The sequence below is a fragment of the Camelus dromedarius genome, chromosome 4 (assembly GCF_036321535.1).
Source record: "Camelus dromedarius isolate mCamDro1 chromosome 4, mCamDro1.pat, whole genome shotgun sequence".
Taxonomy (NCBI): Eukaryota; Metazoa; Chordata; class Mammalia; order Artiodactyla; family Camelidae; genus Camelus; species Camelus dromedarius.
This window is the reverse complement of record NC_087439.1, coordinates 46313101-46371368: the sequence shown is the minus strand read 5'-3', so window position 1 is coordinate 46371368 and position 58268 is coordinate 46313101. Positions and strand designations below refer to the sequence as shown.

General features: G+C 34.5%; 1 protein-coding gene across 4 annotated transcripts; it reads right to left on the bottom strand.

Annotated features, from left to right (window-relative positions):
• Positions 1-8605: 8605 nt before the first annotated feature.
• HAT1 (histone acetyltransferase 1) lies at positions 8606-57063 on the bottom strand. 4 transcript variants are annotated; one of them, XM_064484910.1, is made up of 12 exons: positions 56974-57062; positions 54687-54791; positions 43887-43962; positions 40467-40587; positions 29310-29489; positions 28919-29040; positions 28315-28419; positions 27903-28009; positions 27157-27252; positions 17603-17754; positions 15073-15189; positions 8606-9043 (listed from the first exon to the last, which is right to left on the bottom strand). In XM_064484910.1, the coding sequence occupies exons 1-12, from the start codon at positions 56978-56980 to the stop codon at positions 8876-8878; spliced, it is 1356 nt and encodes a 451-aa protein (XP_064340980.1). In that variant the 5' UTR covers positions 56981-57062; the 3' UTR covers positions 8606-8875. The 4 variants fall into 4 exon arrangements, with proteins under 4 accessions (XP_064340980.1, XP_010980818.1, XP_031307511.1 ...); XM_010982516.3 differs by lacking the exon at positions 27157-27252 and having other exon boundaries at positions 56974-57063; XM_031451651.2 differs by lacking the exons at positions 43887-43962; positions 56974-57062.
• Positions 57064-58268: the final 1205 nt, after the last annotated feature.

Sequence of the window (58268 nt, the reverse complement as noted above, 5' to 3'; positions counted from 1 at the left end):
CCCTGGCTGCCAAGAACTGAGAAAAATGCTGAATTCTAATTATGTAAATTCCCAGGAAATTGCACCTGTTTAAAATCCTTCCTGCAAAGAAGAAGGTGAAAGGGAAATAATGCTTCCTTTAGCATCTCAAATCCACATTTGTAAAAGAAGAGAAAGGAAAAGAAAATGCTCTCGATCTCATTGTTAGAAATTTTTAAAAGTCTGTTTTGATTTTTCCTTTTTGTTTACACATGTATGTAATATGTGCTCTTTAAAAACATATTAAAATACTGAAATATGAAATACAGAAAGTAGAAGTCTCCCAGAAAAGCTCTCTCTGTGTAATCACTGTTAACGAGTTGATGTGTATTCATCTAGGGCTCTTTTCTATGCATATACCATTTGCTGAGCTTTCTAAGGGAAGGGACCTATTTTTACCATGACCAGTCACACATGTATATAGAATAAAAGACAGCAGATTAGGCAAACCACATGCAAGAGGACAGGAATGCACAGTATTACCAATGTTTTTGTTGCTGCCTACTGTGCACTCTCTTTTCCTTCTGCCTTCACTCTGCCCTTGTTTCTCTTCCGGTATTTCCACTCTTTTATAAGATTATTCTTTTTATTGTTCTGTTTCCCTTTCCCTCCTGAAATGATGCTACATTCCTGGTTACTTTCTCATATTTTTCCATCTTTGCTTATTCTTTGGCTGGATTTATGGTTCTGTGTTTGCTGTAGTGTGTCTGAGTAAAAACATGCGGTCCTGGAGGATTGTGTGAGACCAGTCCATATAGAAAGCAGTTGGACTGTTAAGATCAGAGGTTGAGAATATTTGTGATTTTGATATTTCTTACCTATAAGCATGAAACAGTGTTCCGTGGTCAGTGAACAGTTATACAGAATATACTGCAGTAAGAATCTCTAAAGTGGAGATTATGAAATAACAAGGGATTTAATAATAGAAAAAGAAAACTAGGTTTGTGTGTCCCTTTCTCCTCTCCCATGCTTCGCCTCCACTCCCCAAACTGGCTGACAAACTAAGCAGAAACGCACCACTGCTTAAATGCATTTCTTAACTTCTTCTCCTCGCCTCTCACTCAACAAATTCTATATTCAAGACGGAAGCTGTTGAAACAAACATTGGGCAGATGCTGCCTCGACCTCTCTTCCCATTGAGCTGAGCTCCTCTGTGCTTGCCCCATCCACTTTAACCCAGAGAATAACCTGTCTGGAGAGCATTCTCCTCATCTGAAGCACACACAAGCATCCCCGCGTTTTCCTTTACTGGAGAAAGGATAAAGGAAGAAAGGCGGCAGCTGCTTTAGCAGCAGACAGCACACAAGCCTCACTGTGGTGGCCCCACAGCCTTCACAAAGAGGGATTCAGAGAGCTAGGCAAACAAACTGCACAGCCCAGTACTTGCGCACAGATTCACCTGTCAATATTACTAATTAAAAATCTAAAGAACTGTCCAGGTGAACTGAGAGTCTAACCAAAGCATGTTTTTCAAATGGTCTTTTATAAAGTTGGAAGAGAGAGAGTACAGTTGAAGAACTGGAGAGGGCTTCAAAGATCATCTAGCCGACTCGAACTCTACCCCTGCCCATTTTAAGGTAAAGCTAGCGAGGCCCAGAAAGGTCGTAGGAGAGAAGATTCATCCCTTTTCTGTGGACATTGTAACCCTGGAGGTCTTAAAAGAATATTTTTATAAGACATTTACAAGGCATTTCTTGTGGCATTTTACACACAACATCTCTTTAGATATTCATGAAAACACGTTACACTCTCATTGCATTATGTTTCTCCACGGGGTTAATGAAAAGCCACCCAAATTGTGACAAGAAAAATATCAAAGCTTCAGTTTTACATTCAGGGTCTGTTGATTCATAGAACCAGGGTATTGTAGACGGGGACAATTTGCTTTTGGTAGCCAAATAAAGTGCACAGTAAACTATGTTTCCTTTGAGAATCATTTCCAAAGAAAATAATTATTTTTTTAAAAAAATTATTTTAAAGAAAGCTCTTCACTGTCTTTTCTTTTGGCAAATTCTGATTTGTGGAAGTCACACTGAGCAGTCTCACTGTTTAAAGGTGCCACCTGCCTGCTTCAGGTAAGCATACTTAAAATTTCCTTGGTTTACAGTTGTATTTTATTTGACAATTATATGGTGCTTCAGTTGCTGAACAATATAGTAATATTATTTAAACAAAATTTTATATCAAGGTAACAAATACATAGTTTTAAAAAACATGCAATTATAACAAAGTTTACAGGGTGAAGGTATAGCTCAGTGGTAGAGCACTTGCTTAGCATGCATGAGTTCTTGGGTTCAATCCCCAGTACCTCCATTAAAAAAATAAACAATCCTAATTACCTCCCCCCAAAATAAAAAAAAAATTAAAAAGCAAACAAAAACAAAACAAAATAACGAAGTTTACAGTCTGCCTCCCATTGTAGACAGTCTGGTCCCCAGTCTGACCAGACTCAACCAATTTGAACTGTTTTTGTTTCTAGTTAACTGCTCAAAGCCATGCCAACTACAGTTGACTTTCTTGTACACTTCATTTTTCTGGAGTTCATAATTTCTTATTCTGTTGGACCTGTTACTTTTGTAGACATGTTATTCTGTTGCCATCCTCAGATTTCTTTTTATTGGAATCAGATTAGTTTTACTGTTTCTTGTACTCTACATCTTACGTGCTCTTTGATTTCACCTTCGTGCCGCTGAAATAGATCTAGAAAGTGTGTGAATTAAGTTTTCTGCATTCTTAGGTTTCCAAAACTACCTTTCTTTTGCTCTCACTCTTCAGTATAGGATTGGGTATAGGATTCTACATTCAAAATACTTTTCCTTCAGAACTTTGAAGACATTCTTCCATTATCTTTTAGCGTGAAGTCTAATGCTGCTTAAATTTCCCCTCCTCTCCCATTACCAGTTTGCCCCCTGAAAGCATTTAGCATCTTTATTTTATGCTCAGTGTTTTGAAATTTAATAATTTAGCCTATATATGGATCTTTTTAGGTAAGTGGTATAGTGGTAAAGAATGCAAGTCAATTGTGGTAACTCACAGCAAAAAACAATGAGACAATGAAAATATGTATGTTCATGTGTAACTGAAAAATTGTGCTCTACACTGGAAATTGACACAACATTGTAAACTGACTATAACTCAGTAAAAATAAATAAATTAAAAAAAAAAAAGAATGCAAGTCACTTATACTGCTTAGGCTGAAGTCCTGTCTCTGTCACCTACTAGCTGCGGGACCTTGGGTGAAATCCTCTTTCCACATCATTGGAGGAGGATGCCAAGTGTGCCTCTGAAGGTTGTTGTGAGAACTGAAATGACCATTCCAGGTACTTAGCAGATAGTAAGTGCTCCTTAAATGATGATTTAATCTTGCTCAACCTTTGGTGCACTCTTCTAATTTGAAGATTAATTTCTTGAACTCTGAGGGATTATCCTCCCTTTCTTTGATAATATCTGTTTGCTTTTCCTCTCTGAAACAAAAATAAGCTGGCTATCAGATTTCCCACACTGATTTCTCTTTTCACTCATACTTTCTCTTTTTGATGTTCCGGGGAATTTCCTCAACTTTATACCCCATGTTTCTCCTGCTCGAATTATAACAATCATTTTAAATTTCTAAGAACTCTTTCTTATTCATTGTTCCTTTTTCATAGTATTGCTTTTGTTTCATATATGCAGTATCTTTTCTTTCCCAATTTTTATTTTGAAAACTTAAAAAACATAAAAGGTTGAATCAGTGAACATCTGTATATCCCTTCCACCTAGATTCAGTAGTTAAAAAATTTTGTCACATTTGCTTTATTCCTATTTACGTACATATGTCTGTGTATGTGTGTATATACATATGATATGCCACCTAAACAAACATACTTTTTTTCTGGACCATTTGAATATAAGTTGCAGATGTCACCACTCTGCTCCTAAATACTTCATCATGTAACTTCTAGGAATAAAGACATTCTTCTACACAATCACAGTACCATTGTCACAGCTATGAAAATTAACAAATTCCATATCATCTCATATAGAGTCCATATTCAAATTTCTCTATTGTCTCAAATGTGTGCAAAACCTACCAAAATGTAAAATGTTCATACCTTTTCACTCAGCAGTTCCATCACTGTCTTGCATACATACTCCTATGTGCACAAATGGGGTAGAGATAAGCACATTCCCTGCAGCACTGCTTCTAAGAGCAGACGATAGGAAACAGCCTGAATGTCCGTTCATTTAGTATTGGGTTAAACACATTGAAACCAAACTATGGACTATCAAACAGCTGTTTAGAATCAAGGTGTTTAGAATTGAAGTGTTCAGGTATGTACCAATAAAGATGAGTTACATTAAACTGGAAAAGATTCCAAGTACTGCATGTTTGTGTTCAAACAAAAAATTACGGATGTTTGCAAACTGGTAATTAACTCTGAGGGACAAAAGAGAAACTGGTAAAAGTAATTGCCTCTGGAGAAGTGAATTGGGTGACTGGGTAGGGAGGGCAGTTTACTTCTCATCAAATACTCTTACTCGTTTTGAGTTTTGTACTACGTCCATGTTACATAATGAAAAATAGCGCTTAAAGTAGATGAATATTTAATCCCATATAGTACTAGTTCTTAACCTAGGGTGATTTTTGTCCCCCAGAGGACATGTGGCAATGTCTGGAAATATGTTTGGTTGTTACAGCTGGAGGTGGAGGTAGTGCTACTGGCATCTAATGGGTAGAAGCCAGGGATGCTGTTAACCAGCCAATACACAGGTCAGCCTGGCACAACAAAGAGCAATCAGGCCCAAAATGTTAATAATGCTAAGTTTGAGAAACCCCACTGTAGAGCAATTCTGGATGATGAGGTTTGAGAAGAGCTAAGCAAGGCAAAAGGAGTGAGCAAGAAGAAAGTCACGTCTATATGCCCAAGCATTCAAGTAACTGTGCCATTAAGATAATTCCTATTTCTAGCTGTGAAGGGTGGTTGGAGAAGTCCAATGTGCTCTTGTTTGCATAGTTTATTCCAAACTGGTACAGTGTCAAGCTACTCTAATCTTAGTTCCTGTTAATAATTTTAACTGTTGTAAACAGTAAAATAGCCACTTTAAGAATGAGGTCAGACTAAACACGATTTCTAAGGCTTTCATCTGATACTTGCACATGTACACACAGCACATGTACAAGAATATGCATGCGCTGCAGCTCTGTTGGCAGTGAGAAATACTGGAAACAACATAAATAATAGTATTGTTGTTGGTAGAGTAACTTATGGTATATCCATATAATGGATACCTTGCAGCCATAGGTCTAATGACCTCCAAGCTATGAAGTTTAAAAAGCAAGTTTGAGAACAGTGTATGTGGGAGGTCACCATCTGTACATATGATATATAAAAGATACACATGCATGTATCTGTGAGAGATATGCAAGGTATCAGAAAGTGATTGTTTCTGTAGGATTGGGGCAAGGAGATTTTCACTGTATGCCCTTTTGCACTTTTGTACTCTGTGCATACTACTTATATACATCAGGAATGCTCTAAATCAATGAGTAAATGCACTGTGTAACTCCACTGCAACACATAATACAAGGAGAATGAAATATGTATTATAATAAAGGTGTAAAGAGACATGTGGAAACACAGAAAAGTTTAGATGTTGGGAAGTTGAAAATGTTAAGAGGAAATGAGGAATTTCAAGCCATACTTCAGGTGAGGCACCAGTAATTTTAGTCATTACAAATAAACATCCTTTTTCCTAATACCTGCTCCACTAAGGTAATAAAGACAAGAGGACAGCTGGGGTATCTATCTAGTGACTAGGGCAAACATGGAAGTGGAGGTATTTCCCATGGGAGATGAAGAAAAGCCCCTCTTAGGAAGAGCCTACTGGGCTGGGATGCTTAAGACTTGGTTGGCCTATTTGATGGAAGATGAGATGGGGGAGTGGAAGTCAGGAGCCCAGGGTATAGTCCTGGCTTTGCCACTAATTCATAGTGTGACTTTAAGCAAGTGAACCTCTGGATCTGTTGTCCATCTATAAAAAGAGAGTGTATATCCCAAAAGACAAATTTTAAAAAATCAAATAGGTGATTCCTGTCAGGGAAAAAATTTCACGAAAACAGAAAAATATCCAGCCTTCCCATTAAGCAAGAGGAATATAAATTTGAGACTTTATACCTGTTGAGACAAAAACAAAATCAACATCCCATACCATTGAAATTCTGTTAAAACCAGTATACATGTTTGTATCTGTTAGTAATTCACAAAGCATTCTAGAAAATATGGCATGTTTATGTAACTGAGCCTTACAGATATTCCCACCCTTTGACTCAGTAACTGCATTTCCCAGGAATTCATCTTAAGGAAATAGTTAACAGATACAAAAATATATATACATAAAGACATTAATTCATTTGAATGTTGTCTGTAATAAATAACAAACCTAGGTAAATGTTAAATATGGGCACATCAACATGAAATATTACACATCTATGAGAAGCATTTTGAACACTAGATATGTTAAAAAAAAAGGCTACTATGTTCAATGTATATAGAGATAATATACAAATGTAATTTCACTAGAATGAAGAACTATGGGTACTTTATATTTAATCAGTATTTAATATTCTTAAACTGGCTTTTAAATTCTAATAAAAAGAACTTAAGAATAAATTTGAGGAATTAAATCATTTGACCTGTGAGGTCTATGATTCTAGTAATTCTCTGATATAGCACTGAGGGCTTTGCTATGAGCTTTCCTCTAGTAGGCAAGGATGACAGTGGATCAGATAAATCTTCAGAATAGACAAGACTGCAGTGCAGCAGAGGCCCCTGCAATTTGGAAATAATCAGGGACATATAGTGGGTTTTTTTTTTCCTTTTACACATAAACTAACTCATATATATACTTTGAATTTTGTGTGATTTATAAAAATAGTTTTAGACATAGCATAGACTACATCTACACCCACATCTGAGTATAAAAGCGTAAGAGGGATGAGAAAAGATGTGAGAAGGATAAGCACAGATCTCAGGACAGCGAAGGAGTCTTGAGATAATTCTAGTACAACCTCATTTTACAGATGAAAAACACTGATGCTTAGCAAGGAAACATGATACTACATGTAGAGAAAATGCAATTTGGAGAAAATAGGGAAAAAATTAAAAGTGGGGGAGAAGTGAGGGGAAAAGGTAAAAGCAGCAAGTACATAGTCACGTGTATGTGGATGATAAAAGGGATGACGGCTACCACCAGAGGGTGAAAAAGTGACCACTAAGCCCATGGTCCTATACATCTATCTTGGTATCTAATTACCCTGCACAAGGTGCAGAGCTATCAGACTTCTACTCTTTTAACTCAAAGTGAAGGCATAGACTTTCAAGCCTCAAAGATCAATGCTAAACGAGATCTTTAACCATGAACTGAACATAGAACATTGTTTAAGAAAAAAAGTACAGCAATTTGATATCACATTGGCTTTTTCTGATTTTTATAAAAAAAAATGTTTAAAGATGCTTTATACCGATTTTCCTCCCTCAGAACTCATTTTTAAGTATCAGTTGTGAATTTCAATAAAAATTTTTTAAATCTGCTAATTTACATGGAAAACAAAATCTTTAGCTTCAGAAAGACTTTGAACTGGTTCATTCTATCTGTACAAGTTATGTACATAAATGTACTCTCAGAAATTAGCAAGTCTTATCTCTGTATATAAGCTTCTGAGATGAGAGTATTTGAAGCTTTTGCAACACCCCCACTTTAAGGGGATGGCTTTAGTGCCTTTGGGATGCTGCTAGCCACAGTTATTTTGTGTCCAGGATTACTTTGCCTTTCCTATATTTGGCAGATTTTACTGATGGAAAGCTGATCTAAGGACGAGATAGTGCTTGTCTAAGCTGGGATTTTGTCTTGAGCACTGAACAAATCAGATTTTAAAAGTAAAGTTCAACTTACATACCATTTTTGATGTTATACAATACCTGGCTTACTGGCACACATTAAAAAATCAAGTTTTTACTTTTAATGATTCTGTAACCAGCAACTTATTTAACTCTACTTCAATAAAGTAAGACTATGTTAAGCAATTTTTTTTTTTTTTCCTTTTTGGACTTTGACATCTTAGTAACCTTGTAGCAAATCTTAACAGATACATACCTCGTTTTACACAAGATATTATTTCAACAGTGGTATGTAAGTTGGATTTATGTAAACTGATTTCTATCTTATCTTACATTATCATTATTTATAAAATATTTACAGTAACTTTTAAATTATCTTGAGTTAATATTTGATGCCAAACATTTAGGTGTTAGGCTATATCTAGTTTCCCTTCCCTCTCTTATCCACCCCACCCCCAACAAGCAGTTAACAGGAGCTTATTTAAAACAAAACAAATCTATATTAGGAATAATTCCTATTTAGAAAAATCACATAGGAAAAACAAAATTATCAGGAAGACCTTAAAGAAATGTGTTTTAAAGGTGCCAGATGTAAAAGCTTAGAAGCAAAGCATGGGAGGAAAAATAGTAAAAGTTTAAAACCTGAAGTTTTTCAGCAAGACTGAAAAAGTTTATCATAAGTATTTAAGAATCATATCAGCACACACTAACATATCACAACTAAGCATTTATTATACTGTTTAAGAAGGGAAGCAATTGCAGTGGTATTTCAGAAGCTGTATCTTTTTTAAATGTAATATGCTCATAGACTCTAAACAGTATTTTAAAATATACAATCTCTCCAAAAGAAAATATTCGACTAAAGATAGATAACTTTTAATGTAAGTAAAATGTTACAAGATTTTAAAATTAAAATCATCTGATTTTTCACAACACATGTACAGAAATTCAGAAACTTCCTGTACAGAGAAGTGTAATCTTTACTCTTGAGCGAGGCGTTCAATAACACGTCGATAATCTTCCACAAGTTCCTGAAAGCTTTCTTCCAGCTGTTCATGTTGCATGCTTATCTCTATTTGGTTCATCTGGTTTGTCAGCTCTTCTGGTCTAAGACATTTCCTCATTTTAGCAAGATCTCTCTGTTTTTTCTAAGCAACAAACACAATTACGGGTTAGACTAAGAAAGCTGAAACATTTCTTTATATTAGAATTTTAAGTCTCCAATGTTAAAAGTAATAGTAGAAGGAATATACCCAAATTTGTCCTATACAGTTTTTTCTTAAGGATGCCTAAACATAATGTTAATCATGAATTACAAACCCTCTAAAAGGAGGGTTCCAGAAGACATGGAATTTCTGTCAACTGATGGTAAATATAGATCTATGACTAATAGCCCCCTCTCCAAAGCATAATAAAGAACTGGCTAGTGTAGAAACTCAAATACTTCTTTAACAAATAAAATATATTAACTGAAGAGAAACAATTGAGATTAAGTGCTATTATTTCATCTCACTATTTAATCATTAACTAATTACATTACTTTTAATTTCAAGCTGGCTGCTTCTGCCACTATGCTCATTTCTGAGTTTCCTTACCCAGTGATGTATTTATGGACCACATATTGATTTTAAAATAAACTGTTGGAAGTTTCAGAAAGATAAGCCAAAAATTGTCCCACTTTAAAAAACAACATTAAGTAGAGTTTACTGAGTCACTACTATCCAGACATACATTTATCTTATTAAACCTTTTTTTTTTTTTAAACCATTCGCCATTTTACTGAGAAGGAAATCACCAGGCTCAGGAGTCTGCACCATGCTGAGGAGCTGCTAACAACTTTTAGGCAGGACACTGTGTCAGGACAGTACTGTGTTAGTAATGCTGAGGATGAGACTGAAGGGCCAAGTTAGCAGCTACTGCAAGAATTCAAGCAAGAGATGATGGAAGCCTGGACCAAACCAGTAGCAGCAGAAATGAGGGGACAGGACAGATTAAGAAAAGAACACACTGGGTGATGTGGGGAAAGAAGAATGAAGAATGACTCCAAGATTCCTGGATGGGTGACAACACTGCATTATATAAAACACTTTAATATATGACACTTTCATACATTTTGGATAAACTGCTTTAGATCGTATCAATCCTCTTTTATTAAAGTATGTAATAAGGAGCTACCTTTACATAGAGATCAGAAATCCTATGCATTAACTCATGTGATCCTAGTGACTCCATGAGATAGGTACTATAATTTTCTTCAATTGATAAAGAAAGAAAAAAAAAGATACAGGAGTTAAATAACTTGTCACAGAGGTAATAAGCTGAGAAGCCAGGATTCAACCCCTAACAATCTGGTTCGAAGTCTGTATTCTAACTATCTAACTGCTTTTCAAAAGACAATTAAAAAAAACAAACCCTAAAAACAGTATCTTCAATCCATCCTAAAAACTAATAAATGTCCCTTAAAGAAAACCCTAATGATTTTGGAATATAGACCAATCTGTCATGATTACTACTTAAAAAGGTCAAAATTAAGCTAAACTTATAATCACACAAACATTTTAAAAACAAGGTAACAATAATAAAGTTTGGAAATAAGCCTTTACTGAAATAAGCTACTTGATAGTACAAAAAAATTAGGCTGATACTGGGTCTAATTTGGTAGAGCTAAGTAAACGACATTGCTACAACTACAATCAGAAAGAAAAAAACTTGATTAATATTAGACGCCCCACTAAAGCAGTGCCAGTCAAACTTAAATGTGCATACAGATCACCTTGTTAAAACACAGATTCTGATTCAGCACGTCTGAGGTGGGGTGAGATTCAGCAGTTTTAACAAGCTCCCAAGGTGATATTAATGTTGCTGATATACTGACCACACTTTGAATATTAGTTCTAGAGAACTGATGAAAATTCAGATTTATTGCTCCTAAGGCCTGGAAGGGCAGTACATTCTGTACTCTTCAATCACGTAGATAAATGTTTTGTGTCTGCTGTAAAAGTTATTTTTTATGCCAAGAGGCACGACTGCACTATATAAGAGCATCTAACTTAAGGAAATGGCTCAGGAACTAAAGGGTAATGCATCCAAAAAATTATCGTGGTATTTGACAGGAATATAATCTACTTTTCTAAATTGCTAACTAGTTACAACATTTATTAAATAATCTAACCCCATTGTTTGAATATGCCTCTAATCATAATAAATTCTTACATACAATAGAACCGTCATATTAATTCATAACTATTTATCAATTTTGTTCCAAAATAACCTGTAGAATGACTCGTGTGTGTTTTAAATTATGCTGTTTTTAAATATCTAAGAGCACTAACGTCCCCAATTTATCTCCCCCTTCCTTACCACCTTCAGTTTCTTCACTGCCAGTTTTTTTCACATGGATTTCAGAATTCATCTCTATTATAATTTTTATTGGCATGGCAATACATCTATGAATTAAATTTAAGAGCTCTAAGTACCTAGGAATAAAAAATACATATACTAGCTTTATGGGAAAAATATGAAACTATATATAAAAGTTCCTCATAAGCATGTAAACTATGGCTCAATTAAAAAAATTACTTATTTGAGTTATTTGTTATATTAACGTTAATATTCCCCAAACTGGATATGTATACCACTCTGTATATGTATGACATGTTACAAATTAATCTTTTAAAGAATGTGTTTAAAAAACTAAAAAAAAAAAACAAAAGACTGATTTGGGGAACACCCCCATCTAGCAAAATGACATACATTGATTGGGAGTACAAATGAAACACTGAAAGACAGGACTCCTTAAGACTGGAACAGAACTTTTATAGGCTTCAGAATAATTTTCTCCCTCCAAAAACAAAAACTTAATTCCTTCATATATTAGGGCTGTTGATAACTTTTAATTAATGCAGACAAATTAATTAAAGATGGTATTAGTATCAATTTAACATTTGGCTTTAACGTGTAAAATGTGTTAAAGTTCCAGAAAACAATCCTTTCTTCTTGTCCGGTTTTCACAGGTTCCAAGAGGGCTTACAAAAATAATTTTAAAAATGCCACCACCTGTAAGGGCTCTTTAATTTTCATCTGCTGAACTAGTCTCTTCTGTGAAGTGCAGAGATAAGGTTCTTTTGTAACAATTCAAAAATAATAATGGTGTGGGGGCATATGAAGAGTCCTAGAACTTCTCAAAAGATATCTTTAAAAACATGTACACTGTATTGCATTGCTTTCTCTTCAGTTCCTCTATATGGAAATATTTCCATTTTACAGATGAGAAGCCCAATACCCAGATGTTAGTAAGTGTTGACAGTCACACAATTTGTAAAAGGCAGAACCAGACCTTAAAACTGAGTTTTCTGATTCCAAATCCAATGATATTATATAGCAATGATTCTAAATTTTGTATTTGTAAACCAATTATGAATTAAAATATGCTCATGAAACAATATAAAAACTTTAATGCTAAAAAAAACAGCTACACCAACTTTTCTTTTTTTAGCCAAATTGTTCACATTTCTTTTTTTTGAACACCTGAAAATTACTTCTGTACTAGAGACAGAGTTTCTTGTTGTGCTTTAAAAAATGATTCTACTTGATACAGGTTATTTTTATTCCTTCTTGGCACTGATACAAATGAATTATCAGTGTTCAAAGAACTTTTAAAGTAAGGTACAAGTACTTTTAATAACCACCCAGAAAATTTCTTGGGGTGGTGGGTATAGCTCAGTGGCAAGAGTGCATGCCTAGCATACACAGGGTCCTGGGTTCAATCCCCAGTACCTCTACTAAATAAATAAGCAAATAAATCTAATTATCGCCCCCCCAAAACAAAAAAACTGCTTAGTGGGACAGTATGATTAAGCTGATATGGAAATTCGATCCCTCAAAAAAGGCAGCACAGAATTAGTGGATTCTGCTATCAATAAATAATTTCATACCTCAGTAGTAACTTAATGATAATCAAAATTATACTTTCTTTTCATAAAATGTATTCAATTAAAAATGTAAATTCTAAATTCCAAACTTTTCCCATTAGGCATACATTATAAAGACCTTAAAAAAAATTCTAAGCCACATTCAATATTAAGCAATTTTACTTCATTCTTAAATATAATTTTGCATTTGAGAATGCTGATAGCACAACAAAGTATGAGTATCAGCTTGGAATGAGAAACTAGAGAAAAGCATCTGCATATATTCAATAAAGAAATCTTATCACTTCTCTCATGCCTATAGGGCATTCAGCTATTTCAAGGCTTTTACAAAGTTTGTGGTATATTTTCTACCACATTGTGGCTATCAACCCAAAGTTGGCGAGAGGGACTCTCAAGCTTTATTGGTTTTCTCAATGGGATAGAATACCAAAAACTAAACTCATTAAAATGTGCATACTATAAATAGGGTTTGAGCAAGTATCTGAAGAATTTGTAATTTGTATACGAGCTTTGGTGCAAGGATGGTGATACCCATCTTGGCTGTTAAGAATCTAAAGAGTTTAATAACCAGTTTTTGGTTGTCTTTTAGATAAGGTGAACTTGCTGGACAGGTATGGTACTTAACAGTAATATAAAAAATCATTATCATTCTTTAAGAGTAGACAATACTTGCTTTTATGAACTTATCCATTATTTGCATAACTTTATGACTACTATTTACACTTAGAATTCATCATCTATCATTTGCTGTAGCTGCCTATATAAAATCTCACAAGTATCTAAGATGCACAATTCAATAATTTTTTTACTTTCCTAAAACAGTTTTAATACTCTTAAATGTTGTCATGATAATGTCTACTTATACTGTTCTATCTGCCCAAATTTCACCATAAAGAAATTTTCTAGCTAACTAGTATTACTTAAAGATCAAAATCTTTGGAAAGCACCATCTACCAATTTTCTGATGTTTCTGAATTGATAAGCATAAGAATTGATAAACAGAATAAAATGTTACTTCAGACAGTTTTGGGGAAGAGTCCATTATAATTTATTACAACCTATTATATGCAGATGATAGTTCACAAGATAGAAAATAAACCCATTAAATTGCTTAATGAAATGACACTATGAAGAAAAAAATACATATATGAATCCAAGATACAAAGATTTATAGTCACAGGCAAATTATTATTATTTTTACATCCTGAATGTGATACGTTTAAACAGAATTACAGTGACAAGTTAGGAAATACAGTTGCACTGCAAACAAGATGTGATAAAGGAAAAGAGCTGGACTCAACGAGGAGTGGTGCAACCCAATACCATCAACATTCAAGACTGGCTCTATAAAGCAGAATCTTTGACAAATAAAACTTGGATTAATTCAGGAAAATCAGAACTATGTATACCTGATACACTAATTACTCATGAATTATTAACTGACTTTCTCCTTAAATATTAAGACGGATTTAAATTTGTCATTTATGTTCCCAGCTATTGTGCTGTATAAGCCTATAGGTATAGTGTATATAAATGCAGCAACCACATGTCAAGTGCTCAATAATTATTTGTTGAATAAATTAATTAATATTCTCCCCAATTAGATTACTGCCCAGCTACAAGTATCACAGGAAATCCTCCTCCACACAAGTTGTTGTGGACCATATCTACCTTAATAATGGTCAAATGATGATGAGGCCAGATTTGATCTAGGAGGGGAGACTTCTGAGTTAGAGGAAAATAAAGGAGATGAAAAAATGGAGGGAAAGGAGCAAGAAGAAAGAACATTTGAAAAAAAGAAAAGTAAACAACATTAAGTTGCAATTTTAGCTATAGTCAAGTATAGAGGTTACAAAAGGCAACCAAGACCATGTTTAGGAAGAAAGAAGCAAAGGTAAACAGAATATACATAACAAGTTGGAAGACAATTAGAAAAAACTAATATGATAATCTGTTAATGAAGTCTGCGCATTCAGTTTTAAAAGATGCATACAAACGAAAGGAAAAAACATGAGGAGACTAAATCCTTGGGATTAGTTTTTAAGTGAATGGAAACAGATTTATAGTTTATATTGGAAAATTATGACGGAGAATTCTTGTAACTAACTGGAAGAATATTTTCACTTTTGTAGAAATTAATTTAGCAAGACAATTTGGACTCTCCCATACAATGGCATTTGCTAGATTTTCTTCTTCATTTTAAACACTGACAAGAATATAATGTTTAAGACTCTTCAAAGTCCTACCTTATATGGGCTAATTAGTCTTCTTTTAATATCCAGTCTATAGCTTCTGTATTGTTCAGCATCGCTCATATCAGTTACCAGTAGTCGAAGAATTTCATAAACCCGTCTAGCATGTTGCTAATAAACCAAATAAAAGAAAAACATGAACATTTCAAATTACAAAACAGTAACATTTCCCCAAAAGAACACAGCTTACATTGAGTATCTGCTGTGGGCCAGAAACTGTGCTAGGTGCCAGACAAAAAGCAGTGAAAGATAGTCTCTGCCCTCAAGGAGCTAGCAGTCTACTGGTAACACAGATGACTGAGGTATGGTTACTTTAATGACAGAAATATACACAGGGTATAATGGTAACATAGTCTGGGAATGGTGGAAGTGTTAGAAGAGGATTCCTGGGGGAATAAAACCTGAGCTGAACCTTAAAGGAAAGGGAACATGCCATGCTTAAAAGAGGGGAGGGCACTATGTGAGTGTGCATGTCACATGCACATGTGCAGAAGCAGTCTGACATTGCTGGAGCACAAAATAAAAAAAGTATAAGGAGTAGAAGCAAAGTGAGGATGAACCTTATACACCGGGTTGAAGAGCTGGGCTTTTATCTAGTAGGTAACAGATTTTTAAATGCAGGAATGAACAAAGCACATAATTTGAGTTTTAAATATAGCATTCTCTCAGCTACATAGAATGGTAGCAAAAAGAAGGGCAGGGAGACCAATTAGGAAGCTCAGCTATTAAATCAGGCAAAAAAATGATGAGGGCATGAACTGAGATAGCACAAATAAGAATACTAAGGGAACAAGGATTCCAGAAATACAGAAGAGGAAAGACTGGCCATGGAGGAGGGTATGGAATGACAGTGAGTTTTCACAGCCTAGGGAGAGATTTAGGAGGCAGCAGAACACATAAATCTGAATAGAATACTAGTCTAAGGGTGAGGATTTAAGTGATATCAGTACACAGGCAAGAGTTTAAACCATGAGACTGGTTAATGGTTAAGATCATCCAAGGAAAGCCTACTCAGTGAAAAGAGGGAAGCGGTCAGAACTCTGCAGTATAGTGAAAGTCAAAGGGCAGACAGAGGAGACAAAAATAGTCAAAGACATATTAGAAGAATTAGGAAGTTTTGGTAACACCGAAGCCAAAGGAGTAGCCCATAGTTTTTCTGTTTCTGCCATTTCACTTATGTATTTATTGGGTATGGGGAAGCGGTCAGGTATTGTAGGCTGGGAAGATGATACTGATCTTTCTGGAAAAAACACCCAAGCTGAGCCTGAAAAAAAAAAGTATTATCTAGCTAGGCAAAGATGAAGGAACAGGAGAAGGGGGTGTAAAGGCAAATGGAATAGCCTATATAAAGGGACATAAGAGGAGGAAAGATGTAGAATAGTTGAGAAATGGCAAGAGGTTTAGTAAAGCCAGATCATGTGGGAAAGTGGTAGGCAAGGTAGGCAAGGGCAGATTATGTTGGGATCTGTGTGCCATACTAAATTCTCATTAATAAATAAAGGTTTAATAAAGTCGGGAGATATCAATTATTTCTAAAACATTATTTCATCTTAAAGCCAGGAAACCATTAAAGTGTTTTTATGCATCAGAAGATGGAAAGTTTTGATTCAAACTGAGTTGTTTGCTGAAGATCAGTCAGTGATCAGTTAACTTTCGGTAAACAGTTTTGGAGCTCAAGTGGAAAATCTGGATTGAAGATTTAGATGAGACCTCCCAGGTGGAGTAAGTAGAACGAGAAGAAATGAGGATTGGATAAAGAACTTTGGGGGAAGAATTATCTTTAGAGAACATACAGAAGAGTAGAAGCCAGTGACATTATCTCAAAGAAAAGAATCACAGTGGTAGGTGGAAAACCAGGAACTGCAGTGCCTTAGAAGCTGAGGGAGGGGAAGTCAGGGGTACCAAGTGCTAGTCCTTATTACTGAAACACCATTCATCCCACACACTTTAATAATCCAAAACTTACTCATTCTTCAAGGCCTAGATCAAAATGCATCCCTCCCATGAAACACTACGACTCCCTTGCTTACGTAAATCTAATAAACTCCTCTGAACTCCCATATTATTTTTTTCTGTACCTATCTTAAGATACTTACTACTTTAAAATTCAAACAAATATATATAGAAGTATAAAAAGTGAAAGTGTTTTATTCCAACCCTTCTCCCTACCAATGCAATCTCCAGGGGGCATTAACTACTTTACTAGTTTAGATACACATTTTCCCAAAAAGCAAACTTAAGATCTTACTATCCATCTTTGTTCTGTTACGCTTCATATAGCCTTGAAATCAATTATCCTTCCATTCCATTAATGAGAAAATAGAGGCAAAAGGAGGTAAACTAAACTGCCCTAAGAGCAAGTGGTGAAGCCATATCTGAACCCAGGCAATCTGGCTTCAGGGCCTGTACTCTTAACCACTGCAACTTCCCACACATGTACTCTTAGTTTATTTGCAATGTTTAAATAATGTACTTAAAAAAAATCTTCAAACTTTAAATATTCTCCTCCTACAGAATAAAATACCTTATTTATTTTGAACTTCTGTTGAGCCTCTATTGCCATATCTTCACTGAATCCTTGCATTAACTTTTCCCGGGAAAAACAGGGCAAATCTTGACAAAGCTTCACAAGCACAAAGTCTCTTAATTTCACGTAGCTTTTGGATGGATCTTCCGCTAAAGAAATAAAGCAGAATAACATTTCCCTAACCGAACATAATTTCTTCATTATCTGTAATCTCAGTATACATGCTAAGCTTAGAAAGGCAAATATTCTTAAAATAATTATATATATATATATACACAAAAGTTACAATGTAACAAATTATTCCTTATAAATCAAACAGCACCATTATTTTGTCAAATAAAATTATAAGTGTAATCCTTTTGCAAAGACATACGTATTATTTGTGAAATTAGAGCTACTCCTTTTCAAAGGTAAACTTTTTGACTGGTTTGCTGTCATATGCATCTTAGTTTTATTTTTAATTAAACTAGCTGTATAAATAAGAGATTCAAGTTTGGATAATCAATTCCAAAAGCAAGTATTTTTCTGATAGCTAAGGGTTCCAAAACTCAATTTATAACTCCCTTACTTTAATAAACTTTAGTCTGCTATGCTTCTTTTATCCAAATAAAAAAAATTCTTCCTTTTACAAAAATAAATCTTTTTAATTTAGAGAATAAAGTGAGAATGACTGATCCTTTCTTCACTGCATCTGAATAGCATAGATCTTTCTTTACGTTTGTCTATGTTATCTACACTAGACAGAGAACATGAGTTTGAGTCCAAGTTCTGTCATTCATAGATGTAGGACCTTAGGCAAATTTCCTCACTTCTCTTAAGCCTTCCTTTTCTGATTAGTAGAGGACTTGAAACAAAGAATGTTAAAGTGTGAACTAGTTCATGGATCATAAGACAATACTATTACAATATCAATAGTCTACAAACTATTCAATGCAATCCCTATCAAAATCCCAGCTAACTTTTTTTGTTGCAGAAATTGATAAGCTCATCCTAAAATTGATATGGATATGCAAGGAACCCAGAATAGCCAAAACAATCTTGAAAAAGTTAGAGGACTCACATTTCTTGATTTCAAAACTTACTACAAAGCTATAGTAATCAAGACAGTGTGGTACTGGCATAAAGATAGACATGTAGATCAATGGAATTGAATTGAGAGTTAAAAATAAACCCATTTATGGCCCATTAAAGACAATTCAATGAGGGAAAAAATAGTCTTTTTAACAAATGGTACTTGGACAACTGGATCTCCACAAACAGAGTGAAGTTGGACCGCCTTTTCTCACACCATACACAAAAAATTAATTCAAAAAGTATCACAGAACTAAATGTAAAAGGTAAAACTACAAAAATTTTAGAAGAAAACAAAGGAGTAAATCCTCATGACTTTTGATTAGGCAATGGTTTCTGAGATAATGGAACCAAAGCACAAGCAACTAAAAAATAGTAGATAAATAGGGCTATATCAAAATGTAAAACTTTTGTGCTTCAAATGATACCATTAAGAAAAAATGAAAAGACAACCCACAAAGTGGGATAAAATATTTGCAAGTCATATATATGATAAGGAACTTGTATCCAGACTTTTTATATAAAACACTTTTCAATAAGTAAGAAAAAGACAAATAACCCAATTAAAAAATAGGTGTAAAAGATCTAAATAGACTTTTCTCAAGAAGATATACAAATGCACAGTAAGTACATGGAAAGATGCTCAACATCATCAGCCACAGGGAAATGCAAATCAAAACCACAATGAAATACCATTTCATGTCCACTAGGATGACTAGAATCAAAAAGGCAGTAACAAGTACTGATGAGGATGTGGAGAAACTGAAACCCTCATATACTGCTGGTCAAAATATAAAATGGTACAGCCACTTTGGAAAATTGTCTGATGGTTCTTTAAAAGGTGAAACATAATTACCAGATTTTCCACCATTTCCATTTCCTAGGTGTGTACCCAAGAGATATGAAAACATAGGTCCACACAAACACTTGTACCTGAATATTCATAGTAGATTATTATTACTCAGAAGAGCCAAAAAGTGAAAACAACCCAAATGTCCATTAACTGATGAACAGATAAATAAAATGTATGGTATACCCATACAATGGAACATTATTTGGCAATAAAAAGAAATGAAGCACTAATACATGCTACAGCAAGGATGAATCTTGAAAACATGCCAAGTAAATGCAGCACTCATATATTGCATGATTCCAATGTTCAGAACAGGCAAATCTACAGAGACAAAAAGTAGATTAGTGGTTGCCTAGAGCTGGGGGGAGGGTGGGTAGCAAGGGTAGGGGAATGAGAGGACAGAAGTAACTGTTAATGGGTACTGGGTTTCTTTTTAGAAGAGTGAAATATAAAACTAGATTATGGCGATGGCTGCACTGTAAGTATGGTAAAAATTAATTGTTTATTTTAAGTAAGTGAATTGTATGACATGCTAATTATATCTCAATAAAGCTGTTTATAAAAAAAGTCTGAGCTATGGGTAATGATTTATGATTAAGTCATTCATTCAATCATTCACTCCATATGTATGAATACCTTCTTTATGGTTCTGTGTAGCACTTCATATCCATATAATTATTAAGTAATTATATGACTATAGCTTTAACGTGAAAAGAAGTGAAATTCTGTCATTGTATCAGTTTGGTATGCAATTATGATTTATAAAGTATGGACAGATAATGAAATCAAAAGTGAACAAGCTAACTGAAATGCAGACCTAAATAGAAAATCAAGTAAACATAAGACTGTAATGTAATTAGTTATTCTATCCCATTCTTCTGTCTTTTCTATATTAATCTGGTTGCACCATGCAGTTATACAAGCCACTCAGAAACCTGAAGGACATTCTGATTCATTCTCCTATGTGCTGCCACCAGTAATTTTTTTCAACTATTACAATAACCTCCTTGTTTTCCTTACATGTACTCTCCAGCTTTATAAAATGTAAACTGGACTGATACAATTAAAAACATTCAAGTGTATCAACATAACTGTAATGGGAGTCTCAGAGAAAGAGAAAGACAGTATCTGAAGAAATAACAGCCAAAAACTTGCTAAATTTGGTGAAAAACATTAATCTACATATACAGGAAGCTCAATAAATTTCAAGTAGGAAAAACACAAAGAGATCCACATCTAAACACATCATAATCAAACTGTCAAAAGCTAGAGATAAACAGAAAATCCTGAAAGCAGCAAGAAGAAACAACTCATCAGAAGCCATGGAGGCCAGAGGTCAGTAGGGTGATATATTCAAAGTACTCAAAGAAAAATACTGTTAATCAAGAATTCTATATCCAGTAAAATTATCCTTCAAAATTAAGGGGAAATAAAGACATTACCAGAAAAGCAAAGACAAGAAATACACTGCTAGCAGACCTGCCTAACAAGAAATACTGAAGTTGTTTAGGCTAAAGGAACATGGTACCTCAAATCCACATGAAGAAATTAAGAACACCAATAGTTACAATGATAAATATAAAAGGCATAAATCTTTCTCTTTTTTCCTCTCAATTGGTTTAAAAGACAGTTACATGAAAAAATAATTATAAAACCAATGTTTGGCTTACAATATATATAAATGTAATATATGCAACAATAATAGTACAAAGAGAGGGAAGAATAACTATAATGGAGCAATTTATTTTACCAAAATTAATCTGAAATAGACTGTTATAAATTAAAAAATATACATCTTAAGCCCCAGAGCAACCACTAAGCAAAAAAAAAAAAAAAAAGAGAGTAAAAAAAACCAACAAAGGAATTTAAAAACTTCACTAAAAACTATTGACCACAAAAGGCAGTAGAGTGAAACAAAAAAAAGCAACATAGAGAAACTACTTCAATAAAAATGAATGAATAAATAAATAAAAAGGGGAAAAAAGAAAACAGCAAAGTGACAGGCATAATTCCAACCACAGCAATAATTACATTAAATGTAAACATATTCAACACTCCAATCAAAAGGTAGAGATTTTAAGACTGAATAAAAAAGGATCGAACTATAGGCTATCTATAAGAGACACGTTATAGATTCAAAGTCAGGCTGAAAGTCAAAGAATGAATATACCATGCAAACAATATGAGGTCTGGAGTGGCTATATTAATATCAAGCAAAATAGAGTTTAAGACTTTATCCCCTCAACCTCCCCAACACATACACAAACTGGGAAAAAAGAAGACAAAATTACAAGAGAAAAAAAGGCACATTTTAAAACAAGTTAATTCAAGAAGAAGACATTACAATTATAAACAAATATACAACAACAGAACCCCAAAATACATGAAATAAACGCTAACAGAATTTAAGGGAGAAATAGACAATTCAACAAAAATAGTTGGAAGTTTCAATACTATCCCTTCAGTAATGGATAGAAAAACTAGACAAAATTATCAAATCTGTTTGGAAGAACCAAACAACTCTATCAACCAGCCTGAACTAACTGATATTTATACAACAGTCCACCCAACAACAGCAGAATACACATTCTTTTCAAGTGCACATGGAACATTCACCAGGATAGACTATATGTTGGGCAAAGGGTCTATAAACTACGGCCTATTGGTCAAATCTCATCTACAGCCTATTTTTATATGGCATGTAAATTAAGACTGCTTTCTAATTGGTTCTAAAAAACAAAAACCAGAAAACCAGTAAGAATATGCCACAGAGAATTTGTGTGGCTTGCAAAGCATAAAATATCTATGACCTAGCCCTTTAATGAAAAAGTTTGTGGACTCCTTAGTAGGCCATAAAACAAAACTCAATGAATGAAAAAGAATTGAAGTCATACAAAGTATGTTCTCTGACAACAATGGAATTAAATTACACATCAACAACAGAAGGAAATTTGGGAATCCACAATGTTTGGAATTTAAACATGTTTCCAAACAACCCATGAATCAAAATGAAATCATAAAGGAAATTAGAAGATATTTTGAACTTAATGAGATGAAAGCATAATTTATGAAAATTTATCTGATCAGTTAAAGCAGTATTTGTAATTATATATACATATTACATTTAAGTATTAGTTATTTCAACATCTATATAGAAAAGGAAAATTAAACTAGAAAGGGCAAATTAAACTCAAAGCAGTAAGAAGCCAGAAAATAAGAAAAATTAAAGAGGAAATCAATGAAGTAGAAAACAGAAATAGAAATTTTTATGAAAACACAAGGGATCCTGTATAACCAAAACAACTCTGAAAAAGAACATGGTTAGAGCACTTTCACTTCCTGATTTCAAAACTGGATATAAAGGTTGAGGCTCTGCTGTCACTGGAGCCATGTGCCCAAAGAGGCACAAAGTTTGCGCCTAGGCAGTATATGAGTACCGAAGAGATGAACGCAACTCCAGGCTGAAAAGTGGAAGGCCAAGGAAGAAGAGGAGCAAGAATAGAGGGTGGAGATGGAGTTGCAGGTGACTCCAGAGAGAAGAAACTTCTAGCCTCAGAAGAGAGTAAAGATGAAGCTGACTACCAACAAAGGTGTAAAGGGCTCGTTAACATTGAGAACCCCAACCAGGGGGCACCGCTAGGTCACACAACTAGATCTGGACAGGCCAAAGAAGCTTTCAAGGAGAGAACAAGACACCGAGAAGAAAAGACAGAAGAGCACTACATGAAAACACATTTAGCTGGGAAGACAGAGCAGGCCAAGGCCAATCTTGCCTGGTTGGTGATCAGTCATTCAGAAAGAGCAGAAAGCAGGAAGGGCAGGAGGTTGCTAGGAAGAAAAAGAAAAAGAAAACAAATGATACAACTTTATCAGGAAACTGAATGCACCATGAATAAGCACGGCCTGCAGGAAGAAACACCAGGCAACTGGGCCAGACAGCCAGGACCTCTGCCTGGTCTTGCCCACCCTACACCCTGGCACCACTGCAGCAGCCTCTCAAAGCCCCTCAAAGCTAGGAGTCCCTCATGGCCTGGGGCCTCCTGTTTATTATCTTGCACATAAACTCATTTAGGGGAAAAGGAGAGCAACGGTGGGTAGAGGGAACAGCTGCTATCTGTTAAGGCAAAAAGATGAAGACGACATATCTATGTAACCATTTGAATGATTTTGCTGTTTTTAGAATCTAGAACCCTTGTTGGGAGTGGGGGTTGTCTGAGAGGTGGGGTAAGAAGAGTCTCCACCAGTCACGTAGATTGCACTTTAGAGGATGGTTGGCCAGGGAGAGCCATTGCTGAGTTTGCGACAACCAGCCCTAGTCTGTATTGCCTGGGTGCTCACTCAGAGAGGGACTGTCTTCTGGGAGCCTGTGCCTCTGGGTCCCTGAAGGTCATGGCTCTACCCAGGCCAGTCCCCTCTGACTGATGAGGCCTCTCCTCTCTGCCCTTCCCTGCCCCATTCCCACCCATCTGGCCAGGGCCAGTATTCCTTTCTAATCCTACTCACCAATCATATCAAGAAAACTTTACTCTGCAGCACCCAGGCAAAACATGCTCCACAAATTCAACTGATATATTTAGCAGATTAAACTTGACATTATCATTAAGACAAAACACGCACAAAAAAGATAACTCGATATAAAGCTAAGTAAACAAATCAAGACAGTATGGTACTGGCAGAAGGACAGACACAGATCATTAGAGTCCAGAAATACATCTTGACATTTATGGTCAACTAATTTTCAACAAAGGGGCCAAGGCAACTCAACAGGGAAAGGCTAGTCTTTGAAACAGTCCTGGGAAAATTGAATAGCCAAATGTAAAAAAGATTGATTTAGAAATTTCCTCACATCATGCACAAAAATTACCTTAAAATGGATTACAGACCTCAAAACAAGAGACTGGGGATGGGATGGGGACTGACTGCAAATGGACATGAGGCAATCTTTTTATGGTGACAGAAATATTCTAGAACAGGTCTGTGGTGATGGCTGCAAAATTAGCCAAATGTACTAAAAATATGGAACTATACAATGGATGAATTTTGTGGTATGGAAATTATACCTCAATAAAGTTGCTTTTATTAAGCTTCTACTAAGTGACAAACTATTAAGCAAGTATCTATTTAAATTTTTTTTTAAATACTAATAGTAAGGCACAACTCATCAAATGTTAGTTTTTCCAAGTCTGCCTCTTCCTGAACTGCTTTAGAAAAAAGAACCATGTTGCTAATATCAATTTAAAATAAAATTTAGTGAGTGAACGCTTAAATAACTTGTATGCCCCAGAATTTTAGGGAAAAACACATCAAAGGTAAAAAGAATTACAGTTGAGAAAAATCTGAAAAAAATCATACCACATTCCTATCTGAAATTTTCACAGAAATTGAAAAATCATGCCAAAAAAACTGTTTCGCTTTAACTAAGCTGTTATAGACTAACAGTATTTTGTTGGCAGGTTAATATAATGGGCCAAGTCATCACTCAATCTTTAAGTACTTTAATAAAAGTGTCAGCATGAAAATGAACTTAATATGGTAACACCCAATAATTTGTGACATCCTTCAATTCCTTTGTTTCTATGCTACAAAGATAAGCAATACATTTAAAAGATGAAATTTGCTTGGATATAAATCTATAGTGATATGTAGGCTCAAAATTTGAATTTTTTCCAAGTTAAATACATCATCTATCAACATAAAAACTCTTCTATCATTTAAAAAAAACTCTTCATATTATAAAAAATTTAGATAATACTCTAAAAAGCCATGTAACATGTCAGTACTACAAGGGACATTTAAGGGACAGACATAATTACTTAATATACTACTGATAGACTAATAATACTGACATCTATTCTAGCCCAAGATCAATTTCTATTGCCAAATGCAACTCTCTTCATAATTCTGGAAGAAACATACCATTTTCTATATACAAGGTCATACAACTGAGATGTATTCAAATGCTACATATTTTATCCAACCAACATACTCAAAAGGAAGATGGCACATGATATAAAGAATTGTCTTCAGTATTTTACTTTGAGTGTTAAAGAAAATGTGTGGCAATTACACCACACTTATCTATCCTGTAACACAGGCCACGGATGGTTAAGTTTTACTGACTATGTGTCAAGTAAGCAAAAGTCCATCTCAATATAAAGAATACCCCAGAATGCAATGGGAAATCCAGAGCCTACTAAAGACCCAAAAAGTTTTAAAAATATACAAAATAATGGAGCTACAGGCAAATAAAACGACCAAAGAGTGGGAAATTCTATACTTTTCTTTTTAAAAGGACTAGGTAAGGAAATCTAGGAGAAATATCTTAATGAGAACAGCTGATAAGGCATTTTTAGTAAATTATAATGCTAAGAAATGTTAACACTGGAAATAAAGGCCAATACCCAGTTTTCAAATTCAGAAGTCCTTTAGCATGTTTAGTGTTTCCTTTAGAAACTTCAGAATAAAGGCTACAGTTATCAATGACTCTTCACTGAGATTTAAGAAATAAAATTCTTTATCTGCTATTTGGTGCTAAGTATCAAGGACTTTATTGGCTGGAGTAGACAGAAAAAAGTGGTTAAGAGACTTCACAGAAACAACCCCCGCTGGCACATTACCCACTAGAGAAGACAAAGACTACTTATGTGAACTCTGAGTCTCCAGATTAAAATCTCCAAAAAAGTCCCTTCATGTAGCACCAAGCCCAAGCTCTATAAGTAAACAGATGCTAAACAAGTTTCAGCTTAGCTAAAAAGAATTGTTACCATTTGTATTATATTTCTATAATTTTACAATCACTAAGCTAGTGAAGGGGTCACTTAAACAGTGTATAACTTTTGATATAAACTAACTTTAGTAATTACTTCTTTATCTCCCAAGATTCCAAATTATTTATCAGTAGCAGTTGAAAGTCAGTTGAAAAGATAAATCAACTTTCTAAACAACTTTAAAAACAACGTGCCTTCCCTCCAGTTTATTAGTCTACAGGATCAATTCAAAATCTGTTTTGGAGTAACTTTAATTTTATTTACATTGGACAAGCAAAACCACTACATTACATGAAAAAGGAAGAAACTAACAATTTGCCTACTAGCCTATATTCTTGTTAGTCCCACATCCGTATATATACGCACATACACATATATACACAACTCTTTCAGTGTCTAAACAAATCGGTAAAATTCCAAAATAGCATTTAAAGACAAGTTAACATTTTAGTGTGTGTTAAGTACTGCAGTGTTAAAAAACAAAAATGTATGCAAACTCTTACAGAATTAGCAAAATATTGAATTTGGATGTGAATATCTGGTATAGTATTTTTCATGGAGGAAAAAAAAAGGTGACTTTCAGTTTAATCAGCAAGTCTATGAGTAAAAAATCTGAAACAGTGCTACTCATGGGAAAGAAAATAATGGTAACATAATGATAGCGTAAACGTTCCTTGAGCCACTTTGTTCTTTGGTAGTTCACGTATTTGCATACTATCATCTGTAACTCCATCAAATCTCACCTTTCCGTTTAAAGAGTAGAGTTTCTTTCCTTCTCCTAAGGATCCTATTCATAATACTACTTATATGGCTAACTCATACTGAAAGATGTTTCTAAAACAAATAGGCCTATATTTCACCTTTTAAACTACTGTTAATGGGGGACAGCGGGTAAAGCTCAGCGGTAGAGCATGTGCTTGGCATGCACGAGGTCCTGGGTTCAACCCCCACTGCCTCTGTTCAGGGAAAATAAAATATATTTTAAAATAAATAAATAAATAAATAAACCACTGTTATGAAGGTATGCATTTTAAGGAATATAAAACACACACTTTAAGAAATGCATATTCTATTCAGGAACTACTTACTTTGCTTCCCCCACCCCCTTACTAAGGTTTAGAATATTCTGCCCCTACTTAAAAATTAGAGCATGGTCTCTGAGCAATGCAACTGTTTGCCAAATAAACTGAGTAAGTCATACCACATTTGTAACATACTTGTGCCTAACCAAAGTTTCCCAATATATATTCAGTTCATTATTTTCAATTTGTTCAATTAATAAGTACTTTATACTTAGAGAGGCAGTCCAATCCCACAAAGGCTTATGATTTAAAATGTAACCGTAAGCCATCTTTAAACAGTTCCATAAAGACTCCAGGAGAGTGTTGCCTTTTAAAATAGGATAGTTATAGGAGGTGGGCGGTACAGTTCAGTGGTAAAATGTGTGCTTGGCATACACGAGGTCCTGGGTTCAATCCCCATTGCATTGGTTAAGGGAAAAAAAATAATAAATAAAAATAAAATAGTTATTTCTGACAAAACCAAATTAGTAAATGAGAGTTTTTTTTAGAAAGCCTCCTTCAGTAACAAATCAAACTTTACATACCTGTAATATCAAGAACAGAAGGAGATGCAATGTAGTATCTATGAACTGTTTCAAGAAGTTGAGCACCATGGCCTTGACCTTGAAATGGAGTCAATATCAGCATCTGACTACAGTAGAGAAATTATATTAATATCACAACATGATCAATTTACAAACTGCAAATCACTACGAAGTTTGTGTGATTTTTTTCAATCAACCTTCAAGAAATCCAAAAATTATTGAGCTACTCAAAATTGTAAACATTTAATCGTCCACACTGTTTCAAAAGGAACAATGAAATAAATCAGTACACAGCCAATGAACAGTGGTGATTTTTTAAAAACAAATCAACACTATTATAGCAAGTATTGGAAACTTCAGCAGTTCCTTCTTCTGAAATAAAAGACAAGGCACGTGTTATACTGCCAATTACCTTACACGTGGCCGGGTTTTGTCTGGGTACACATAGTAATTATAGACTGTCATGTAGCCTACGGTCGCAAAGAGTGTAGCTCCATCCTTATTATACTTCTCAAATCTGCAGATAAAACAGAAAGCCAAGCAGGTCAATTACAGTCGCGCTCCCATGCAGTGTCCATTTTCTTTTCCATTCTCTGACTGAATTTTCAGTGTCAGCAAGCTACTCTGTGAGGGCCCAATGGGTACACCTGCTATGTTCTGAATATACAATTCACTTAATTGGTGTGCAGCAACTTGGATAAATCAGACCTCTTTACATCACTTCAGTGCACTTGCCTATTATAAAGATGAATAGGTGGCAAGTAAAAGAAAACACAGGCAAAGCTCATTTTACTGTTTAAGCCTACATTCAGGGCCCTAACGGACAACAGCATTTAATTCAGCTCTATTCTCAAGGTCTCCCAAAGCATAATGAAGGAAAACTCAAGCTTCATAAACAATAGTTTTTCTTTCCTGGGAAAAATATCATTATACTGTCCCAATAATTGGGCCGCCACAATTAAAATGCTGCTTTGTGGAGGTAATAAGGTCTACTGTTGCTTTAGAACTGTACTTACACTAGAAAGTAGTGCCATCTTTCATCATCCACGTCAATAAAGCTAGCAGTTTCAATAAACCACATCAAAAAGGTCTGAAGCCTTTCATGATATTCTCGAAAGCCTCTACATGTCATGTCAGCCTAGGGAAAAAGCCAAGAAAAGTCAGGTGAAACTCATCACAGAGGTAAGTGAAAGTCTGCAGAACACAAAACTATCCTGTGGGAAAATGTTTAGAAGTCTCAGATTAAGATGTGTACACAGACGCACATACAAAACAGATCTTTGTTTTTAATGCTGACAAAGACTTGTTTCCTGCAGTTAGAATAAATCACTGAAAGTAACAAAACAGAATACAGGTTTCAGGCAAATGAGGTACTTCCACCCAGGAAATAGTCAGATTTATCTTTACCTTATATATTTGAAAGGTAAAGTTTTCTCCTCCTGTTGGACTGAGAACAGAGTATGTATGGAGTAAGGTTCCAAATGGCTTGAAATCAACTTCTTTTTCCAGCAATGAAAGAAAATCACTTGTGTTTGTGCAAAATCCAGGCGGGATGATTTGTCTAATTTTGCCCTCGACATCATCTGCCTAAGGAATGGAGAGATTAAAAGACATAAAATATAATAAACTTGACTTTTAGTTGAATATGCTTAGTTTCTTTGAAATGGGCATAATCCACAAACTTCAGTTCACTGTGAAACTAAAGATGCAAACACATGTTGAACTGGGATAGAATGAGTTTTGCATGTACGAGATACTGCCACCAGAATGTAAGATGAACCCAAGTTTAACATAGAAATAAAAAAGAGAAAGTGGGTAGCCTGGAATCAACTGCAAGAATGAGGGCAATTCTACAGAAATTTCTAACATCGTGTAGAAAATGCTAACTATATCCCTTCAGGACAATTTGAACTGGCCAAAACAAAAGGCTGCTTATTATTTCACATGTGCCAAGGAGCGTATATTATCCAAGACATGAAAGAATCACCAGCAGTAGTGCAATGAGACTAGAGTCTGACCAAATGAATAGCAACCTCACTAAGCAAGGAGACAGGTCATAACTGCCTCATATACCAAACTCAAAATTAAGATAATTTAAAAAATATACCCACTTAGGAAATACATAAATTATATGAACGGATATATTATCCACTCATCCTATAATGTGACACAATTTTTATAGAGTTGGATTTCTGACAGTAAAAAGAGACAAGCCTGGACAACAAAATTAAACTCAGAGATTAAAATTACCCTTGTTAAACAACCTCTATGAATGTTAAACTATCAGCTGAGCAGACTTCATAATCCTTTTCAAAACCCCAAAAGACCACTTGATTGAATACATTTACTACTTCTCTTTAACCATGAATATTTGATGAAGTCTTACAATAAAGTATTACTGCTTCTCACCAGGCAATAAAACTTAATGAATTGGTCTCAACTTAACAAAACCTTATCCCTCAATACAGTCCCTAAAAGCCTGACATTACATTCAACAAAATGAGCTTGCATTCTATTCAAACTTTTTCCTGAACAATGAGGCCAGGTTTTTACTTAATGGAGTTTGCCGTGAGTTCAGCTGTAATGTTTGTATTGTATCTATTTCCACAAGGACTGACACAAGAACACTTTGTGTTAACTTACTAAGCAGCTCTTTCATACCGTTTACATGCATGATGGGTATTAGTTCTAAACCAAGACCCTTGCTACTTAGCATTCAAAACAGGGAAATTAAGATGCTTAGGACAAAATACACTACAAAAGGCTAATACAACATGCTACTAATTCCTGTCCTTTCAACCATCTTTTAACCAAGTAGAAGCAATGCACCTGCAGATGAATAGCACTTTATTACCATTCAGTTACATTTTAGGATAGAGAACCAAGGATCGAGTTTATCACAAACAAGTTTTATTTTCAATGCTCTGGTACCACCAACATTTATATATAACTTGTTTATAGCTATAAAGAAAAAAGGGCTATTATTTAAAAATATAGCTCTTTAACATTTTGCCCAACAGCTTATTTCTAATATGTTCACTAGTCCTTAAAATCTACTCACCCTCAAGATCAAATAAACTGCATTTGATAGGACTAATTTTGCTTATTTTTAAAGTACTATTTGATAAATATTATTCTTTGAAACTGCTGTCTAATGTGAAGACCATCTTAAGCACATTTTATAGAATCTGTACAATTTTAATAATTACAAGAGGAAAGTGTAACCTAAGGGATAATTTTAATAGGTCTGTTGGGTGGCAATTAAAATCCAAAGTAGCGATGGGTAAAGCAGTATTAATTCAAATTTTAAAAAGTCAAGAAACACTGCTTTTAAATAAAAAGGTTTATAATCTATCAGTTTAAAAGAAAACACTTCGAAACATGTATAGTTTATATAATTTTAACTTCTAAATTTTTCCCTATGTTCTGTCTTCTCAACAAGGCATTGCAAAGCATGATCAAATAACTTCATATATCAGAAATCGAATGTACTTCAAAGATTTCTTAGAAACTCTAAGTTTCAAGCAGCAACTATAGTTGAAGACAGAGGAGCCCAAAAATCTGAGCTCAAAGTTTAGAGAGTTAATGTTTAACTTTCAGCCTTCAAAGGATCCCTATTTATTGTAATAAATATCTTCAGATAAATATTTTGCTCTGGGCAAATTTACACATTAAGAATTTTCACAGGGGCATAAAAGGTCAAGTTTAAAAACAAGGAATCTGTAATATATATAATATATTCAAGAAAATGTATATCTGATATATTACATAAAATACATAACATAAAACCAAACAGCTCTTCAAACAGAATTCAAAACTTTGCATCACTAAAGGAAAAATGTCTGCAATTCTCTATAAATGGATTCTGTCCTAAAGGGGGGAAAAAATCCTGTAACTATCATGCCTTAGAGATCCATACTCTTTTCTAAAAGAATAAATACATTTTAGTTCAGTTAAACATTCTTTTTTCATATTGGATTACTGGCCAGATAATAGAATTATCACTAGAGAAAACTCCCACATAATCACTTTTAATTGAATGTAGAATTAAAGATTAACTGAAACCTTTTAGTTCCAGTGCTTGTGGCTGAAAGTTTAGATGCTATTTCTGAAGATCATGGAAGAATTCACTATCTTTAAGAATATCCTAAACTTTAATTAAAATTACATAAAAATATACTTACAGAAAGGATAAGAAATTAAGCTAAATAGATTAAGAATCGAGAATACAACCTGACAAATTTAATTAATAAAGACATGCCTTACAAATGTTTTCCTAACACCTGGCAATATCTTTTTAATAAGAAAGCATAAAAGTAACTCTTCTGTTTCTCTGTTCTCTCAGGTGACTCAAGACAAAATGTTTTAGATTGCATACTCTCTCACTATGGTCATTTCAGCTTCCAGTGTTCTATTCTTTGTCACACATGAGATGTTTCCATGAACCAATTTTTGCTTTTCCTCATCACTGCATAAAGCAATGTGCCTGAGACTAACTGGCAGTCTGCTATGATACAAACACGTTTACACTTGTATTTGTGTTTATACACATTTGGAAACCAAATTACCTCTTTAGTGTTTTTTCCTAAACTGCAGCATTTGTCTAATAAATTTGTCTGTGATGAGTTATTTCTGAAACAGCAATTTTAAAGGCATGTTAAATAGGTAATACGTGCTATCCTTTACTTGGCTAAAATGGCAGAGGCTTAATATTAACTCTAATTCTAAGAATACCTAACACATGCTACAAAAACAAGCAAAAACAATCCATATCTACATAATTTGCTCAGTCTTACACTCTCTGACAGTATTTAAGCTGTAGAAATTTCAGTACTGTTAGAGAAATTAAGTAGAGAAAAAGTGTGAATGTTTCCACTACTGGAAAAACAAAAGTCATATTTATACATATTAATGTTAATTTATACTGCATGAGTGTTTTACAACCTAAACTCACAAACGAAAGTTCACAATAAAAACCTATATAATTTTAAAGCTTTTTATGACATTTCATAAAAAATAATTATTCATTAAGAACACTGTCATGCTTATCAAAAAAGAATATAGTGGAATACACTAAAATATTAGTCTACCAAAGAGTATTTTTTTTCATTTCCTCAAGATTAAATTTTTTACAAGTGAACAGGATTTTTCTATTTAAAAAAACCTAAGGAATCCAGAGAATTTTAAAAATATGCTCTCATCTACTCTCAAATTCAATCCATATTAATGATAAAGATAAAATGGATGACTGAAATTCAAGATAATAAAAACCTTATCCATGTATTTCAACTTTCTCCAACAAATCTTTCCCTAAAAGGCTAGCAAATTATCAAGACTGAACAATCTTAGTTACATACCCTTCCACTAAAAAGCAATGAAACTACTTCAAGAAAGGGCAAGAAGTACTGATAAAAGCAAAGATCAGGGACAACCATAAGATGAACAAACCATCACTGTCTGAATAATGAAGTTTATTGTATTGCAAAATTCAAAATAATTATATTGCTATTAAAGATGATGGTCAGTGGAGATGTTTTACAGGCATCTTAATTGTGACTAAAAAATTTTAGGTGCCACTGAAGAGCTTGCAAGAGAATGGATGATGAAAGATTAATATGGGGGATGGTATATAGCTCAGTGGTAAAGTGCATACCTAGCATGCACGAGGTCCTGGTTTCAATCCCCAGTAACTCCATTTAAAATAAATAAACCTAACTACCCACTCCCCCTCAAAAAACAACCAAAAGATTAATACAATGGCAAAATTCTAATAAATAAATAAGTTTTAGGCAGATTTGCTCTGGTTTCTGACCATTTAAAAGGGTATATTTTTCATGTACAAAAATGATGCTACATAGTATAGTCTGCAAAAACTCAATCATGATATAACACAGTCTCAAACCTAATACATTTAAAACAAAAATCTTGTTTTCTCCCCACTTAAATCAACTTCTCCAATCTTCCCTAACTCAGTCAGTAGTACCACTATTGCTTAAGCAAAGGGATTCTCCTTGGTCCTCTTTCCCTCATCAATCACACTTAATTCAACTGCAGATGCTAGTGGCTCTACCTCCAAAACACATCTTCAACCAGGCAACTAAATGCAGTGTTGCCTATAAAACTGCAATGTTCGGTCTCCCCTTTCACTCTTCTGCCCTACAGTGTGTTCTTGCATAGCAGCCAGAACCATCTTTTAAAAATATAAACCCTATCATATAACCCCCACCTACTTAAAACCTCTAAAGGCTACAAGTATTCCTAACTCCACATAACCTAGTTTTGCCAACCCCCATCAACCATCTCCTACCCTTCTCCCCATCACCACAATGATTTAACAACAGTGATCTTTCTGGACTACAAAAATGCCAGGTGTTTTCATTTCAGGGCTTCTGCATATGTTGATCCCTTTACTAACCGAACTCTTCCCTCAGGGTATTACATGGCTGGCTCCTCTTCATTCAGAAACTAGCAAAATGTTTCTTCATACACTATCTGAATTTAATTTGTTTACTTACTATTTGTTTATTGACTGCTCCTCTTGGCTAGAATGTAAGCTTCATGAGAGCAGTGACTTTGCTTTGTTTGCCACTATATCCCAGGCATGAAGAACATGGAAGCCATTGTGGAATGAACACTCTGCAAACTGAGATAGAAGAGACAAGTCCGCACCCCCCACGTCCACTACCCATTCTTTTTTTTTTTTTTTTAATAAGGGGAAAAAGAGGTCTTAGCTTGAGCATGTAATTTAAATAAATTATCTTCGATCATGATGCTAACAAATAATCCTACAAAAGGAATTATAAAAGATTGATTCCTTACTCCTAACACAGTACTTCTAAATAGAGAAACCTGGTTTCCAAGAATGGGACAATTAGAAGTCAATACAAATACATAACTATTTTCACTATGCATCATATTTGAAAGATTTATCAATAACTAAGTCAACAGTCCCTTTGGAAGATATCAATTCAGCACTACCAGCTGGAACTTAAAAACACCGAAACCCTCTAACAGTGACTTTTATATAACACAAGAAAAAAATACCACTGCATTTTTAAAAAGACTACCTAGTTGGGCTTGAAAATTTAATAATCTAGTAAGAAATACTGATTATAAAAAAACTCCATTTTAGTAAGTCTGTGTTAAGTGCTAGTTTATCTAAGATTAAATCTTTTCAAGCATCAAATCACCACAACTAGTGTTATTCACAATCCCTGTTATATCTGCAAATTTTCAAGTTTCCAAGGGACACAAACTACTGAATAAAACAAATATTAAGTTACACATTATATATCTGACAAGCTTAGTCATCTCAAATAGGGCTGGGAAATGGGAACAAAAAAAGTAAATGCTCAAAATATTTCTGGCACTGAAGCTGATAATGGATATAAGAGACTACTTCAGACCTCTTTCATGTTATAGCTGATTCATGTTACAGTTCCATTAAGCTTATTGTTTGTTTTTTAATTGAAGTATAGTCAGTTACAATATGTCAGTTTCTGGTGTACAGCATAATGTCCCAGTCATGTACATACATACATATATTTGTTTTCATATCCTTTTTCATTAAAGGTTCTTACAAGATACTGAATATAGTTCCCTGTGCTATACAGAAGAAATCTGTTTTATGTATTTTTATATATAGTGGTTAACATGTGCAAATCTGAAACTCCCAAATTTATTCCTTCCCACTCCCTTTCCTCCAGTAACCATAAGCTTGTTTACTATGTTTGTGAGTCTGTTTCTCTTGTAGATGAGTTCATTAGTATCTTCTTTTTTCTATTCTTTCTTTTTTAGATTCCACATATGAGTTATATGGTATTTTTCTTTCTCTTTCTGGCTTCTTTCACTCAAAATGATGATCTCCATGTCCATCCATGTTGCTACAAATGGCATGATTTTATTCTTTTTTATTGCTGAGTAGTATTCCATTTTAGAAATATACCACAACTTCCTTATTCAGTCATCCGTTGATGGACATTTAGGTTGCTTCCATGTCTTGGCTATTACATAGTGCTGCTATGAACACTGGGGTGTGTGTATCTTTTTGAATTAGAGTTTTCTCCAGATATATGCCCATGAGTGAGATTGCTGAATCATAGGGTACGTCTGTTTTTAGGCTTTTGAGGAGTCTCCATACTGTTTTCCATAATGGCTACATTAAACTACATGCCCACCAGCAGTGTAGGAGGTTCCCTTTTCTGCACACCCTCTCCAGCATTTATCATTTGTGGACTTTTGAATGACGGCCATTCTGACTGGTGTGAAGTGATAACCTCACTGTAGTTTTGATTTGCATTTCTCTGATAATTAGCAACACTGAGCACTTTTTAATGTGCCTATTGACCATTTGTATGTCTTCATTGGAGAATTGCTTGTTTAGGTCTTCTGCCCATTTTTGGAATGGGTTTTTTTTCTTATTAAGTTATATGAGCTGTTTATATATTCTGGAAATAAAGCCCTTATAATTCTCATCTTTTGCAAATATTTTCTCCCATTCTGTGGGTTGTCTTTTTGTTTTGTTTATGGTTTCCTTTGCTCTGCAAAACCTTGTAAAATTAATTAGGTCTCATTTGATAAACAAATTTTATTTTTGCTTTTATTTCTATTGCCTGGGTAGACTGCCCTAGAGAACACTGCTAAGATTTAGGTCAGAGAATATTTTGCCTATATTTTCTTCTAAGATGTTTACAGTGTCTTGTCTTATATTTAAGTCTTTAAGCCATTTTGAGTTTATTTTTGTGTATGGTGTGAGGGAGTGTTCTAACTTCACTGATTTACATGCTGCTATCCAGTTTTCCCAACACCATTTGCTGAAGAGACTGTCTTTTCTCCACTGTATATTCTTGCCTCCCTTGTTGAAGATTTGTTGATTATAGGGCTTACTGGTATTTTTACCCATTAGGGAATTGTTTGCAAGAGGGAAGGTCCTCACACCAGTAGTATATTGAGAGCTGACAGAATAAAAGTATGGGAGCAGGAAAAAATAAATAAAATACACATTGTAAAAAACAGAAATAAAAACTAGTAAGCACAAAAGCCTGGGCCAATTTAGAACAGGTCATAAACAGCCTAACATCTTTTAAGAGAACACTACTAGACTCACAGACATAGAAAACTATGGTTACCAAAGGGGAAAAGGAATGGGGATAAATTAGGAGTTTGGATTTAACAGATATACATTACTATGTATAAAATAGATAAACAACAAGGACCTACTGTATAGTATAAGAAACTATATTCAGTTTCTTGTAATAAGCTATAATAGAAAAGAATCTGAAAATATATGTATATATATGTATGTATATGTATAACTGCATCGCTTTGCTGTACACCTGAAACTAACACTGTAAATCAACAACACTTCAATAAATAAAATTTTTAAAAAAGAGGACATTACTATATATTATGCACACTACCACGAAGTGATTCTCCCCTATGTACAACGTGGATTATTTACTAGTTGTGTGACTTTGGGCAAGTCCTTTGCAATAAAACAAAACCTAATAATAATAATAGTAGTAGTAGTAGTAGTAATAATAATAATAATAATAATAAAAGGGGGGGCTGGGGGAGGGTACAGCTCAGTGGTAGAGCACGTGCTTAGCATGCAAAAGGTCCTGGGTTCAATTCCCAGTACCTCCACTAAGAATAAATAAATAAATTAACCTAATTACCGCCCCCAAAACAAAAACCTAAATAAATAAATGTCACTGTTCAAGAAATAAAAATAAATAAATAAAAGGGGGGGGCAAGTCAACCAATCCAAGTAATAAGAGAAAATTTCAACGAAAAAGGGTGGGGCATGAGGTTGGCAAAAGATTTTTAAGTCAGAAATTTAAAGTCAGTAAAAGCCTTGAAAAAGTTGGCTTCACTGTTAATGCTTTAGAAACTACTGCTTCTTCAAAAGAAAGCTATGATATCCAGTAATACATAAGATCTTTATTTCTCACATTTAATGCTCTGCCAAGTTGTCTGAAGCACAGCATTATCAAAAATATGACAGATTTGATTTGATAAACTTGCTGGACTTACAAGCCCAAAGGACAAGAAATTTTACAAGAATGCAATTTTCAATTTTCAATTTTATATATGTGATTCAGTGACGAAAATGGCCTTTTATTCTTGAAATATTAACTCTGTGATGTAATCCTTGCTGAAAAGTTTCAGTGTGTTTTAATAGGAATGCCCAGGAACAGAACAAGTCTAAAATATAGAATTTTTTTAAGGTCCATCAAAGATTCATGTCCATCCCAAACATGCAGGATACACTCACCCTATCCCAAAATCCCCAAAAGTTTCAACCATTCCAGCATCAACTTAAGTCCAAAATCTCATCATCTAAAGTTATCTAAATCACGTATAGGTGAGACTCTGGGTATGATATATCATGGGGCAAAATCTCTTTCCACCTGTGAAACTAGAAAACAAGTTATCACTTCTAAAATACAATGGTGGGCCAGGCACAGGATAAAAGTTATAGATTTTTGCCATTTCAAAAGAGAGAAATGAGGGGCAGGGTATAGCTCAAGTGGTAGAGAACGTTTAGCATGCACAGGTCCTGGGTTCAATCCTCAGTACCTCCATTAAAATAAATAATTAAATAAGCCTAATTACCTCCCTGCCAAAAACAAACAAACAAACAAACAAACGGGAGAAAATGGTAGGAAGAAGTGAGTCACCAATACTAAACAATTTCAAAATTTAACAGGTCAAATTCTATTAGACCTGGGAATAGTGTGGCCAGTGACTCCACTGTCTGAGCCTGAAGCTCCACCCTCAAAGACATTCTTCGTTTTTCTTGAAGGGTAGCACATGTTTGCAGCTGAATAGTGTTATTAGCCAGTTTCCTGCCAATAGAGTTTTGGAAGTCCATCAGCCTTCCTTCATTCTATCAAACTGGCAGTGTTTCTGCTGATATAACATTTTCAAAAACCTTGGGGGTCACCTGTGTATGCCATAAGGGTTCATGACAATAGACAAGATGGTCCTCCAAAGATGTTCCCTGATCTCTAGTCAAGCCCTGTTCCTGGCTTTGCTGAGATTACTGAGGAGATCAGTGAGTCACATGCCTATCTCTTCAGCAAAAACAAGATTATTTAGCCACACTGTTGGCTTTCTCTCAAGAGCACACTTTCCTGACAATAAATCTTCTAATTTTAGTGTGTTCTGAATAGGATGGGAATCTCCCAAATCACCAACTCCCAAATTTTTTTTGCTTAACAGTTCTTCCCTCAATTTATCTCTTTTCTCTCACATTTTACTATAGGCAGCAAGAAAGGCCACCGTGTCAATTCTTTGGAAAACTCCTTAGCTAAATATCAAAATTCATTACTTGTAAGTTGTTCTTTCCACATGAATGCAGGACACAATTCAGTGAGGCTTCCTGGCACTGTAAATCAAAGATCTTTGCTCCAGTTGCCGATAACATGTTCTTGATTTCCTTCTGAACCCCCACCAGACATACCTTTTACTGCTACTGTTGTTGCTGCTACTATTAGTACTAGAAGGCGTTCCTATTTCTACCGGCATTCTGTTTATGACAATGTATGTAATCTCTAAGATAATATAGATGTCTCTCCCATGCTCCTAACTTTGTTCTGAGCCCTCACTAGCAGTGCCTTTAATATCCATATTTCTACCAACAGTCTGTTCAAGGCAGTCTAAGCTGATTTTCTATCATGTGCCTCAAAATTCTTCCAGTTTCTACCTATTGCACATTTCTAAAGTCATTTCTACAGTTTCAAGTTATTTATTACAGTAGTACCTCACTTCCTGGTAAGAAATCTGTATTAGTTTCCTGTGGATGGTGTAATAAATTACTACAAATTTGGAGGCTTAAAACAACAGAAACTTACTCTCTCACAGTCTAGACACAAAACCTAAAATCAGTATCAATGAGCTGAAATCAGGGTGTTAACAGGTCACATTCCCTCTAGAAGCTCTAAAGGACAATCTGTTCCTTGCCTCTTCCAATTTCTGATGGCATTCTTTGGCTGTGGCCACATCACTCGGTCCCTGTAGTCAAAGGGCCTTTTGGGGGGGCCACAGTTCAGCCTGCCACTGTTCATACTCTTTGCCTTCACCCACTTTTGGTTCATTCGATTTGACTAATTTTATAATGTAATCAGCTTAATTATCCATGTTCATAAAGGAATATTAGAATATTTGTGGGACTAGAAACACAGCAACAGAAATTTAAATAGGCAAATTCTACATGAAGTAAAAGTAGAAGATGTAGTTATTTCCCTTAATGTTTGGGAAAATAAGTACTTTTCATGTCCACAGTAAAAACAAAAGCTGGTAAATAAAATACAACTCTGACCATAAAAGTGAAGGTTTTTATGGAGAAGGTCCACTCAGGAACAGATCATGCTAAAGTTCATGATCACAGGGTTATCTGGACTGACAGGAAGACAATCATCTCCACAACTAAATGTTAAATATGTGGTTTTAAAGCTACTATATAACAAATTCTCTTCTCCTTCTCAAACCTCTATATTTTATAATCTGGTTTATACTCAATTGGAAGAGAGTTAAAAATAGATTCATGTCTATTCTTACCTCTACACAGTCAAAGTTCTCATCAACTTTAGATGCATATTCAACACGGAACATTGTTGACAGGCTACCAGCAATATAATACAAAAGGATCTTCAGACCTTTGTAACCAAAAGCAGTTTCACTAAAAGGGAAAAAACAGCAGTAATCTAAGACCTGAAAATGAATCTTTGCAAAGTCATTACAAAGTATTAGCCCTACATGTAAGCAAGCTTAACCTCATGGGTAGTTTCAAAATTTTAAACTACAGTTATCAAAAACAAACAAAAAATATATTTGTAATGAAACTGTGCCTCAGCTTCCCTCATTTATAAAGTAAGAGAATAACAGCCCCTACATCAGGGATGCTGTTTGGGTTAAATGAACAAGTTAATACATGTAAACTGCTTATACTATTGACTGGCACATTGTACAAGTACTCAATAAATGTTGGCCACTACTCTACTGCTCCTGTTGCTGCTGCTACTATTACTACCACTAGGAGGCATTTCAAATCAGACAAGTAATGTTAAATTGATTCATGGCTTAGTCCTGTCCTTCCAACTTGCCATGTGCATCCATCACCAACATCCAGAGCTGAAAGTGGTGACAGCACCTGTCTGATTACACCCCACTTATGAACTCAGAAAGCAGATCTGAAGCTGCTATTTTTCCAGCTTGCTCCCTGCTATCCATCTACACCTTACTATTCCCCCTTTCAGCTTAAAAAGTCTTCTAAAAAGTGAATTCCAAACTATCCAGAATAGGTAAATCTGTAAAGACAGAAAGTAGATTAGTGACTACTTAGGACTAGGGAGGGTAAGGGAAAGAGGGAGTGACTTCTATTGGTTATGAGAATTTTGGTGGGAGTGATGACAATGTTCTAAAATTGGTTGTGGTGATGATTGTACAATTTTCAATATACTACAAACCACAGAATTGTACACTTTAAAAAGCTGAACCATGTGGTAAATTTTATCTCAATTGAGTTTTTTTTAAGAAGTGAATTCTGAAAGAAGAGTGCTTGAAAGAAGTAGTGTCACTTATAGTAGTGTCATTTCCATACCTGTCTAGGCTAGCAACACAAAATATGAGCAGTGTCCATTCCAGGACTCTGAAAAAGTTATGTGTAGTAGAAAGAAGCAGCAATGATATCAGGATCAAGATCAATGTCATGTTTGGATCCTAAGATACAGGGTTATCATGATTATGTGACTATCAACTGTCTACCTTAGAGGAGGGGTATGCAAGCACACCACTTTTAATGACATGCAAAACAGACAAGTGAATGTGCAAAATGCCATTAAGAAGCAGTATCTGTGAAACTAGATCCGACCAAGGTATTACCATAGGAAGAGATTTTAAATAGCAGTAAGAGGAAGAGAATAAAATAGTTCCTTAAAGATAGAGACCAAAGAGAAAACATTCTTATTTTTATGACATAATAAAACCTGTTAAAATACGAACGATTCAAATTTTAGCTTGAATCAATGTATAATCAATAATAGTTATTATTTAAAAGCACATAAAATGCCTAATCTGAAATGAGAAATTCTCAAGAAATTTGTTCCATGAAGAGACATTTGTCAATTAAAAAACACATTAAATAAATGTCAAAAATGTTGAAATAATGCATAAGGAAAACAGCCACGATGGGGAATATTTTAAATGTCAACTCTCTAACACACTTCCCTACTTAAAAAAATAGAGTTCCTTGAGAAAATGGCTGACTCCAGAACTAGTAGAGAAAGTACAAGGTGAATGTGGAACATCTTATTATATTAGAAAGTAATGTGTCTTCAAAATGATGACTATATATCAAAAGGACTCAAAAGCCAGTTTGAAAGAGTAGCCACTTGTTGAATCTGGGATAATTTGAGCATCAAAACTAATAACAGTAACAAATTATAACCCATTAAGTAAAAAAAAGGATCCTTGAATCTATTCTGATACAAACAAAAAAAATACATAAAGGGAAGGAGAGAAGTTTTTCTTTATAGTAGAATGCCAACTAATAACTGTTGAAGGTGTGACAGAGCTAGAAAATTGCCATTTTACAATCATAGTAAAATACTGATTCAGGAGAGAATAAACAAATTTAAAACTATTGGGTGACAGTTTGACAGGGAGCATGATATTTTCAGTCTCAAAGTAACTCCCCTCAGATTACACATAAATAACAAAGAGAAAACCCATTAACCTTGTAGGGAGAAACCTGGCAGATACCTCTAAACTTAGTGACCCAAGTTAACTTAACCAACAATGGGACAAACTGTCATCACACACTTGATAATATGATATACTGAGAAGGAAGGACACATACAACTTCAATTATGGTTCTACAAAAATATGCATGATCTGAACTTAATCATGAAGAAAGAAATTAATACAAAATGAAGGTTTACAAAACTAGCCTATTCTCTACAAAAATGTCAATACCATGGAAAACAAAGTCTGAGGAACTCTTTCAAACTAAAGAGAGAATACAACTAAATACAGTATGTGATTCTAGACTGGATCCAGGATGGGGGAAAACTGTTACAGAAGAATTACTTGGAATCATTTGGCAAAGTTTGACATGTGGATTGTATATTAGAAAACAGTACTGTATCAATGTTAAATTTCCTGAGTTTTGATAATTCTACTATAGTTATTGTCCTTGTTTTTAGGAAATACATACTAAAGAATTTAGGAGTAAAAGATCAAGATATATCTGCAACCTACTCTTTAATGGTTCAACAACAATATGTATATAAGAAACAATGATTATCAATATATGTATATAAGAAAAATGATTAAAGCAAATATAACTAAATGTTAACAATTGATGAATGTAAAGGATATAGAGTACTATTTTTGCAAATTACTGCAAATTTGAAATTTTCTCCCAAATGAAAAGTAAAAAGAAAAAAGGTAACTGACTATTCTAATAATGTAAAGAAGGTTAGAAATTAAAGAACTGTGCTAAATATCCCAGGATATCTTTAAAGCTGTTTTCCAAAAATAAATTTCCCTTAATTGCTTACTTACTTGTCATAGGATAAAACCCACGCTTCCCAGCTTTAGGGGAGTGTATTCTAGAAGCAGTATAGCAAAACGGTAGGAAAAAAGTAGTAATGAACATGGGCTCTGCAGTCAGAATGACTGAACGTGAACTTCAGCCATTCATATGTCCTTAGGCAACTATCCAGTTCCACCAATGTTAATGTTACAAATGGTAATACTATTGCTAAAAGCATGAGCATTAGATGAGATCATGTATCCATAGCACTAAATGATGGGTATTATATAGTAAATTGGTGTCTCAATGTCAAAAATGCCATTCTAATATATATTTTTAAATAAATTATATGAAAAATAACAGTAAAGAAAATAAATTCTGATTTATAAATTTAAAAAAATTACTTTGGTTATACTACTTTGACAAACATCTAAGTTACTTACTCATCCCCAAAGAGTTGATGGGTATATTCAGGAAAGAAAGTTCTAATGTCATTCTCAAGATCTTCAGGAAAACGAACTGTTTAAAGGAATAAAAAATATGGAGATATTAAAGCTATTAAAGGTGACAGGTATTTCTGCTTCAAGAATTTCACTTACTTAATCTTTTCCTTATTTAAAATGTCACCTTTCCCTTATATTATTTATACTGGATTCTCATGAGACAAATGAGCACTGAAAATTAGAATATTCCTTTGAGCGTTTTAATGTTGAAATCCTACTGATTCTAAGAATTAGAAAACTAAGTACGATAGAGGCATCTGATTTAGTTTTTATTTTTTGTTATGCTTACACATAATGCAAAAAGTAAAAGAAAACAAAACCAAAAAAGATACTTCGAGAAAAGAAAGCTACAGCACATCAAGGAAACAAAAAGTGCTATAGAAACATTCTGAGAACAAGAATAATCTGAGTTTGATGAGACTCATATCATTACATCACTCTTTATGACTGCAAGATAACATTTATGTTGTTCTCAGTGTTTTGGTTTTGTTTTCTGGGCTTTTTTTGTTAGGAAAAGTAACACTGCCATCCTTATACACACCTTGCTATACTTTTACAAGTATATATAGAGTAAATTTCTAGCAGCAAAATGCTGAAAAAAGTACTGAAATATATTTGAAAATATTTGCTTAAGTGCCCTCTAAAATATTCTAACAGTTTGTATACACATCATCAGCTACTTAAACTCCTTTGTTTCCCACATCCTTGAGAATATTCTGTACGCTCAACTTTAATTTCTACCAATCTAAGATGGAAATGGGCATCCTGTTAATTTTATTTGCATTTATTATGAGTACTGATATTATTGGACTTCTCTCCAATATATTTTATCTTATAAAGAAAAATTTTACCAAAAAAAAAATTCTTAAGCAATTGAAGAATGAAAAGATAATTGTAGATGGAAAATTCTAACACTGCCCTCATAGAGCACATCATTCACAGGGTACCAAAGTATCATCTAGCAGATTATCGATTTTTAGAAGGAGAGATAATCTTTTCACTGCAGAGATCAGGCAGTCACTAACTTTCCAAGTGATCTAACTTATGAACACTCATTGTGGGACAGACCAAAATTATGTGCCTCTTGATTCCATGCCAATACAACCCATACAGCATAGCCTATGAAGTTTTCTTAACAAAAAAGTTTTATCCTAGCTCTAATCCAGCTTTATATCTTCCAATTTACACAAAATATAGAGGGTAGGGGAAAAGTTAAATTCTACCAAAAGAAAGTAAGACTAATCCAGAATGCAGATTTGTTTAATAATTCTACACAATGACTTGACTCTTCCAAATAAGTCAGCAGCATAGGGGGGGAAGTTCCATGGGTGAGAGGGACTGTTCTGGATTAAAAGAGATTAAAGAAACAACTAAACACAATGCATGACCCTTGACTGGATTCTGGTTTAAATCATTTTCATTAAAGCCACTGAAGACTTTCCAGGACAACCAGGGAAACCAGAAAATTACATGACACCAAAGAACTACCATTAATTTTCTCAGGTATGATAATGGCATTATTGTTATATATGTCAATATTCATATATGAGTGTTATGAACTGTCATGCTGTTCAGAAACCTATTTTCAAATAATGCAGCAAAAATATACACACATTAAATCATATATGGAAAAATGTTAAGTGTTAAATCTAGGTGTAGGATATACAGGTGAGTATTATCTTAGTCTCTCGGTTCTTCTGTGTTTGCAAATTTTTATAATGAAAACTGAAAGGAAAAAAAGCCCTGGGCAAATCCAGCAAAATGCTAAGATCTGAAAAAGCTGAGTGACGGAATAATATATATTCATTAGTTTGCTCTGTATTTTTTACATCTCTGTAATATTTCATAATAAAAAATAAAGTAGTTCAACATGTCTAGACTTATTAACCTAAGAATTCCCAACTACTGCATCTCTAATATTTAATGTTTGGAAGTCTCCAGAAATTATTAAAAATTAATTTCAAACTACTGCTTGTAATATATATATAGCACTTTGGTAATGATGGGTAAAGAGACATGGATACAGAAAAGACAAGCAGTGAATAAGAAAAGTATCATAAGCTTAGTTATGATGACTATTTCTATAATTGAGATTGGCTTTCCTCCAATATCCACCCCTATTATCCAAATTAGAGAGGTTTTATTATTTTAGCATGGAATTTAGTCCATAGAAGATAGAAACTAAAAGAAAAAGAAAGGTGATGAGTCTTTTGTTAAAATGAAGTAAAACTTAAATAGCTTAAAGCAAATATATAAATATTTATTATTTGATTTTATAAGATTTGATTAGTTTTATATATAAGAATCCAAGAGAAACTCTTAAATGCCAATATATTTTATAAAGGACTCTTTTAATATCCAGTAAGTGATGTTTTTATATTAGTCATTATAGTACATGAAAACTTGTTCACCATACAACCTTCAACCACACTGGGCAGACTTCTAAAAGGTTGCCTAAAAGCTCCTGGGATTACTAGTTGAGAAGATGCCAAGGGCTAAACTTGATAATGATTAAGAATGGAATTTATCTCCTCAAAAGAATTTTAAGGTAAAAAGTCCTGGGCCTAGACAAAAGGAACCAACAATTGGCGCTAAGGGCATGAAGAATGTAAGTTAGCCTTTAAATAAATAGGGGACAAATGTTGAGTTTTCTATTCTTATTTTAAAAACTCTCAACATTTTATACAAACACAATAATAATTACAATGAAAGAAACGAAACCAGGTCTTTAAATTTGCCTATTCTGATCACGTAATAGAATAATACAATATGAGGCCTTTTATGTCTGGCTTCTACCACTTAATATGTTCTCAAGGTTCAACCATGACGTAGCACATACTAGTAGTTCATTCCCTTTTTGTGGCAGAATAATATTCTACGGTATGAAATGCTGTATTTTGTTTATACATTCATCAGTTAATGACATTTAGGGCTACATGAATAATGCTGTTACGAACACTGGTGTACAAGTGTTTGTGTGAACAATGTTGTATGCCAACACTGGTTATATACACTTAAGGAGCAGTCATGCACAAAATAATAATATGTTATTAATAACATTATTAGTTGTCACTTGAACATTTACTTGTGCCAGGAAATTTGCTAAGGAGTTTACAAACATTATTGTAGTAAATCCTTACAAGAGCTATAAAGGTAGGTAACATTACTACATCCATCTTATAGATGAATAATGCAAAAGAGACTAGTTTTTTCAAGGTTACGAAGTTGGTAAGTAGTGGATTTAAGGCTAACTCAATCTGACATATATACATGTGTACATAAGAACACATAAAAAGTGCAGTTATGTTAGTAAAGCATGAGAACAAGCAAGCAAACCAAGTATCAAGCAATAGGAGATTGAGTAAATAAATTATACAAACATGAAGTGGCTTATATAATCATTAAACATTATTGAGAAATACTTGGTGACATAAAAAAATGTTCACAATGTATATACAGTTAGGTGAACAGAACATGACACTGTGACCTCAATTTTATAAAAGAGAAATAATAAAAACGGAGATATAATTTTAAAAATTAGAAAGAGATAACCCAAATTATAAAACAGAAGTAGTTATTCTGGGTGATAGAATTATGGGCAATTTTAATTTCTTATATACTTCTGAACTTTTCAAAACTTCTCCAAAATATGTATTCTTTTAATAGAGATATATATAATAAAAAACTATAATAATTTAAAATAAGCACTAAAATCTTTCTTTCCAGGAAAACCTATGTCACTTACAATCGTGGAGAAAAATGAAAGATCAGAGCCTGGAATACTAAATGGCTCCTTCTCGCCAACATAGGACCTGCAATGAATCTTATCTTTGAATATATGTCCTATTGTTTCCACTCCTGTATATATATTTCCTATACTTCCTAGTTCTCAGACTCATTTCTGTAATTTTTGGAGGGACAAAGAAGCATAAAAGATACATTCTACTTATGTTCTTTTAGCCAAAAACAAAATCAAGAAATCACCAAGGCATGTTAATCAAGTTTCAAAGTTTAATAAATACTTTAGCATTAAACATATCTACAGCCCACTGACAGGTGCTCATGATGTAGATATAAATGGGTTCCAGCTCTCAAGCAGCTTCAGAGATGCTGTCACATAGTCTCAAACATAGGCTAAAGATTTATTCATAATCCTGTGTTCTTTAACTAACTGAAATCTTTAGTGTTTTGACCAATACATTTTTCTGGAGCATGCTAAATTCCAGAGAATGTGGCAGAAATAACAGATGAGCCTGGAACATAGTAAACCTACATAAGTATTTGCTGAATGGTGAATGAACTTAAAGATCATCCCAGCAGAACTAACAACATACTGTATTTTAAAAGTAGGTTATATGGCTTTTTAGTAGAATTTAAAAGAGAATACTGGAGAGTGAGGGGTAAGGGAAAACCAAACACACACTATATAGGAAAAAAGGAATGAGACAGTGCAAGGAAGTAACAGAAAAAGATGACAAAAGCAACAAAGAATAAATGTAAAGGAGATAAACTGACTAGGTAAAAAAATTACATAAATAAAATCCAATACGCTCTATAAAAGACACACCTAAAATGAATGACAAGTTAAAAGTAAATGGAAGGACAAAAAAAGTATATGTAAATTACACACACACAAAAAAACCAAAACCCTGAAAATGCTATCTAAATTGTATTAAGGCAAAAAAAGCATTAAATGGCATAAAATAATGAACTTTTCATGATTTAGGTGAATTCCTTCAAGCCTTTAAGTAACAGGCAAATATAATGCTTTAAAAATTGTTGAGAGTGGGAGTAGTAAACTGGGAAGGCCATGAGAAATAGTTACAAAAGCTGACCTTCATCTCCCCTAAAAAGAGAGCACAAAGGAGAAAAATACAGACCAATCTCACCTATAAACAATGATGTAAAATATTTAGATAGTATAAAATAGCTTTCAATGAAACAAAATATATTGAGGTATTCATTTTAGAAACACAAGGATGGTTCAGTATCTAGAGATCAAAAAATAAGTTTATTTAAATATTATGTATTATATTGTTTATAATACAATAAAAATGGTCTTCATGGAAACAAAAATGGCACTCAATAATCTCTAATATGCATTTTTGAATAAAAACTCTCTGCAAACTGAAAAATAGCCTCCAATGTGATAAGCCAGGATCATTTTTAGTGGAGAAATAGAAGAATCATTCTCGTTAATTTAAGGAAGAAGAATGACCACTATCATTTTTTCACACTGTTCTGAAATGCAATTTGAAAAGAGAACAAAATAAAAGGCATACATATGGAAAAGAAAGTGAATTTACTAAAATGTTCAGCTGATATGACTGCATGGCTGAGAAAAACAAAGAAAATCAGCTGTAACCACTCTCCAGAACAGTAGAAGAATCCAGTAAGATTATCTGTTTTTAAAATATATTAAAAAACCAAAAAGACAAATGACTCAAACAATAGGCAAAGGATTTGAACAGATAATTCTACAAAGCAGATATACAAATGACTGATAAGCACATGAAAAGATGCTCAGGAAATGCAAATCAAAACAGCAATAAGATGTCATTTCACACCTACTAGAACAGCTATATATATATATAAAAAAAAACAAGTGCTGACAAGGATGTGGTGAAACTGGAACTCTCATACATTGCTGGTGGGAATGTAAAATGGTGCAGCTGCTGTGGGAAATAATTTGGCAGTTCCTCAAAAAGCTAAACATACAACTACCATATGATTCAGCAAATTCTGCTCCTAGCTATATACTCAAAAGAGCTGAAAACAAGGACTCTAACAAACAACTATAAGTTCACAGTAGTCAAAAGGTGGGAACAACCCAAGTGTCCATCAACAGATGAATGAATAAATAAAATGTGGGTGGGTGTGGGGGTGTGTGTGTGTGTAATGGAATATTATTCAGCCATTAATAGGAATGAAGTTCTGATACATGTTACAACATGAAACATTTGCTAGGTAAATAAGGTGAAAACATTACGCTAAGTGAAATAAGCCAGACACAAAAGGAAAAACATTGCGTGATTCCACTTAAACAAAATATCTAAAGTAGGTAAATTCACAGAGATAAAAAGTAGGTTAGAGGCTACCAGCAGATAGAGGGAAAGGTGAGTGGGGCTACCACTTAACAGGTATAAAGTTTCTGTTTGGGGTGACAAAAAAGTTTTGGAAACAGCGGTGATGGCTGCACAACACTGTGAAAGTCACCTTTCACAGTCACCTAATTGTATACTTAAAAATAATTAAAATGACATACAGAAAAAAAGATTCACTCTTTCTACAGTAACCTACCACCAGAGTATTGGACCCCTGTAGAAAAAGTGTGCCTGTCAATCCCTCATACACAAAGTGAAAATAGCTTGCCATGGGAGGAAGAATCTTGGGATAAACCTTAGTGGAATTACTGGTATGCTGTCAAGAGCTAAAGTTATGCCATGCATCTAGCACAATACCTGTCACATGGTAGGTTTCAATAAACATTCGCCCAGAGAAAGTTAGGGGGAGGCGAGGGAAAGAAGGTTGGTGTGAGGGAAACATATTATTGCTGCTGACTGTAAGGGATTAGACTCACAAAATAACCCAGTCAATTTTAATTCTGTTATATATGTGTAGAACTTTTGGAATCTAGATTTTGATGTGGGGAAAACATATATTAAAAATTATTTTCCGTAGTTTTCCCACACACTATTAGTAAAGACAGAAAATATAATGGAAGGAAATCCCACTTATATTGGCAGTAAAATAGATGAAATACCTTGGAATAAACTTAATAAGAAATGTTTATCATCTGTACATAAAATTTAAAACTTTACAGCTAGACATAAAAAAGGCCCAAATAAATAGAAAGATATTCTTGCCATTAGAAAGGAAGACTCAACAATGTAAGGATGTTGATTCTCCCCATATTAAACTTAAATTTTAATAGGATCTCAATTTTTTAAAAAATCAACAAAAAAATCTTTCTGGAACTTGATAAAATGTTCATCTAGAAGAATAACCATTAGAGAAAACTTGGAAAACTCTTAGGGAATAATGACTGGGACCCAGTCATACCATATATTAATCACAACATTTATTCTAACAGTATACTAATGGCTCAGGGACCAAAAAAAAGTCTCAAAGTAAACTCAAGAATATATATATGATACTTCAGTATGATAAAAAAGAAATTTTAAATAATCACTGAAAAAACAATTTAACAAACTGGCAGGCAGATAATTGGCTAAACCATCTGGAAAAGTATAAAGCTGGATTCCCACCTCATGCGTTATCCAGATAAAGATTCAAAGGTTTCAATTAAAAAAGAAAAAAATTCAAAAAATTAAGAGAAACAATGGGTAATTTTTTTATAATCTTAGAGCAGAGAGGGCCTTTTTTATAAGACACAATGAAATCTCATTATAAAAAAGAAATTTCCCTAGATAAAAAGTTTTACTTTCTACACAACAAACTCATCAAAGTCAAAACAGGGAAAAAAATATTTGCAACATATGACAAAAAAAGATCTGAATGTTTTAGAAGATAAAGGATTTACTTCTCTTAGAATTACAAAAAATGGTCAAAAACACAGCAGAAAAAAAACCCTCAAAATAACAAGTGTTGGCAAGGATTTGGAGAAATTGGAACTTTTGTGCACTGTTGGTGGGAAAGTTGGAGCGGCAACCACTATGGAAAACAATATGGAGGTTCCTCAAATAATTAAAAATATAATTGCAAGATGATCCAGCAATCCCACTTCTGGGTATATATCCAAAAGAATCTGAAGCAGGATCTCAAAGATATTTGCACACCCATATTCATAGTAGCATTATTCACAATCGCCAAGAGGTGGAAGCAACCCAAATGTCCATCAACGAATGAATGGATAAACAAAATATGGTATATACATATAATGGAATATTATTCAGACTTAAAAGGAAGGAAATTCTGTCATGTGCTACAATGTGGATGAACCCTGAGGATATTCTGCTAAGTGAAGTCAGTCAAAAAAGACAAATACTGTATGCTTCCACTTAACATGGGATATCTAAAGAGGTCAAATACTAGAAACAGATAGTAAAAAGGTGGTAGCAAGGGGTTAGAAGGAGGGGAAAACAGAGTTCTTTACTAGGCAGAGTTTCAATTTTTCAAGATAAGAAAGTTCTGGAGATCAGCTGTACAACAATGTGAATATACTCAGCACTACTGAACTTTACACTTGAAAATGGTAAAGATAGTAAATTTTAAGTTTTATGTATTCATTTATGTTTAAGTTTATGTATTTGTTACTTCAATTAAAAAGTCTGTTGTGGGGAGAACACAGTTGATTCATAGAAGACATAAAAATGACCAAAGGGGAAAAAGAAAAACTGAATTTTACTAATAAACAAAATGCAAATTAAAAAGAATAAACTATTTTTCACTTACCACAGGGGCAGGGTGTTTTGTTTGTTTTTAATGATAATATGCAACACTGACTAGGGTATGGGTAGAAAGGCAACCTCAAAAATTTTCGGTGTAAGCACAGGTACTTTTTGGGAAGACAATTTAGCAACAGCTACTAAATATATTTGTATCCCTTTGATCTTTGATCTAGCACAGCTGTTCTTAAACAAAGACACATCATCCTCAGGGGATGTGGCAATGTCAGAAGACACTTGACTGTCACAACTGGAAGGGAATGTTACTGGTATCTAGTGAACAGAAACCAAGGATGCTGCTAAACATCCAACAAAGCAGAGAATAAGGAAGAATTATCTGACTCAAGCCAGAATTGCCTTACCCAGAATGTCAACAGTCCTAAAGTTGAGAAACTCTGACCAAACACTTGAAATTCTAGTCACACATTCTACAGATCACTCACACAAGTGGGTACACATATATGCAACATTATTTCCTGGAGAATTACTTATAATAGCAAAAAGGAGAAGCAAACCTCCCACAGAGAATACTTATATAAGTTATGATACAGTCATACTGTATTACATAATTTAAAAGATATGAGGTAGATCTACATGTAGTTACAAGGAATGATATTCAAAATATTGTTAAGCTAAACAACAAAACAGCCCTACAACAAGATCCTAGTTTTAGAAAAATACATTAATGCATGTAAAAGGAAAACAACCTAGATCAGTATTACCTTTTCAGCGAGGTGTCAGGGCACCGTTACCTTCTTTGCCACCTTCTTTGCATTTCTGTTATACTTCTATTGTTTTAAATAATAATAGCAGCTAACATTTATTGTAAATTTCTAAGTCAAGTTGTTTAACTACTTTACTTGTATTTAACTTCATATTTATCTTTACAACCACTATAAAGTACTAATTTTTAAAGATGAGAAAATAAAAGAATGGAAATTGATGGAATCAGATTCATGAACATATGATTATTTTTTAAACAGCTTTATTGAGGTATAATTTACATTCCATAAACTAAATTGTTTTAAGTGTATAATTTAGCGATTTTCAGTAAATTTAGAATTGTGCAACCACTGCCACAATCTAACTTTAAAACAGTGCCATCACCCCCAAAATAAATCTCATGCCTATTTGCAGTCATTCTCTGTTCTGACCCTCAGACCCAGGCAATCACTAATCTGTCTTTACGGATTTACCTCTTCTGAACATTTTATACAAACGGATCATACAGCATGGGGGGTTTTTTGGTCTGGTTTCTTTCACTGTATTTATTTATTTTTTGGAGGGGGAGGTAATTAGGTTTATTCATTTATTTTTAGAAGAGGTACTAGGGATTGAACCCAAGACCCGTGCATGCTAGGCAATGTACTCTATCACTTGAGCTATCTCCTCTTCCCCTGGTTTCTTTCCCTTTAGAATGTTTCTGAGGTTCATCCAATTGCAGCATGTATTGGACCTTTGTTCCTTTTTATTGTTAAATAGCATTCCATTATATAGATACATCATACTTTCAGTTGATTGATATCTCGGCTATTTCTTTTGGCTATTGTGAATAAAACTGCTGTGAACACTCATGTACAAGTTTTTGCGTGGGCATAATTTTCATTTCTCTTGGGTAGATACCCAGGAGTTGAACTGTTGAATCATACAGTAAATACATGTTCAACTTTTTATGAACCTGCCAAACTGTTTTCCAAAGTCGTTGCATCATTTTACATTTCCATCAGGAATATATGAGTGTTTTTCCACATCCTCACCGACACTTACTACCTACTATTTTTTAAGGAAAACAGTGAACGTAAGTATTTTTGAGAGGCTGAGACCACTTACACCTGTCACTTTTTGTCACTCTTTACCTTCTTTCTTTTTTTTTTATTTTATTTTTTACTGAACTGTAGTTGATTCATAGTGTTAGTTTCAGGTGTATAGTAAGGTGATTCAGTTATACATATATATACACATCTATATATTTTTTCAGATTCTTTTCCATTAGGTTATTGTAAGTAATTGAACATAGTTCCCTGTGCTATACAGCCCTTGTTTATGTTTTATATACAGTAATATGTATCTGTTAATCCCATCACACTGTACTTTCTATATGTAAACTCTGCCACCTCTCAAACATCTACCCACTCCATGACATAAATCAAGACTTAACAAATTATGAATGTGTTCAGTAAGTGTAGAAACTAAACACTAAACTGCAATAAATAAACTATGCGAATGACTGCAATAAGATGCTCTTACATAAATTCTACTTCAAATTTTAAAAGAAAGGTTATATATATGCACACAGTACATACATAATAGTACTTAGAAAAGGCATACATACCTAATTTTAGTTCAATTGCTGTGTTGGTATTACATTTGTACTCTGCCAGTTTCTTCTCAACTGCACTCTTGTATTCAACCAAAAATTTCTCCATAGCACCAAATCCTAAGAAAAAAGTTTGTAATAGTCTAGTTGGAAGTGGTTTAAATAGTGAAACCTACAAATAGAGTTCTTACTAGAAGTGGAATAAAGGCTTAAAACACACTAATAGATCTTAGATCTCCATATACTCCTGAATAAATGTACTGAGTACGATTGTCTCATTACAAGATAGAAAAAACACTACTTTTGAGATAAGAGGCTTATGAAGTAGGCCTGCTTTACATAAAAGAGTAAACATGAAAATTAATATGAGAGGCTACTGACATTTCTGAATATTTAATAATATAAATTGCCTGCTAAGATTTATATCTAAGTAGCCTTTTTAAAAGAAATAGAAAAAGGATGCCACTGCTCCACTAAGAATCAAGGTAAGAATGTCCTTTGGTAATTACAAGATAGCATTTTATTTCTAATACTGGAAAATTCTACCCAGAGGACTTTCAGATCAGTTATTAAAAAACCAATAACTAATAATGCATAGATAGATTACCTCAGGAAGGCTACACAAGAAACGGGTAACCACTGTTATGTCTAGAATAAGAGAGAAGTAATGGGGACAAGGTTAGGAAAGAAAATTTTCACTGTATTAACAAAAAAATTTTTTAACCATGTGTGTAAAGACATGGTCTATTGGAATAACCAAATAGTTTTACTACAACGTGGCTACTCATCAATGTATGTAACAATTAACAATGGAAGAAATCATCATCAAGAGAAACTTTCACTCAAAGATGACAATAAATCCCCTGGGTAAATGATCACGAAAATTAGGAAAAATTCAGGAAAAAAAGATCAAGAGCAGAAATGAACAATAAGGTACACTGATATGCCATAAACTTCGGTTAAGTGGTTAAAACACAAGTATACAGAAAATGGGGGAACAACTGAAGCAGTTTAGATTAATGGTTTGGGGTCACAATTGCTGGATTCAAATCCAGGCCTTCTAGATCTATGAACTAGAGCACATTACTGGACTTCTGTGACCCCAATCTATAACAATGACGTAATAGAACCCACCTCAAGGCATTTATGTATAATCTAAGCACCAAACCATACCTTTGCTTAATCCCCACAATTCTGTAAGACAAATAGATGCCATATCAGCCGCATTTCATATTCAAAATCTCAAGCTTAGAAAGAGGTTTGGTTGTTTAAATGGCACCCAATTACTAAATGGTGGGGCTGAGATTCGAATTTAGGTGTAATTGTTACAACCCTGTGCACTACACATCCCCCCTCTGTTACAACCCTGTGCACTACACGTCCCCCCTCTTTTATAGTACCAGTGTACCCCCCAAATCCTAGTCTTTATCTGGTAGAACAGCCAGGTATAGCCTGTCTATCCAACAGATCCATAAAAGTGTACTGAGACTACTATGAAGGCACTGGGAAAAGATAAAAGAAAAAGAAACTGTCCATCACTTCAAAAGCTATCTGATTGGGAATAAAAAGCATATACTCAAACAAAACCAGCCTTAATACATGTACTAAATAATGGCAATTATAGTTATTAGATGCTGCAAAATGAAGAAACTCAATAAAGAGCAGAATAAAATAAACACAAGAGGAGTATAATAGACACACCCTACATGAGAAGTTTAGATGAAGGAAGAATGCGAGAACTACCTCTTGCTCACAGGGAATCTAAATAGTTCCTAGTAATACTAAAGTGTGGAGAGATTAAGAAGAGAGTATAACCAAGTCAATCAAAATTCAAACGAGAGCCCTACTGCAGCAATGCGCTAGCTCAGAAGTTGACTTGTGGAAGGTGGAAGGAGACCTGGAAGAGGAGGGTCCGAGCATTAAAATCAGCTGGCGGGAACAGAACAAGACCAGCATCTGAGGCAGCAGTGGGCAAAGGGAACAGAGAAGAGAAACAGGCCTTCAGGTACCTGGCACCTCACAAGCCTTTAAAATCGCGACGCTTTCTCCCGGTCTCTTCGGCCCTCCGCAAGGGCCGAGTACTTCGCAGAAGGCGCAGAACCCCGAGCAGTTGGGGGCGGGGGTACGAACCTCCGCGGATAAGGAGCTAGGCTGAGAGTTCCGCGCTTCCAGGCTGAAGCAGGCCTTCTGGGACCCAAACTAGAGCCCGAAAGTTCAAAACGGGCACTGTCACCCCCGTCTCGTCGTTCTTTCCCAAACCTGCACGCCCCCTCCCCCTGGTAAACTTTTCCCGGGAACTTACCCGCCATTTCCGAGCTGCGAGCACCCGCGGCCGAGGAAGGACGAATCAACCCGCGCGCTCCCTGGCCGGAAGTGAGCGCACTTTTTGACGCATTTCCCCCGCCCACCCCTGGCAGGTCGCTGACCAATGAGAGGAGGAGACTCGAGGCGCGGGGTGGCGGAAGCGCCTCTGGAGGAGGGGCTAACGCAGCGCGGAATGCTCCGACCGGTGCCTAGCCACAGCGGTACCGTCAGCCCCTTCGCAGGCCCTAATTAGCGGCGGAGGCCTCAAAGGGGTGTTCTCCGTAAAGACGCTCGCTGGCTGGAGGAACTTTCTTTGGAGTTGATTAGAATAATATACATACCTTGTGGCTGTTTTCTGTTCCCCTCTAGCGATGTTTTGGAGACTGGTAGAAAAAGTTGCTCCTTGGCCTGGACGGTAGATCCAAACACCTGAGCCCTAGTTTTACAGGTAAAATGTAGGGATTAAGTTGCAGTTGTGGGAGAAATTTTCCCTTATTTTATTTGTTTCAATTTTTTTTTTCTGCCGTAAATACTTGTTTAACATTCTTTTTCTCTCACTTTTTTTTAACAGTATGTATACAGTGTGATATTTAAGTACTCTGCCTTCATTCTCTAAGGTCGTTAGGGAACTGTATGCACCGAAATTGCTACATAGTAATTACCTCAAGTGGCCTGATCTGGTCCTACATGTCTCAAGTCCTAGTAGCCCATACCACATCAAAGGGTGCTACCTGAGTTGGGCCATAGGTCTTGTTAGTATTTAGTAACTGCTGAAACTGTTTGTCCCAGAGAATAAGCCACTGTTTAGGTATCCACAAATACTCCCACACTGTTGTCTATACAGTAGAATGCCTTGTCTCAACAAATGTTGGTTAATAGGTGTTACAATGATTATACTAGAGCTAAAATGGACCCTAGGGATGATAGTCTAAAACTAATACACTCCCTCACTTTAGAGATAAGAAAACTAAAGCCCAGAAAAGAGAAATTGCCCAAATTCACGCTCAGGATACAGCCTATGCAAGAGCCCAGTTCTCCAGATGCTCAGCTCAATATTCTACTACATGGAGATGGCCCTCCTGAATATAAAGATCAGAAAAGGTATTCAGAATGCTCAGATCCTTTTTCTTTAAGCCTAAATGAAACACAGGAAATTACAATCTTAATGTTAAGAGGAAAGCTGAAATCATTATCACTAATGGCATTATGGATCAAAAAAGGAAAACAACCTTTTTTAATACAATCGTTTTTCCAAAATGGCAAGACATCATTTCTTTCCAAAAGCACCTTATC

Excerpts from the sequence above, each read along its gene's own strand:
- HAT1 (XM_064484910.1), bottom strand. Across the intron at positions 28,010-28,314 it reads AAAACCCGGCCACGTGTAAG|TCAGATGCTGATATTGACTC; the intron begins GTAATTGGCAGT and ends TCTCTACTGTAG. Across the intron at positions 17,755-27,156 it reads CATTAACAGTAGTTTAAAAG|CGGAAGATCCATCCAAAAGC; the intron begins GTGAAATATAGG and ends TTATTTCTTTAG.